Below are 72089 nucleotides of genomic sequence, written 5' to 3'. Positions count from 1 at the left end.
GTGCTGTGACATCTAGCCTAGACCATGCTTTTGCCGAGAAAGGTTGGACCAGGTGATCCTTGAGGTCCCTTCCAACCTGATGCTATATGATTTTATGGTATTTCAAAAGAGCTGTATCATAGTCTCTCTCCATATATGGTTTTTCAAAAGTTCTATACAACATCTCTTCCATTAAACATTAACACTTGCTCTAGTTTCTTCCTCTCCTTGAAGACAGGGAAGGGAAGAACCTTTAACTTCCAGAGCTAGCATAATCTCAGCAGTGCAATGTCTCAGTAGCCTCCGGATGTACAGCAATCAGATATTCAGCTGGATGAACTAGCTTTTCAAAGTATCTTGCATTATCTTTCATTCTGAGTTATATTATTTTCCTACATGCTCTTTCAACCAGAACATATTAAAAAAATAAAATAAAAGAGCAATAAGCTGTTTTCCATTCAGGTTCCAAGCACTTTGCACCTTAATTAAAAATAAAGCACAAATGTCTCTTGCACATTTTAAGGGCATCACCTATTGTTGAGTATCATAAAGAACACAGGTTTACTATTGCCCTCATTTCTGGGAGGAACTTGCTTGTCTGTGATCACTGGAGACAGCAGGGCCAGACGAAGGCAATGGCCACTGAAGATGGCCCAAAATGATGCTCCTGGAAATGGAGAGGCTGGACACAAGTTCTCTGGCATGGCCAGAGGGAGCTCAGACCCAGTTTATTCCACAGAGGTTTATCTCGGACACCCACAGAAAACAACAGAAAGTTTTGCTGCTTGCACCAGGAGCATTATGTTTTCACAAGTTATTCCCTCAGTTATTCTTAAGGTAGGTTCAACATCCATGGTGTTTCAAGCAAACCCAGAGAACACATCAAACAATCTGAGAAGGTCCACATTAAATGCTGAGATACTACGTGAGATCTCAAGAGAAATAAGCTCCAGAATTAATTTATAATGCTATTATGTTTTTCTGAATAATATGGCCTGGTTTATATAAAGGTACCTATAAAGTATTTTCCCTTCTATTCAACCTCCCAAAAATAAAGTTTGAAAAGCATTCTTCTCCTTAAAAGCTCTCTTTGGTGGTTTATAATACATGAAGCTGAATTTCTTCTACAATTATTCATATAATTTATCCACCAAAAGTATAAAATGGATAATTTCCCAGCTATGAAAATACCAGTATTCTGCTCCAATATGTGCTGTTATTTCCTTATCTATAAAAAAAGAAACTGAAATCATTATCTACCTGCTACAAAGATATTTCAACTTTCTAAAAAGCTGAGATAAGTAAAATTACTGATCTCAAAGGTCTACTTTAAAGCAAGTAAGGTACATTTTATATTTAAAGGTGAAGCTGCTTCTTTCACCCTAAGGGCTTTACATTCACATCTTGATGTATTAATTAAAGCACATTTATGGTGAATTTTTAATTATCTCCGTAATAAATGGCATCACAAGGAATAAAATGGTCTCTTCACAAGTCTATCTAGACTCCCCCATGTCTTGGAAACTCCACTAATTCCACAGCAAGAATGCAGATTGATGGGCAGACTGTGAATGCTGATGGGCAGGGACCAGTTGGCTGTCTTGCAGTACTTCTTGATCGGACCATGCTGCAAAACACTTCAGCCATAGCTGGCCACACAAAAAGATAAGAGTCTGCTATATTTCCCTCTGAAATACATAAATCTTTGCCCCTGGAGTGCCAGTCCTCTCGTGGCCAGTCCAGTACGTCCTGAGCTACACCGACTCCATGTCCCCAGCAATCACACAGGGGTTTTCATCTACTGAAATACCTGGCTAAGAGAGGAAGCATCACCACTGCTATAAAATACTTTCTAAGGTGACTCACTGTCAAAGAAAAGGAAGAATGACTATACAAAACCCACTGCTATTGTCAAATAAGAACCAGTACAAATCATCGTACGATCTAACCTAGGCATTCAGATGGTGAAGGTACATGACTCTACCTTTCAAATGCAAGCAATGACAGCACAAAGTGGGTGGGAAATGGGGCAGTTATTACCCAAATGGTATACAGTGTTGCCTTTGTACCCATATTTATGTAGACACATGCACAAAATAAATATTTTGGATGGCCTCTAATCTCATGGGAAGATTTAATACTTGGGTCAGTTGTTGAGAGCTACTTTACAGAAGACACTTCAGACCCTGTCAAACAAAGCTTACAGACCCATATTTATCCAAGAGTAACCCACAAGTATAGTAAGTCTCATCACAGTGAATTACGGTCTCCCACTTAAAGAAAGACCTAATAAAGACCTCTGAGGGAGGTGACCACTGACTGCTTCACTTTTTATCACCCACCTATCGCTCCTGAAGAATGCCAATGACCAAATCAAGCCATACCTTCTAAATAGCTTTTGGTGCATTAAATGAGCAGAAGTATTGCCAATTCACACATAGCTGGAGCTATGAATCTTTTTATTTTTTCAGTTGTAAAAGCTAGAAGCCAATTGATATCATGCAGCTAAAATCCTGTTTGTTGTTTTCATAACAGACTGCACCCCAGAGCCTCAGGACCTTTGGCCTGTGGCCAGTCACTTTAAATACAGAAAAAAATATTGGAATACTTTACTGCAATATGGAATACTTCACTGCTATATGGAATACTTAATTGATTAACAGGGAACTTACGACTATTTCTTAACCACAATCTAGCTGTTCAAGTTTTCTCCACCTTTAGTTAAGAAAGCTCTTCCACTATGCAGAACAGCAGTAAGTAGTGGCAATTTTTTAAACACACGTGCAAGAGAAGACCCTAAAGTATTGTGCCACAGCATTTACAGAAGGGTATCAATGGACTACAAGACCAGGACCACAGCATTAACTGTCAATTGCACATTTAATTATTTGTGAAATGAAGCTTCTTGTGTTTATTGTGAATGTTTGAGGGTCTAATAATCTGTGGATAATTAAGATCCAGTATCTCCTGTCTTGTACTGAAAGGTATATGTATACATGACTACCAACTCAATGAGTAGGTATGTAAATAACATTTGCAACATATTTAATGATTAGCATCCCTGTGGTATTTTCCTGTCCAGCTAAAATCTGAATAATGCTATAGGAACTACATGTTTTCCAAGCTGCCTCCACTTAGCTGCGAAGACTTCAGCAGTTTTGCAAGACTTCTCCACTTCTCCACTAACTCCACAGTTCAGAAGCTACAATTTGTTCAAGGTGCTGAACAGCAGAAAATCAATAGGAATTGTATACATTATGTGCTGTCATTGCATGCTGGCATGATTCCCCTTGCATAACAGATTAGACTACATCTTCAACATGTTGATTTACTAATAAAACATATTAATTTGTCTACGACAGTTATTGCCTTGAACCACCACAAATTAAGGATGAAGTATTTTATTTTTAACATTTTAATTTATATGCTCATCTGTTGAAGTACAGGCATTATTTTCATGCCAGTTATGATGTGCATGAATCAGATACAACTTGCTTGTAAACTCTTAGTCGCTTGTAATTAAATAGCTTACTTTATATGCAATTCAGGGCAGAGTTTAACCACATGTGCACTGTCCTGGCATATGCACAATTTCCCTTGCAGACCTGCACAATATGGGCACTACAAACCTCTATTTTTATACTTAATATTCAAAGTCATGACATTACTCAATAGAAGAACAGATGCAAAATCAGGGAATGACTGACAGAGGTCTGCTGAGGCCAACCAGTTCTGAGCACCCATACCTCACATACAAACACATTTGTAGGCAAACGTCCCCAGGTTTTTTTAGCCCTGGCTGGCCAGTTAACTCACAGCTGCTCACAGGTGCTGTGCCTGCCAAAGCACAAGTAACCAGCCCTGGTAACAGTGCAGGGCAGCCAGCCACTGGCTGAGGCAGCATCACCACGATAAAACATTCTGATCATATATCATAGCCCTAGATTGCAGAACTCTCCCAAGGCAGGAAAGGCAGAGCAGAGCCCTCCAGTTTGAGCACTCAGCAGTCAGAGTTTTCATCAGCTTTAATATGTGCTGTATTACCCCCCATAGAGCAGGCAGCGCGAGGCTGCCTCTGAGAGAAGGGGACAAATCCTCTTGGCTGTATTCTGGTCACAGCTCCTGCTTGCAGCTTCCACAATAATTCAGTGTCAGAACATGGTTCCTCATTTTCATATTCCTATCTCATTTGTGTCATGGGGCCAAACTGGAACAGGAGCATTATTATGCCAGATATTGAAGGGAGGTCACCGATGCATACAGCAAACTACAGTAATTACTGCCAATGGGAACCAGCAGTCACTGCACAACAACATGAGGCATTGCAGCTTACTTTTCAGCAGGGGTACCCTGAAGACTGCCTGCACAAAGTATGGGTAACTTCTAAAGATGACTGTGTTTCCATTTACAGAGTAGCATGTAGTAATCAGGATACAGTCAAAATTAAAATAAGAATAACCTATGGTACTTACAGTACCCCAGCACAGACTGCTGGAGCCAAAGTCATGGTGCACTATTCAGGAAGTTGCTCAAGTATTCTGTAGAAAGGTCATTGCTTTCTAAACTGTGCTACAAGCAGAACTGATTGTAGCTTTTGAAAGGCAGGGAAGCCACGAGATCACAGACCCCTTCCTTACAACTAAGACCAAGTCACAGCTATAAATCCCTGTGGGGCATCAGAGAAACCTCTGGCTTTCTCACAAACTGCCTTTTCTCCTCCAAAGAAATCCCACACCATGTGAGCCCTTCTCTCACTTGACAGTAAAGCAGGTATATTAGGCACCTATGGTCAACCTACGGTCTCCAATTTCCTCACAGAATCATAGGATGGTTTGGGTGGAAAGGATCTTAAAGATCACCTAGGTCCAACCCCTCTGCCATGGACAGGGACACCTTCCACTAGACCAGATTTCCTTCTGGTCCTTTCAGCTGATCTCAGAGCAGTCTAAATTCAGCTCTTGAACAATTAGTATTTTTACCCTGACATGAAACACATCAGAAATTACACTATTAATAATTTCTCGAACTTGTCACCCACTGAAGTGTCAACCTTTTGACAGCTGAATTGTTGAGGTTGTGCCAGTAAGACATGATATTAAGTTTTTCCATGATAGTTCAAGCATCCATTGGTTGCTAGGCAAACTTTTTATTATAGCATTGCATTAGATGAAGAGGCACAAAAGGATTCATGAAAAATGTCAAAGATCCCCTTCCCCAAAGCAGTTTCACAAAAAGCCATTTAGAAAATCAAGACAAAAAATTGTAGAAATTACTGAGAAATTTGAAGAGAGGGAATTGTACTGAATTATGCATCATTTGGTTGAGTTTTACATGGCAAAATATTTATCAGAAAATTCAAAACTGTTTTTTTTCTTGAAAATTCAACAAAGCAAAACACGAAAATCTGACAGTTTCCATCTAAATTCTTCCAAATCACTAAGCATCAGTGTAGCTGCATTAGCAAAAGGACCACTTGGGAATTAAGGCACTATTCACAAGAGTCTGTCACCTGGTTCTGACTAATATTTACTCTGTGATAAGCACTTAATTTCTAAATATTTTGTTTTCAGTTGTGTCTTTATTTTATTGGTAGACCTAAACTCACCCGAATAGCTGCACGGTATTGAAGATAACAAGGGAGCATTTGTCCCAGGATTCACATTTTTGTGTATATAGCTACATCTTTAGGCCTTTAATGGAGACTCTGTCAAGTGGCTGAGTAAAAAAGAAAGGCCTATCATTAAGCCTCATTCACCTCAGACACCCTTTATGCCCGCAGCCCCCCGGCCTTCTTTTGACTGGCTCTCAGTGAAACATGCAGTTTTCTCCAATCCCTTTCTTGTCCCTGCACCACCCCAGTGTCTGCTGATAACCCCTTCTAGACTTGGAGGAAGAAACATCTCTCCTTTTCTTCAGATAGGAGATTAAAGGATCAAAAATCTCCTACCACCTCTTACCAGCAGGTTTGGCTGTCATGCTGAAATATTCCCTTTCTTGCAAGTGTGTGAAGATTATTCATCCTTCCCCATCAAGTCTGTGCCACCCAGGAGCTTCCACTTCAGCTGCTGGTGGCAGCCAGGCCCCTGCAGCCCTATCACCACTGTGAAACCATCCCAGTGTATGTTGAAAGGATTTTGTGTCTGCTCTGTGCTGAGAGAAGCTCTTGCTCTCCAGTTCCAACCTACCTACTATACTTGATGAATATCTGAAATGGGCACCAACATTTAGTTTGCCTCCTGAAAAACAAGGGGGAAAACATATGGGTAATATGCAGCTTGGTTTGCAAAACAATAATGAAGCATCTGGTAACTTCTCCGGGAAAAGAAGTGAAAGCTGAGGGGATATTTTACAGAACTTGGAAGCATACATAGGATGGCGTACTGTTATCCAGCATGTGTCTAAACACACATGGTCTCCTAGCACAGCTTGAGGAAAGATATTTGGTACATTCATTGTAACTCTCTGGCAAACACAGCATACGGCTACTCTCTTCCTGCCAGCAGGCACAGGAGCCAGCCCTGCTCCCATGCAGCCAGCCCAGGCATACGATGTGCCTGAAAACAGAGACAGCCAGGCTCATGACAGAGTTGCAGGCAGAATCATACCTTCCTCATGGCATCAGCCAGCAGACCAAACCCCTCACATGCCAAGGGGCTATTTCCTGCTGGGGCAATACACCCATCCTAAAATTCAGGTTTTCCCTGTGTTTAAAATCCATCAAGTCTAATTCTATCTCCTGTTATGAGGAAGCAAATCCAGTTTGTACAACTGAAATCTGAGGCAACAGAAATATGCCTTCCAGACAGCCCTTTTATAGTATTACTATACTACCTATAACCATATATAAAATGCCCAATTTAACAAGCAGCATATATTATGCACTACACATAGCTCATGTACAAGTATTACGTAGTACAGGTTGAGCCACACTATCAGCTGGTACAAAAAACAGACCCAGAATTTGCCTTAGTAGTGCAAGAAAGGAATACTAATTAGAGAACTGTAAGACAATTTATACACAACTTGTTATAAAATACTATAAAAAGGATTGCTGCTGATAGAGGGAAGGGCATGCTGCTCGCATACAGTCAGCAAGATCATGATCAAAGCTAGGACAAATATACTGCAAATACCATATAATGTGCAAACACTTCTAAGGTACGCATCAGAATGTGAAGCATCCTCACAGCAGGAGGCTGGAAGCACATTTGGTGTAGCATCATTTGCCAACATATCACAGCCAACTAATAAATGCATTTCCCAAAGACAGGCAAGTTCTGCTGGGCTGGCCTAGAACCATTAAAAAGCTGTTCTGCATACAGCACACAGCAGCCATCCAAATCTGTGTTATGCTTTCAGCACTGCATGTAAAACATTGTTAGAGCATGGTGCTTTTTTGCAGAAATTAGCAGTGGGAGGGCACTTGTCAGCGGGCAGCCCTGCATTAGCAAGGAGGACGCTTCAGCAGCAGGCTGCACTTAGGGTCCTGCAGTTAGGGTCCCTGCTTGCACCTACTGCAGCAGCAGGGCTTAGCTGGTGCTCTTCACACCTCGGAAGGGGCAGTTCACACTCTGGGGCAGGCTGGGACACTGAGCCCCCAACATCCCACAGACACCAGAAAGCATTGCATCTCGCATGCCTCAAGTTAGCCTCCACCTGAGCTGAAGAGGTTTTTCTTTTAGCTGCTGCCTGTTTCCCTGAGCAGCAACAACTCTGCCTCGGTTTCCCTCTGTTGAGCAAATCCTACAGGGAATGGGACAAGGGAACAGCCATGCTATGGAGTGCCTGTGTCTGGGGGTTATGAGTAAGCTCCAGCCACTAAGCTCCAGCCACACACAATTGGCCTTAGCTGTCATGTCAGCTCACTCAGCTCATGAGCAAAATGCCCATGCTGGATAAGGACAATTTCGTACCTCTTCCCCAGCTGTAGATAAAGTTACACTCTATCTATCACTGAACTTGGTTTAGCTCTCTGCACCCACCATTGTAGACAGACCCTTGGACTCCTGAATACCCATGTACTTTGAAAATTAAAAGAAGGGAGAAGGTGGCAGTTTTGACAGTTGCAGCCTTAACCAAAGCAGACTTCTGTACCACTACATGCAGTGCCAAAGCTTGCACATTTCCAAGGAAGAATTAATTATTAATAACTTAATGCAATAAGACCTGCTGTTCTCATTCTCCTCACAGCTGTCAGGAGGGCACAGATGCAGCACCACCTTCTGTAATTGGAATCTTTATTTTACAAACGGTGCAATAGACTGTGTTTTATCTCCTTTGATCCCTGTATAATACAATCAAGGCTCACTAATCAAAGCTCCTTCCCCTTTGTTTGCCCTTCAAATGCTGCAGAGAGCCTCTTCCTGATGGATGTTGTTGCTGTGTACATTGCACAGTGAAAATGTGTGTGATACAGCAGGCATGAGAGAGGTTTTGTCCTAACTTTAAGATGTCTCCATACTGCCAACTGTCAGCACATACCAGCCTGGCCAGGTGTTGTTCTCCTAAAGATACAACTAGTAACAAATCTACAAACAGATTTCCTTTATGATTCGTGGTGCTACTGAATTAAAATACACTGAAGAAGAACAATAGTGCCTGGGTCTTATCTATCTGACAGACCTAAAGCATGAGCAGAGCGAAGCAGCTCCACTAAGCCACAGAAGGGAAGGAAGCACATGCAAATCATAACCCTGTGGTAAGCCCTTCAGGCACAGCTGGAGCAGAGGCTGTCACTGCGGTTTCAAACATTTGGGACTGCAGAACACCATCTCCAGTTGGAACTTTGTCCAGTCTTAACCACTTAGGGCGTTTCTAAGGGGAGACATTTTGTGTGAGCATTGCAATCACAGCACTTCTGCCATTTCTGAGAAGGACCCTGAAAGAAGAACAAGCCAATTGCGCCCAGGTTAACTGCAGATTTTTACAAGATTTTTTTTTTCTTTAAAAGCAGGAGTATGTGCAGCAAGGAGACAAAACATAAATAGCTTTAGTTTTCATTATAACCTGCCTGATTTTGAGATAACTTCGTAAGCAGAGTTCATGCCCATTGAATATGTTTCCCTAGAATATTCCAGAGCCAAGACATTTCAAGGATGTCTGTGCTTTTTTGCCTGCTTACTATAGCTGGTTCTAGGGGCCATAAAGGGGAACATTTTAAAATTAGCAAAAATCAGTGCCAGATAATGAGGGACAGCAGGATAGATAAAGAGCTGGAGATAGATGGCACTGGCTAGGGAAGAAAAGAAATCAATCAGAAAATGAATGTAAGACAAGAAGTTTGGCTACAAGCAGTACAAAACCAAACACAGATGAACTGATGAACGAGCCATACACCAAGGCAACAAGCATTCACTTAACAAAGAGCAGTGTCAGGGGAATATCAGAAAGCCAGTAAAGACAGATTGGTTGAAGAGCTGGGAAAGCAGGGTGGATGATGTGAGCAGTTGAAGGCTTAACAGAGTTGGAGACTGTATCAGGTTTTGCAGGTGAGCCAACTACCTGCAACAGGAAAGCAGGATTACCCAAGTAGTGATTTTAGTGTTAGGGAGGTGAGGAGCATAGACTATGTTTGCATACAAACAACAGAGACAGGGCTTGTTTGAAAAGGGAAGGAAAAGCAAATGAGCTTTGGGCAAGTGAGTAGTAGAAGGTGTCCAAAGAGCACATCTTCTCCCTAGCCTTAGCATCACATTGTGGGATAGTTATTACATATGCAGTTAATTCAGCTGTGAAACCCTCTGGTAACCCTGCCATCCAAGACTAGAGCAGATTTTGGTGGTCTCTTTCTCCTCAGGGTGTGAGCAGGATCTCAGCAGCTGAGGCTCAAACAGAGGTCACTGCTGCCATGAGATGTGGCTGCTCTTCAGCCAACAGTGGCAGGATAGGGAAGATTTTGGGGTCTTTCATACACAGAACCTGTAAATGTAGGTGAAGCTCACCAGCCGCCAGCCTTGCTGCACTAGCCCGACTGCTTTGCTCTTTGAGCACATGAGGAAGCACAAGCACCTTTCTTCAGTGAAACCAGGGTCAGGCCCACTCAGCTGTCTCTGCCCTGGTTCTGTGCCCTGGAATGCCTTCCCGCTTATCTTCCCTCTCTCAAAGAGGTGGAGAGAAATCCAGTAGTAAGGAGATCGGGGGCTTTGGATCAGTCTGCATTCGCTACCTAAATCCCAAGAGCTCAAAAGCTTTCAGCTGCATCATATTCACATCTTTTCCTTGTCAGATACCCCTTGATGAGAACAGAGCTTGACAGGAAGGGAGGAAGAAGGAAATTACATAAGCAAAACAAAAGTGTAATTAAATTCCCTCTGCAGATGAGCAGATCAGGTCTCGGCTGTTACTTTTCTTCATTCTGTCACATTCTGCACTGGAATTCTCTGTTAAATGAAACTAAGAGGGCAGCTTAAGGTTTGCTTTTTCTAAGTAGCGCTATATGTCTGGTCTGTCTTTTTCACTCCTGCTGTCTTATGCCATTCTTACTAATGTGAGCATTGACTGGGTGAAGGGCAAAGCACGTATTTTCAAGCTACTAAAATGAAACCACCAAACCCATGGTTGAATTATGGAGGAAGAAAGCATGCTTCCACCAGCAGCCAGCCTCCCTGGAGTATTGTTCTCAGCTGTCTTAGAAACTGCTTGCAGCAGTAGCAAAATGCCAGCTGACTGATACTGTTAGCATTTCTAAGGCATCTCATCAATCACAGCTTAAGTCTTTCCCAGTGAGTAACTTAGGAAAACAAGGCCATTCCTCCTGCTCTGATGATTTTCAGTGGCGCCATTATTCTGTGTTACTGACAGATGCTTAGTTTCTCCTGTTGCACATCTAGGTGCAAACTACTTTTGATTTAGCACACAGATTAAGTCCTTATCCCATCTCGCTTTTCTAATTGGAAAGAGGCCTGAGGCAAATTTGAGGAAAATTGTCAATGATTCTTTCTTTCAAAATGGAGATGTGAATATTTTTCAGAGGCACACAGAGGATGTTGGTGGTAAACTGCATTTTCAACACCACCTGGAGAAGAAAGACTATGAGGGTCTAATAAGAACACTAGGTAGTATTACATTAAACTGCTCTACTTTTGTTCAACATTATTAGGCAGTACAACCTGAAGATACTCCTTATAGGGGGAAAACTAGATCAATTCCAGATATATTATCTGCATGCAGAATATCATTCTGACATTCTTAGAGACCAAGACTAAATTCAGCTACCCCAGATTAAGATCTTTTAAGAAATTAAATGCAAACTGCTGAACTACAAGAGGCCTCCATGGCCCATGTCCAAAGAGAACAATATTTTTAATAACTTACTTGCAATACATGCACCCTGATACATTGTACGGCCACTACAAAAGGTGCTGAAACAGTAGCTTGAATTAGTAATCTAATCATGACTCAGAAATGCTACCTTCTTTCTCAGATCCTTTTAGCAGCTGGCTGTGAAATTCTAGACAATTTACCCAAAACCTCTTCAAGATTCATAAACATCATAAGTCCAATTGGTCATAAAATTACGTCTAATTTTCTCTAAGTATTCTGATCGGCTAAAAGCTATGCCCTATTTCTGGGGGACGCAAAAAAGGAAACAGCAAAGATTTAATGTTAGGAATAGAAATTATGAACTTTCTTGTAAGTTGTAGGGAAAAGGAAGTGAATCTTTAACTCAAAAATGCAAGGTAGACAAGAAGTCCTCGGCATTTGAATCAGCTGAGACCACATAATGGTGCAATCAAGCTTATTGCATTGACAGCTTTATTTCTCAACTTTTAACTTCATAGCATTTAGCACAGCTTTCAGAAATGATTTTATATGGGTGTTTAGTTTACTTTTAGGATACTTGATTATTTGGTGGGTAATTATTTGACAACGATTGTTAAAAAAAAAAAAAAAAAAGAGTTATAGCTACAGTAGAGGAAAGCTGTCTCTGAATACCATTTTATTTCCATGAGAGTTATTTCTCAGATTCAGACTCCAGAAACTATCAATTTAATGTATTAGAGGGATTTGCATGCATTTAAATTCATCATATAAAATACCAGCAACTGTGCTCGCATAAAATTAACATGCACATACACTTGCCTACATTCACTCATTACAGTTTAACTGACCCTTACTGAAAGTTACCAGTGTTTTCCCAGGCTGAGGAAGTGATTTACATAAAAGACTGCTAAGAGGGGGAACTTGAGCTCCAAGTTTTGCCTTCCTCAACCTACTTTAAAACCTCACCAGGACTTCTGGAGGAAGCAATCCTGCGTCTTTGAAGCAATGTTTCAGACCACAGGCAGCTACGCTGGAACACACTGACAGTGGCCTGTATGGGAACATGTTTCTGCTTAGTTCAAGAAACAGTAGGTTTGAATCAGTTTGACTATCACAGAATGATTTCTCATTGTATTAGCCACAGGGTTAATTAGTCTTATTTAGGAAGGCATCGAATATAAAATGAAATGGCTTTACAAATATTGCAGGATCCTTAATGACACAGATTTTGAGAGTATTTTATCATATACCTTGGGGAAGACTTTGCTCATGCAGTCAGGCAGATGGCTGGATGACTGCGTATCTATATAGTTTATTAACTGTATGAGTTACTAATGATCCTATTTCCAGTCACTTTGACCCACGGCTTCTAGCTTTTATGCTCAAAACTGCACATAGAATTGCTTAATCTCTGCACTCAACTGTTCACCCCTCAATCTTGCATGACCCAGATCCCTGCATGCAGTCAGCCTGTGCAGTTCCAGTAAATAGGGAGCAGACAAAGATGTCCCGCTGGTGAGCACTCAGCAGGTGCAGAACCTGGCTACGCACTCTGGCTTTTCTGCCTGCAAATCCTCAGTCACAGTGAACAGTTTTCCAAGCCCTGTCTTAGGTGCAATTTAAACAACAATCATTCCAGGTTAAAGAAGATGAACCATTAAAGCTTCTATGCTATTTAAGGCCTATGTAATGACATGAATTAAAATTGCTAAATGAGTTGAAGCTTATGATTGAACATGTCACTCTAAGGAACCACACTGCTCTATAGTCCCTGTATGTTTGGCCTTCAGGCTCACACTTCTGTGCTACATGACGAGCACATATTCGCCATCATAGAAAAACAAAAGGCTGATCTTGTTAGAATGTACTCAGACATCCCTCCCAACTGTAGTGAAGAAGAGAAATGTCATAGTCTGGGAAACAGCGGAATTTCTATCAGTTGAAAATTTGAATTGAGAAGTTGTTGGGATAGAGCTGGTTTTGAAGAAAGACTTCACAGAATCCCAGACTGGTTTGGGCTGGTAGAGACCTTGAAGCTCATCCAGTTCCAGCCCCATGCCACAGGCAGGCACACCTTCCACTAGAGCAGGTTGCTTCAAGCCCCATCCAACCCAGCCTTGAACACTGCCAGCAATAGGGCAGCCACAGCTTCTCCGGGCACCTTGTGCTAGTGCCTCAGCACCCCCACAGGGAAGAACTTCTAATATTTAATCTAAATCTATCCTTTGAGTTTAAGGCCATTCACCCTTCTCTTGTCACTACATGTCCTTGTAAAAAGTATCTCTCCAGACTTAGGGACCTATAGGCTCAAACACCCTTTATATATCTTTCTCTAAAACCAAGATTATACTTGATCTCTTATCTAAGAAAACATATTTCATCAAAGAATCAAACTAACAGCAGCATTTCTTTAAAAGGAAAAAAGAAAAAGAAAGAAATAAAATCAGACACAACCTAATTGTGGCAAAATATTATACCTCCTATCAAATCCTAATAACTTCATTGTGAATCACAGCGATAAATGTTTGCCTGTCTTAACTGCAAAGGACATACAGCTTATATGAGCCAAACAATTGCTGGGAATATACACAAGAGTAAGGAAATAAATTACCCAGATTACTAAAGTGGCAGCCTGCTGTAATATGTGTATACGGTATAACTTGTAGAAATATTCATTTACCTATTTGCTTAATGCAGTGTCCAGAACATGAAATTATACTTTGTACCTTCTTACTTACTACAGGTGTTGTGGTTCAACCCCAGCCAGTAACTCAGAACCATGCAGCCACCCATTCACTCCCCCCCACACACACCTTCCTCCTCCAGGAAGGATGGGGAGGAGAATCGAAGGAATGTAACTCCCACGGGTTGAGATAAGAACAGTCCAGTAACTAAGGTATAACACAAACCACTGCTGCTGCCACCGATAATATGAAAGTCAAGAGCCACAGCACTGCACCAGCTACTAAGAAGGAGAAAAAGAATTGCTACTGCTGAACCCAGGACAAGAGGGAAGAAGGTTAATGCAGGAGAACATATTAAATGTTATTTTCATTCTTTGAAATAATTGTGGCATTTGCAGAATCCTTCCAAGGAGATTTGCAGAAGAAAGTGCTTTTAAGTAACTCCACAGGCAGCTGCATTAAAATAAATTCTCAGACAGTGAAGAGTTATTTAACAAAGAACCTGGAACAAAACAGCAGCCCCCACTGGAGACCATGCTTTCTGGCCCAGGTTTTTTATGTTTTCAGAGCAGCAGCATCCACTGCACACCATTTTGTTCTATGTGAGCACAATAAGAAAATTTTCCTGTACTCACAACCAGATTAATTCAATATTTTTGTATTGTATGTAACCTTTAAATACAATACAGTCTGCGCGGTCATCTCACCCTGATGTCTCAATATTACCGAAAACTGAAGCCATCACAAAATTGCAAAGGGAAGGTCAGCAAACAAGAGCAGGAAATAAACTGAAAACACCATAATCCTGTGGAGAGCTCCGGGGCTGGATGCAGGAAATCATCCTGGCAGCACATGGAAAAGGTTTATTCATCTGGGGCAGAACAAACTGTCAGAACTCATAAGCCAGCATGGGGAAACCAGGTCTGAAAGCACAGCTAGGAAGACCCCAGGAAAGCCCATCACCACTAGCATAGATGGAAGAGCACCATCTCCTGCCTCCGTTGTTAGATGGGCACTTTTACAGATTTATTTTTAATAGCTATTGGTTCAGTGTTGTATCCTCTTGAGGTAAAATAGCTAAAATATACAGAGCTGATAATAATGACAGATATCCACACAAAAGAAGGGAAAAGGAAAGAGAAGTATCCTGTGTTTTAATCAGCAACTATAACATAGATGGCAGGAATGTCTGGTCATACCACCTGGAGGAAGCACAGGAGCAGAAAGCATATTTTCCCTAGATAAGGTTGTAAGAGAAGCGAGGGCTGTGTCAAAATTACTGGGTATAGAAACTCCAGCCTCGGAACATTCTGGTGGTCTTTGTTAGCTCCAGGGAGGCTGCCTTGTTTGAATTACACTGGATGGCATTATTCAAAACAGTGGCAAGTTTATAATCACCAAGTATCTGGTCTTCAGTTTCACTGAAACATTACATCAGTCTGGAGCTGACCACAAGGACAGGGTGACCCTAACAAACTCCTAGTTGCTCACTGGGCATCAGCATGCAGCCATCAGATGCACTAGAAACCAGGCTTCTAATAGCAGTTGTGGGCTTGGCTCTCAACTATGTAGATTTTTCCATTTTTATAATCTATCACTTTTCAGACTGAACAATAATGACTTGTTTCTACATAGGACTCATGAAAAGCTGAATGGAAAAGCCAAAGCGATGGGAGCTTTCAGTGTGCTCTTTAAACATCAGTAAGCCGAGAACTAAACTGGTAGGGCCAGTAAATCTGTGGCTGCTGCCTGCTCATTAATCTTTATACCTACATTTCTACCTGTGAGGAGCAAGGCAGCCTTTCCAACCATGCCCACAGTCCCTCTCCGGTAATGGTAACCCTCCAAGGAGGCCAGAAAGACGCTATTGAAAGGCTTCTCCTTCTGGCACAAATCACTGTGGCACAAACATTAGAACTATTTTTCGTCTGACTCTGCTGTCATCTACATGGCTGTATATTTTAGCTTTAGACACATTACATGCATAATGGAGAATACATAAATGAATGCACAATGATTAGAGATATTTATATGCATCCTGCCAGTGAGAGATCATGCCTATAATTCATATGTGGTAAAGCCACAAAATTATGACGGTTTTCCTACCACTGCCATTTATAATCCAATGGGAATCCATTACCATTTTATTTCTCATGTTGCAAGAGGCAATTTATGACCGTCTGTATATCACATAATGGTTTAGAGGTGATGATAATGTAAAGGCAGCCTCACTTCAAGATGGACTAACTGATTCAAGAAAAATGCCATTTCACAAGAAGTATACTTGGTTCCTTGGAGAAATGAGGAACTACAGGTAAAGCGTTTTTAAAATTTTAGTGATGGCATTCATTTTAGAAAATCCTTTTCATCAAAATAATCTCTTTCTGGGTCATTTCATTTGATTTTCCTTTTAGGAGCAGAGGTGTGGTTTTATTTTTTTAATCACAACAGAACATACAAATTCAGCCTGTTTCAGAAGCTTTGAATAACCCACTCTCTAACCTTTTAGTTTGGTCATTCCCAAGCCATTTTGTTACCAACACAGAGCTGTTCCCAGCCCAAATGGAGATTTCAAGACTGTTACTATTTATGTACTGTCTACTTCTGTTGTGAAGCATAAGCTCTTGGTGCACTTACACACAGTTAAGATTTACTGTGATGCCTCTTTAGGCAGAGTTAATGTCAGACAAGCTCTAATGTCTAACTACACAGGACTTGATGGGTTAGTCGTACCTGCTATCTTCTACTTAGAAGTCCTCCACAAAAGCTGCCTGCCACTCCTGAATGACAGACACTATATGAATGTTCCTTTATCACTGTTACTATTGTTGGTTTTGTTATTATTTCTAAGGAGAAGTGTTCTATTACATTCATTTAGTGCCTTAACAGCAACATAACTTTGTTCACACCTTTGCAAACCTACCACATGTGACTTTTCAGTTTCTTAAGTTTGCCATATTAAGGATAGTATTGCTATATTCTGGTTACAGTTTTTCAAAAGCTGTAAGTTCTGTTCTCTGTTGAAGGGAGAAACCTGCCTTTCCACAGACGTAGGTATTTCAGAACAGATTCATAAAAATTGACAGCTAGCTAAACTTTATACATCTTGACCTCACTAAAAGTTCAGTTTCACCTGAAGCAGAGCCATTTATACTGGTATAATAAGTATAGCTGAAGTCAAATTACACTTAATAAGCTAGACTGTATTCTAAAAAGATGAAATAATGGTTACAACATTTAATGTGCCACTTAATTGTCACATTAATAGTAAATCTATCAGCAAAGATGACAGAGATACAATGGCTTAGCAGTTGCCAAACCAGACCATTACTGCTTTATGAGTAACACCAGTGAACAGCATTATGTGAGCAATTCATATCTTTTCTTATATGGAAGATCAGCCTCTTGAAATTCCTGAACAGTCCCAAATAAGTGAGACTAGTCATGACTCTGCCCAAAGTCAGTTGAGATGCCAGAATGTGGCTCTAGGGAGTGCAGAACTGTATTCCATTGTCCAGGTTTAGTGGAATACCTTTTGCTGTGTCTTCTGTGCAATGTCTGAATGAACTCAGGGGTCTGTTACTCTTACAGCGCCTAAAGAAAGGCAACTCCTTTTCAGCATCAGACAGGAATTCCTTGTTACACTCACCTGCATCGGAAGAATGAACTGTTTTCAGATAGGCCACTTCCCTGAACCAACTCAGTGAGCATGGTGGAGGTGGCACAGATCTGAGGGGGCAGAACATGGGACAGGAGTAGCCCAGACTTTGGTCAGTTTAAGCTGCTTTGAAGCTGAATACCTGGAGAGGAAACAGCTGAGGGCTGATTCAGCTTCCATACAGCCCACAGCAGCTGCTGAGCACAAGTACAGATAACAACTTTCCCATGCTTTGCTTTCACACCACGCTGTTAAGGAATAAGCTACCTGAATCTTATTTTTCCTGTGTAACTTATTTTACTTTATATAGGTTATAGTCTAAGTTTAATGCAGTATTAAGTAATAAATACATGTGAATTATAAAATATGTAAAAAGTTAACATTTTAAATCAATCTATTAAAATTATTTTTAAAAAATTCTGTCATTGTTGGAAAACGAAAAACAAATTTTAAGTTTGCTTGCTGTATTCAGTGTCTGGTATACTTCATTTTTATGTCTTGTCATTTAGTACCTCTTAACTGAAGGTCTTAAACTGATCTGCACTGTATTTCATGCCAGTATCAGTCAGTATATCCTTCATTTAGCTCACTGAATGTAAAGAAAAAAAAGGACCAAGAACTGAAAATTAAAAAAAAAAAAAAAAAAGGGGCTAAAAATTCAGGAGAACAAAAGTCTTAAAATTCAGGTTAAAATAAAGCCTGGATTCATTTCTAATTTTTTCAGAAAGCCAGCATAACACTTAAGTTTACCTGTGCTGCATTTACCAAAAGACAAGTGTTTGTTGGCAGTATAACCAAGTATTTTCTCTAATTGTCAGCATTTTACACCAGGACTTGAACTATGCTTAGAGCTGTATGGCATTTGAAACAAAGAAATTATTATCTTGACTTTGACCTACCCTTTCAAAGGATTTGCAATGTAGCAGTTCAACAACAACAGGCCTATGGGAGGTGCATTCAATTTTTAAATCTCTTTTCTAATGAAGGATAATCTGCGAATCCCAAATTTTGCAATTCATCTTTTTTCTATGTGATTAAGGGAGAGGTCTCAGTACAAACCAGAGTAAATTACACAAGTGTCTCTCCCCAAAACTGATTTTTTCTCTGTTACAGCAGTGTGACACGACTTCCAAAAAGGAGCAAGCAAACATGATGAAGAAGAGATTCTTATCAAGGCTTTGAAAATGTCAGAAGAGGCAATAACAGGGTTTAACTAGTTTGGTTCTGTAAACATTTTGTCATTTCACAGAAACATCTCTGGTGGCAGAAGGGAGATAAAATTATGCTTTTGTTAGGTTTTCAGTGATGCATTTCAGGGCTTCTCCACCTATCAGGAGACTACTTAATTGTTTTAATTATCATCCTGATAATGCAACACTTCATACTGAAGGACTACTTTCTTCTTTTCATATTAAGCAAGCTTAATGTTGGACAGAGGTGAAGATTTATCTCCCACTATCTAACACTTGAACTTTGAGCTTCTGAACATTTCAGGAACGTCAACCTCAAGCTCTCTTCACCCACCAAGGAAAACTGCAATTGCCCAAATAGCCTTCTCTTTACGGCAAGACAACAGCTCAAGTTCCATCATGCCCTATTCCTCCCTTCATTCACTGAACAGGCTGCCAGTACAGGTTTAGCAGATGCTACGTGGCGCAGGTGCTTGAAACCATTTTTTACTTGGGCAATGAACATTGTTCTTCAGCCATGTGCTACAACAAGTGAAAAGCTCCACAGCCCGTTACAAACATGCTTAAATATTTGATGATTTAGATTAGAAAGCCTCTGAAGATTATACACAAAAATACGCTTGTTTACAGTTACCTGCTTTAGGCTGTATGCTGTACAAACCTGTGCTTGGTGCACCCTCTGGAAAGCTTTCTCAATGGAAGCTGAAGCCCTGAAGGTACTATCTTTAGTACCAGCCTCCCCCAACAGGAAGTTTCATGGGCACTGTGTTCTGCTCAGAAATTCAGTTGCCTCTGGCCACAGATAACCATCCATTAAGTAACCCTAAATGTTATTCTCTCAAGGTTAAAAAAGTGTGTTTAAGATTACTCTGGCTTTCAGGTCACATTCTTGCATCCTTCCTGAACTCGTGCTTCCCAGGAGATTCTGCCTGGTGATGGATACAATCTGTTTTTCCTCTTGTACTTAGAAGTTGATTCATTCATCACACTAGGTGGGGAACATTTTTTAAGCACTGGAATGAGAGCTGGTCAGCACAAAACAGCATGCATGAAAGGAAAACTGTGAGGAAAACAAACCTATGTTAGGATTGAGAAAAGTCAGAGAAGTGCACAAAAACGTCTCCTGCAATACACGACGCCTTGTATCAAGCAGATCACTGCATCTCCTTCCCAAAACTCTGTAAATCTCAACTGAAGTTCTCATTATTAGGATGCATTATGGTTTATTACCATTAACCTGGAGTATCACCTCAAAAAAAACCAACATTTTCTCTTATCTTTGAAGCCTGTTCAGGGAAGCCACTCAGGAAGAAAACTGCTCAATACATGGCCTGGATTAGTATTGTCTACATAATGAACCCATTACATCAACAGAAATTATTGCAAGTATTTTCCACATAAGTTTTTAATAGAGAGTGACTTTTCTCCATATATATTTTCTGCTTCATGGTATCTAGACTCGTCATCTTAACTCTCCCATATAACTGCTAAAGTTCTAGAAAACAGAAACCAGCTTTCACTACAGCTGAAGTCGTACATATCATTACATGTCTCACCATTCAGTTTTCACCTCACAAGCAAAAGGAACTAGGATGTAATCAACACACGTCAAATAACAAAACTACTCATAAGATTACTGAGAAAATTTCCTTTCAAAATCAGAGGGAATTAATACCAGGGTTTGCCTTTGCATGGTATAGATATTCATACTTACCAAAAACTCTTCAGTCACAGAATATTTGACTTGAAGGAACATCTAGGACTTTGGGACAGGTCACAAAGCTCAAAGAATGTAGTTTTAATCTACGGGGTAATTACTGTTGTGCTGTACATACAGAAGCAAACCAACTATTTTAAAGCTCAGGTTGCTTAATGCAACAAAATGCATTCAGAACTAAAAGCACCATTGGTACAGAAAATCAATTAAACTCTAAAGATGAAATCTTTCTGCTGCTGTTGATTTTCAAGTATTGCTAATCTAACTGATCTGTTACTTAACCTGCCCATGCTACCATTGATTTCAACAGACCAGTGCTAATGATTTTTTTCTAAAGCAGTCCTTCAATACAGAAAAAAGACAGACAGATGTCATAGCCACAGAAGAGACACTAATAGGGCAGAGACACCTCCCTGCTGAAGTCCTATCAGTATGTAAGGTGATTACCATATCTGGGGTCACCACAGCTCTTCAGGAGGAGATATCAGACACAGGCAAGGCAAGACACAACCCTTATCTATTGTTGAAAGCTGATACATACAGCAAAAGGAGTATGTTTTATTTTTTAAATATGGGTCTTCTATTTCCCTCCTCCAAGATCTCATATTTCTAAAACTTATTAGCACTAAAACACTAACAGAAAAAAAAACAATCTTTTTCCTTAAATTTTGCCCTTTTTTTCCCCAACAGCCAGTTTCTAAAGAGTGAAAACAATTCCAATAGAGAAAAGCACACTTTAAAGGTACATGTCTAAAATGTTACAACAGTCTATACCTTATTTCAGTAGAAGTCATGACATAATGTGCTTCCTGTCCAAGGCTTTGTTATGCAACGGAAATCCTTTCAATAGAAGCATAGATGGGTCAAAACAAGCTACAGCTACTGTATCTGGAGAGGAAAAAAGCTTCCATTCCCACATATAATTCTATTCAAAGTGTATCTGATAGCATTTAATGGCATCCCCATTGCATCTTCCCCTTGCACCACAGTATATGGCTTTAACTGAATGCCTTAAAAAATCTAAGAAATTAGTTAGCTTATTTTCTTTTCAATAAAAGTCTTGACCAAGGAAGGGGGCACTTCAGAAGTCATCCAGTAAGTAAGCACATGCAACAAATGACATGGGAAACACTACTCTGGGGTTCTTGAACATCAGAGCACTGCCTAGCAATTCTAACTCAATTCCACTCTGTAACTGGTGGACTGAGATAGGGACAGAGACATCAACAAGGAGAATAATATCTCACACCTGACTGCATCTGCTATATTCTACATTCTGCTTTCATAAGTTTCAGAGACCCTTTGGCCCTACACATCCCTACAATGATTCTTAAACCAGAGAATTAAGAGACCCTAGATGGCAAGCAGGCCTCCCCTGAAGTGACGGTAATAGCCCAAGACGTGTATAGCATACAGCTTTGTAGCATCTTCAGCTCAGGCTTTTATTGCTGATGAGTACTTTGTGAGATTTGCATCATTTATATAACTGAAAGTAGCTACCACTACAGAGTTATAGGATGGCTACAACAAAATGTTACCAATCCAATTAAAACCAGAAGTCAGTCTCTGCTTTCCGGAAGATGAAGGCAGCATTTGACTTTAACTGGCAATAAAAGCCTTTAAAATCATCATTGTACTTCTTACTACGTTAGAAAGACTCACTTCCAAGTTGTGTCAAACTCAAGCAGTCCTGAAAGGACTGCTCCCTTCTTGTATTTGGAGGTTTGAGGGGCACGGTTTCATTTGCAGTACAAAACAATCTGAAGGTGCTGCAGAGAAAGCAGGGCAAGAAAAAAACTAGAGGAGATGCATGAGGAAGCAGGAGAAGGATGTTGAGTGCATGTGGACTGGCAGGGAAAAAGGAGGAGGAAATGAAAAGTGCTGGCTGGAAAAGGAGGGGTGGGAAGGGAACCCTTAAACAGCAAAACAAAAAACAAATCCTCAGCTTTATGACAGGAATATCTGCAATGCCCCAACCATCTCCACCTGTTTAGCCACAGCAATTCCACTGCACGACTACAAGCCAAGGAATCTCTCCATCACCCCAGGCTCCTGGCTATACTTCATCAATAGGATGCATGCAAACACGCTGCTCTGCCTAATAGGCACAACTTCTACAGAAGCAGGTTTCTGACCTTCCAGCAATAAGCAGAAGGAAGGAAAGATTGTTCCATAACTAAATACCAAACGATGAATTCCTGCTGTAAACTACATTTTTTCATATTTATTAACAAGGGCATGTAGTACAGCACTCTCATTTCTCATATGCCACTTGGTCTCTTGCTCTGTAAAGTCAAATCAAAATCCAGAATTTCTCATTTTCCTGATGTGTGATGCATTAAGCTCTTACTGGGTAATGCAACTCTGGGACTACAATTGCTCTTTATTTCCCTTTCCCCCTTCAGACTGTCAAGGCAAAATAAAGCACAGCATTTTTTCAAATATAACCTGTGACAGCTGAACTGGTCAATCACTGCTAGAAAAGAAAATCATAGAATCATAGAATAGTTAGGGTTGGAAAGGACCTTAAGATCACCTAGTTCCAATCCCCCTGCCATGGTCAGGGACACCTCACACTAAACAATCCACATTTTCAACTATTATTCAAGTTATTGCAAAAAGTGTTTAAAAACTGTAGTTTACAGCCTCAGTAGAAGCTCTTTATATTTACATTTGTACAATTGTCAAATACCAAGTCTGCTCCAATAAGTGTAAACTGACTCATTATAAAATAATCTTTACTTTGTTTCAGGCTTTCGTGTAGCTCATTAAATATCTCAGCCTGCCAATAGATGCAGCACCACTGTCAAATCGTGCTCAGGTACCCATTGTTTTCAGTGTTAATTTGACCTCCCTTAAAACAAACCTACTGTTTGTAATGATAGCAGTAACATCTTTATTTTTTTTTTCCCCTCTGGATAAGACAGGACAGAAAATCTTTGCAGTGACAGTCAAAGAGTGCCGATGTGAAACAAAGCCCCTGTAACACACACATGTACTTCTCTATTTTAGTGCTAGACAAGCTGTCCTGTGTAGCACTGGAGAAGGCATCCTTTCCCACAGTGAAATCCCACAGAGTCAGGACTCATCCCAGTTGGACTGAAACTCTCTCTCCAGAGCCACAGAACACACATTTTCTTCACCATCCAGATGAAAGCCACCGAAGAGCATCACCCCCAGCCAACAGCACATTCCAGCTTGCTGACTCACTGCATGTCACTGCCATTGGGTTAGGTGACTTCTTGTTTCCAGCACACCAGATTTTTTAAATCTGCTCAGATTTACTGCTTCCATTTCACAACACTTTTGCACTCAGTTCCTACGTGCAGCCAAAGGGTAATGCCCCACATTACAAAGATAGAAAAGATAATGCTCCACAGGAATGATTAGAAAGGGCTCACATTTCATCCCAGCCTTCCCAAAACGAACCTTTCTGAAGATGTAAAGGAAACACGTTGAAGGCATTTCTCATTGTGCTGCTGTACACCTGCAGAGACCGACCAAGGTCAGGAAAGGAAACAACAAAATTCTTCAAGAAAGCCAGTTCCTTTGTCATCTGAACACATGCAGGAAACACTGGAAGTGTCATAGGAAAGTTTTCCTAATGAGTTCCTAGCCCAGTCTTGCAGAAGCCAAATACTGATAATTGTTGTTAGTCCCTTCCAACTGTCTGCTCTATTCTATACTGCTCTGAGGAATAAGTGCAATAACATCTGGCCATTTCAGTTCAATAGTCAACCAGGCCAGGTCCCCACATTTGCAGAGGTTTCTGTGCTGCTAAGCACAGCAACAGGCACAGAGCTCCGGTTTGAGGGGAGAGCAGGATCAAGGTCTGGGTCTGGGTCAGAGCTCCTCTGGTTTCACTGCCCTATTTGCCAAAGAAGGGCCTGGGCTGGGGATCTATTGCTCTGAGTTAACCTCGGCACCCTTCAGAGAAAGCTATGAATTATTCTGTAACACAAATAATATTAATTACCAGCCACTTTTTTACAGATACTTGAAGCACATTTAAAAATATTCCGTCATTGTGCAAATAATACATAAAAGGTAGGGGTTTTTGAAAATAAAGTGTTTTCAAAATATGCTTTCTCTTCGAAACAATTTTTAAAGTTAAATCAGCAAAATTTTCTGCTGCATTAAACTGGTGACAAAACAAAACAGCTGTAAATCTACTTGCAGTAATTCATGAACATTTATCTTTCCTCCTGTTTAATATAAATATGTCTTTACACAACAACTTAATTTAGCAGCATTCCTTTCCAGGAGCATGCTCAGGAAGTTAATTCCTAATAGAAGTGTTCATGCACAACCTTTGCAAAACAGCAAGATCATCTTTATATTTCTCTGAATTTCCAATATTAATGTAAATCCTGAAAAGTCAAAGCAGGGATTTAACTGTCTTAAATTTTCCATTGTGCTTTTAAATATACATTTTCTCTCATTTGAGATTCTATTTGGATGTTAGCAACTAACTCTTATTCTTTTTAATCTCTGTTAAAGTGCACAGGGATGGGCACAGCATAACCATTTGTAGGTTCAAGATGAAATATCAGCAAAAGAAAATTGTCAAAGGCAGATATATTTCAGCATGAATCATTAATTCCTAAAGCTTGAGTCTCTTCATTATTCATTACACATTTTTCATCCTGCATTATTCCCTCAGTTAGCAGATTTGCAATGAGATACTTAAAGCTCAAAAGCGTTAACATGTACCTGAGGAGACGAGGCTCATGCCTCAGCACTATCAAACTGAGCAATTCACAGGTAACCACAAGATTAAAAACGTTTTTTTCCACTGTATTGCAAAAATCACAGCCACTGAAATCTGGCATTTGACAGACCAAGCCCTTCAGCCTCTATGACTAGTTTCCCTGACTATTTGCAGGGTGCTTCGTTTTGCCAAAATAGCAAACAAGAAAACCCAATCACAAATATTTGTATTTCTACCAGATTTGTGCTGTCTCTATGATGTTAGAAGTTAGGAAGCTATTTGTGCAATTATTCCAGTAAGAATTACATGCTATTTTATCAGTTCTAAGGAAAGACTGTTACTTTATATTCCACATTCCACTGCAGTGCCTAAATTCAAACTGGGGTAAACCAGAGCTGCTTCATTGCAGAGAAGGAGACAACATCACAGCTGAGAATGGCCTCCAGTGTTTAAATAAGGGAAAATACTAGCTGCTGCTGCCTCCACACATATGGCTCCATTTCAACAGTCTGAAGAAAAAAATCCATACTGACTGATTTCCAAGCCATTAGGAGTTCTTACACATATTCTCACTGGCTAGAAGAGGCACAGTGCAGACTGCAGAACAGGAATAATACATGGGGGACTGTCAGTGAAACACTTAAACCATCTGCATTTTCACAGTGTTTGGCAGCCTAGGTCGGGGGGTATAATAAAGGGAGTGGATATAAATGCGTAAAAGTCACTGAACCAATTTACAAGGCATTAGTGCACTGGCTCCCAGACTTCAACCCCTCAGCAAGAATTCTTTCAGAGCAGCTCTCTCCACCCTCCTTTTGGCAAACGCTCAGACATGCTCAGCCCAGCGGACAGATCCACAAACAGCTTTTACAGAAAGCACATGTAACTCCTTCCCTTCTCTCTTGCACTACTTTAACAAAACAAAGCCCCAGTGTGAAAACCCATGCCCTTGGGAAAAGGGTGGCAGCAGTCTGAGACTCGGGTCCATCTGATCCCTATCACAGAAGCCTGTGGCATCTCACATGCAGTCTGTGTGGTGCAGCAGAGCCTGGACCCCACACCTCGCATATCTCCATCCTGGCACTGGCACCTCAAGCATCAACAGCAGGGTGTCACAGCCTCTCTCCCACTCCATGAAACCATATGCCAGAGAGATCTGCCCACCAGCTGGGGCTGGCACACCATGGCCAAGTGGAGCCATGGCTGTGCAGCAGCGAGACAGCATGTGCATGTGCGTGTGTATGTGTCTGCCTTAGTGGAGCCCAGCAGAGCATTGCTGGAAGATGCTCCACGCACAGCAGCAGAGAGCTTCTGCCCACCCCTGTGAGATGGATCTTAGCAGGGAGGCAGGGAAGATCCGTGACCTGGCGCAGGAGACACTAACGTCAATGGCATGACTTCACTGGAGTGCCAGCAGTTTAATTTCACAAGATAAAAGGAAAATCAAGGAGCATCAAGGAAAGCATTTATGATATGGGACATCTCATGTCCTGTAAACACCCAGTGTAGCTTCCCTTCCAGGAACTTGTTTATTTTCAGACTCATCTGGCACAGAACAAAGCACTGGTCAGACACGTCCCTTCTCCAGCAAGTTTACAAGTGGATGAAGTGCATCAGCATCAGGAAAGACACTGAGGTGCATGGGAGCCCAACATCACCCTGAAAGAAACACCAAGTCTGTGACCCACTCTTTGTTGCACTCCTCTCCTTTCACCCCAATATTGTAAAATCTGACTCTTAAGATAAAACTTTTTCTGCACTTGATTAGTCACACAAATCCTATCATTACAGAGCTATTTGTGTGCTGCAGCTTTTGGGATGACATCTCTTCAATGCCTGCAATGGTTATTTGGTGTATAGCTTGCAGTTCAAGCAACAATCTCGCTTTTTATCTCCCCTGAGGCACTCGCAGAACAATAAGAGGTGGAAAAAAATAGGTTTCAGTCTTGTTTGACAGAAAAATCAACATTATTTCAACCCTTTTTAAAGTTTATCTATAATCATCTTCTGATTTAAAATTTACTAGCAGACATTCAACTTCAGAACAAGTCAAACAGTTGCAGAGTGCAGGGACACAGATACACTACCCTTGGTCACCACAGCACTGAAGTCAGGAGCTTGCAGCCAAGTGTTTCAGCTGGCAACATCTGAACCATTAATGGGGAGAATGCCCAGGAAAGGCATTATCAGGATAGGCATCATGTCACATACACAGATATTGTAGGAAGGAAAGAGAGGGGTCAATAACCCTGCTTCTCTCTAGCTCCCTACCTCTGATGCACTGCATCCCTCTACAGAGTGAGGAATCACAGCACACAGTCAGGGCAGAGTGTAAGACAGGGCTCAAAGAGGGAAACTTCTCCATCCTTCCTGCCCCAGCAACCCCACAACACTACCTGTGCATCACCTGCTGCAGAATCTGGTTCTGTCTATTCATTAAATTAATGCACATGCAAGAGAGTGTTTTCACTGCCAACTTTACCAAAAATGATGATGGGTTCTATCACTCTCATTTCAAACCTGGCATAACAGAGAAACTCTTTTACGCCAAAACAGGAGCTTCCCATTTACACGACCAGTTAGACGTGAAAGCTAAGCTGCTTTTACAAACAATTAGCAGTATTAATGAATGAAAGGTGATGATTTTCATAATAATTTTTAATAGGAGAATAAGAGATCATATTGTTCAGGGCTTCTATTTCAAGGTCATTTCAGTTAAAGGAGATATTCGTTGGGTGAACAAGTTTCATTGAAATCAAGATGGTTTATCAAAAACCTTTCTGGAAAAAAAAATACCACCTTCATACCATTGCATTAGACTTGCCCTTCAAACTCAAATCCCATATCAAGGTTCCTGTGCCTGAGCCTGCCTGCAGACTTGCTCATTACAGTCCCTGTGGATTGTGTTTTCAAAAGGGTTCATGATTCCTTTCTTTCAGTCCAATGATGAGGCAGTTTCCTTTTACAGCTCCTGCCCAGAGTGCTACTAAGAGCTCAGCACAACATGGGTGCATTTTCCACTGTCTATTTTTTCCTGTCATTTCCAAACGAGATCATTTGGGATCATTCCCTGAGGAGCATTATAGATAAAAATCCTGCATCTAAGCTTATTTAGCAGACATCAAAACAGACCTTGGTAATCTAGACCTGTTGTGTCAAGGCACATATAGAGAACACAGGGGTTTTCTCTTTTCCTTTTCTGAGCAGTGGATATGAAGGGCTCCCTTAACCTTATCCTTTGTTTAGGATAGCTAAATAGCATGCCTCCTCCCAAGTCCACAGATCTGAACATCAAAGGCTCTGCAACAGTTGTAAATACAGTTGAAGTCATTTGCAAAAGTAAATCATATCTGGGACCGTTGTCTGCTGTGGGTACCAGATTATCTCTGAGCTGCATCCTGACCAGATTAGCTACACTTCCCTGGAAAACTTCTATCAACATCCTCCCTGCTGTCCTCTCAGCAATGACACAGGAACAGCTAATTTTCTTGTAAGAAAACTTAACTCTGGTTGTTCTCCTCACATAAGACTTGGAACTTCTCCTTGTTGGCTCCTTAACTTTTCTGAATAATTAATGTAGCAGTTTTTTAAAAAGCCACTCATCTGTGCTGCTATACATCATAAAAATGTGAAACAATCCAACCAACCTCATCCTTCTAGCAAGCCAGGACATTAATACCCTCACCTGTGCTGAACTGTGATGACAAATATGTGCAAGAGAGTATTTAACTGTGGAACATTATTATTTAAAGTCCAGAGTAAGATACATTGAACATTTGCCTGCACTTATTATAACAGGCTATAACTGAGGTTTAAGTTAGATCAGACACTTCTTAGATTTTCTTCTGCATTATTTAGCTAAAAAATAAAAGATCCACTTTCATTTGTACTGTCCAATGCCAGGGAAAGACCTTTGTGTTCAGCTTTAGATAGGGGTCAGAAAATGGGAGGTAGCACTGAGGAATGCATCACAGTCCCACAAAAGAGTTTGGGTACTCTAAGGTCATCATTTCACTTGTGAGAAATACTGTTAAACTTCATTTTCACACCCAGCACTGACAGTGCTTTAAAGAAACACAGTCTCATTCACATGAGGGCTCTAGCTTTTTGCTTTCAGGTATAAAAATCTTTACAGACAGGACATCTCCAAACTGCTTTGGAAATCCCATTTGTGCAAAACAGGCATAGTCTGCTGATCAAGTCTCAGATGCTATTCAAAGTACCAGCTAACTCCTAAAACTTGTTACAAAACAATACTAAATAACATACCAACTTTTGTGTTACATTCAGAGCCTATTTCCTTTTATTCAGCTCCCTCATTAGAGTCAGCAACAAATCAGTAGGTATAGCAATAATAAGGCTGAGTTTATCTATTTCCTCCACTCCCTCTTCTCACTGTATTACTTGGAACAATAACAGGATGCCGGGATGCAGGACGGGAAAAGGCTGACTCCCAGCTGGAAAACCTTAGAGACTGGAGAGCTGAACACTCCCAGTATTGCTTAACAAAAAGAGAAGTGTATTTTTCTGTTTGATCTTCATTTTCTGTACACTGCTTAACGTTTTGGGATACGGCTGATTTTAGTTTGCCTGATTTAGGAACAAACCGAAGCTCCACCAACTCTGACTCAGGTAAGGGACAAATGGTATTTGCTGTTCTTTGGCTATGAAGTTCATTTCAAAGGTTTTTAACTCCAAAAATCTCTTCCAATGTCTTAAATAACTTAAGAAATATTACCAGACAGGCTATGAAGTTTATATATACATCCACAGAACACTCTGGGCCTAACAAAGATGGCACTTGAACCAAATTAAAGTGCGGATAACAGCAGATCTGTTTACAAATGACACTGGAGGAGGAAAATCTCTGTCTTTCTTGGGCTATATCACAATATTCCTAGATTCTTTAAAATATGAGACATTTTATGTGCCTTCTTTTTTTTCTTTTTTATTATGATTTGTAATATTTAGATCATATTGCTGATGCTTATTCATAAGGGAAAATGGACAGAAATGATACTGCAAATTGCACCTGTAACCCTTAAGGAGAGGATTTCACTTGCAGTGTGAACAGTTACAGGCTTAGTACTGCTTTGGGTGAGAACGTGTATGCTGTGCTATGATCCAGTGCAGAATGCTTTATCAAAGTGGGGGCTGACTTGCTATCTGTGTTTAAGGTGCTATGGCTTTACCATGACCAATATCCAGAGGAGGTAAAGGCCATGTACCCTAGCCAACTTGGGCATATTTCCCAAGCTAATAGATTTGTTAAAGGCTTAGAGAAAAGGTTACATAAACACATCAGTGACTTGGTCTCCTAAATTTCAAGTTTAAGTGCCCCAGGTACTTTAGTACCATAACTCCGGGCTACCAGGTTTCATAGCCCCTGTTCTAAAGGACCAGAAATTCTTATTTTAGAAGTTTCTTGACTTCAGTGGTCCAAAAAGAATAATTTTTTCTGACAATATTTTATGAGCAGGGACTTGCTACAAAAAGGTTGGTGTATAAAGATAGTGTAAAGATACTACTAAAGATAGTGTAGCAAGACCCTGAGCTAATAAGTTTGCTGTACAGCTTGCAGAGACAAGGCATTTATGCATAAGAGATGAACTGATACTGCTTTTCCTGTAAGAACTCTGTTCTGTAATACTGGGACTGTCAGTGTGCACAGCACCTTACTGTGCTCTTGTCAGACTGTAATAAAGATAAAGGAAGGAAAGAAATGCAAGGAAAAAAGATACAGAAGAAGATGAATTTCTGTGAGAAAATCTGTTCCATTCTTAGCTATCGAAAATATTAGAAGTTGGTGATACTGCAGTTAACAAAGGCATCGTTGTTCAATATGTCCCTGCCTCCACTGACTATAAATCATTATATCAGCATTTGTAAAAGCATACAGTATTATAGATGTTCATGTAAGAAAAAAATATTAGACAAAAGCAAGGATACTCCAATGGTTTACATGATTTACTAAAGTTTCTCATCTTAGGCTAATTTGTGCCTTGTAACAACAACCAATACACCAGAAACAAATCACAGAAATGCTGACTTGCAATTTATCTGCAGTTGTCTCCAGGAGTTATTTTTTATCCTAAATAAAGGGTGGCCAACAGGAGAAAAGGACAAGGAATTGATTTAGCATATGAAAACACTGGAATAGTGTAGTATACTGGGGAGAAGAATGTGAAGTTACAAACACTAAAATTCATTTGAAAGCAAAAGATAAACTCAATTAACAAATCATCCCTGCTTTGCCCACAAACCTGGGCTTTGTTTTTCCAAGTGCTATGGTTGTATTGCAACAGGAATTTGCCAAAGCTTTGCTCTTTAACATAAGATCATAAAATTGTTACTTAAACATTTTAAAACACATGCTGACACTGAAATTATGACATGACATAGCTACACTTCCATCAGCAACCCGCAGCTTAAAGAGCACTAGGTGCAGGGCTGAGTGCTGAAGAGGCAGCTGAGGCAGAGAAAGTTCCACCCAAACAGTGGCCAGCAGGTTTGTTGCCAGGTTTGTTTCACATCCTGCCTCTCTGTTGGAGGAAGCAGAACTGAAAACAGGATATAGGTAAAAATCACTGGGCAAGGTTTAGAAGCTCCTCTGATTTACAGCATTTATGGAACAAAGGACTTCACTGTGCACCCATAAATCAATTAATTCCATTAATATTACAAATGGAAAATAGAAAAGCGTTTTGAAAAACTCTTTTTTCTTGTTAGGGTACATGTCTACAGAACTACAGGCTTCTATCAGGCCAGCTAATGCTTTCTATTTTCTAAAAAAAAAGAAGTTACATCACAGAATAAACGTAACTGATTATTTCAAGCAGCTGAGCTTTCTGTGAGGAATCTTCACCATTATTTTTGCAATGTATTTGTAATTCCAGGTTTTGCTCAAGTTCTAGATGTTTAATTCAGAGGTCCAGATATTAGTGCTAAGAAGAAAACATGAGGTGCTCTGTCTTTGGGAGAAATTTGTTGGCCATGAAAATATTCTGGTGTAATTTTATAAAAAAACAAATGTCTTCCCCTTTGTTATCCTTGTGGGTTTACAAACCAAAAATCCCTCAAAGTTTAGCCCTCACAGGACTGGTTTCCTTCTAACCTAGAACAAAGCAGACAGTGATTTTTCTGTGTAAACTGGAGACTTGCTAAGACAGAGAGATGCCCAGCTCACAATCACTAAGGTAAAATAATTCCCCACACATGGAGAAAAGCGGATGAGAACAGACCTTAGGACATCCATAGCTTGACACTAGTTTGATCCATAATGAATTTTCTTGATCCATGTGGGGAATTCAGTTCAGCATCCTGCTCCATTTGAAGGGCTTATGCAGGTGTATGTCCACTGCAAACACAGAAAGAAGACAACACTCTGGTGCCATGATCAGGAGACACCATGTCTGGTGCCAAGGAACTTCCCATCACCCTGCTCTAGTCCCCAGGTACAGAGCCCACTGCAAACCCAGGAATCCCACCAACAGAATTTACCAATGCATGTACCACTTAATTACTCAACTCTGCAATCAGTTTGGTCTTGAAACAGAAAAAAGAAAAAAAAAAAAAAAGAAAAATTGTAAAGGGTTTACAAATCAAAAATCCCTCAAAGTTTAGCCTGTTTAACCTGTTTGTAGTTTCACCTGTTTATAGTTCTTCAGTGGAACAATACAAACTAGCCCTTTCATTCAATGATAACCTGATCTTCACTCATCTTGATATATTTCAAATTTGTCAATAAGCATGAAATTAATCACACTGTGAATCTAAGATCTTGCTGAATATTTTAAGTAAGTTGTCTCTGTAATATTCTGAGACGTTATCTGTGCCGTGAGTCTCTTTTGTACATATGCTGCTATACACATCTGTCTGGCAGGCAGAAGATTTAGGGCCCAGCCCTCCTAGGTGCTTGTTAAAGCCCACAGACGTTCACAGAAGTGGAACAGTTCAAGGGATGTGTCTTCCAAGCTGGGCAAAGAGAGGGGAAGCGCAGAGGAGAAACTTACCTGTCCATTGCAGGTGTTCACACTGCCTACACTTCAGTTATGGTACTCTGAGTATATTCAAGTAAAGATTTACAATCAATAAAAGAGAGACACAAAGGTGGATGGGGCCTTTCCAAAAGACCAGTGGAAGGGAAGGAGTACTTTTGTGCTATCTGAAATATAAGGAGTTACAGAGCACCACCATAGACAGAGGTAGACCAAAAGCAGAAATGTTTTAAATTGTTCATTTTTCAGTATCAAAAGAGGTCAGTTCTCTTGTCCTACCCTAGGCATCACCAGAACCTTCATGTTCATGTAGGATCTCACACTGTCCTCTCCCAAAACTTTAGGAGAAAGAGCCTCCTGTTTGTGTAACACATTCTTTCAAAAAGTCTACTGTCAGTCTCCACAAATTAGCGGTAGCCTACCTGGCTTTGCCCCCACTGAAGTCACACATTTCCCTGAAACCTCCTCTCTCCCCAAGCCCACCAGCAACATCTGGAATGGTGCTTCTGACACCTGGCAAAGTTCACAGCACACAAGGTGGGTTATCTGCAGCACACACGGGACCTTGTTCTTATTGTGTATGACAATATAAAGGGAAATTCAACTTCCACAGTATGCCTGAAGGATACACTTGAATTCCTTCTCCTGCCTTTGTCCACATTTCTAAGCGATGCATTGGTAGGATTAGTCTTCCTTTTCCCCTTCCTTTTATGATGCTATCTGCTATGAATTTGTGTCCTGGAAATCCTCTAGGAGTGCAAATTCTACCTTACAACATACTGCTTGAGAAGACTAAGGGCCTAATGCTGCTCTCCTGCAAATGATAGGAAATCCTGCCATTGATGGGAACTGTTCCTGTCACAGGTTCAGCTTCACTGGCAGAATCTCCAATGGCACATAGCTTTAGATTAGCTTCTCCATTCTTTTTGTGGGATACTCCCCCACTACCTCCAGTCCTAGACCTGAATTCAGAGATTTACGTTACGTTACTGGAATTTATTGCCATTATCTTTCAGATATATATATATGGTCTGTTCACAAGAGAGCTGGTTTACTCATGTTATGGTTAGGCCAACCAATTAATATTACTAACAAAACATCAGACTTTTCACCATCTAATCTATGAGTCCAGAGCTACAATGAAGTAGTATATATTATCTATTTGCTGTTGATTTAGGATTTTAGGCTGCTATTACATAAAAAAAAATAAATATTGTCACACTATGGACATTTTAGTATCATCTACATTATCAATGCACTCCACCTAAAACATATATCCAGCACTGAAATTAAAAAGTGAGAGCAGGAAGCAGAGCACAAAAAGCAGGAATGCTTTTTGTAATGGGTTCATCTTACAAAGACAATAGTGTGAGTTTGACAGTGACAAAGCTACTGCAGAGCTCTATCATTTGTAGCACCATTTAATGGATATATTTGCTTTGTACACTAGATTTGTCAACAGCAGCCCTAGTAAGAGTTTAGGATTAGAACAGATACTGAATTCTCCAGTAACTGCACTTGGAGATGACTTAAGTTTCAAACAGGAAGAAAGCTGCATATTTCTCTCTGGAATATGTAGCGTCATTTTCCTGCTGTGAAATGGTGAGCTGGATTACCTGCCTTATATGGCTTGATTTTTAGCTTCTTTAAATGAAGAGAAAGGGTTCATTCACACAAGAAAAGTGTTTTCAGTGGCCATGAATACGAGTTGGTGAGGAATAAACGTTCTGTTTATGTAGCCACTAAGGAGAGATACAACCTCAGATTAAGAAATACCTCCAGCTGTGCTATGGATTCAGGCAGCAAACCGTCAAGTGCATCACTGCTGTGAACAAGAACTCCCCAGACAGCCAGGTTACTTTAAAGCCACCAGCTCCCAGGGTGGCGCAGGCTGCTCCCCATGCTCACCGCACTGTACCCCAGCAGGGTGGCAGCAGCAGCCACCAGCCCAGATCCTGAGACTGGCTTGAGAATACCTGTGAGCAGAAATGTCCCCGGGACATCCAGCTGGAATGTGCCCAGCTCTCCCATCACTTTCACAAGGGCTTCTTACCACACATAAAGAGACACATGGCATGCCTTGAAACAGGGTCAGTTCTGCAGTCATGACTTAAATGAACTATCACACACCATGCCACCAATCTGTTTTATGAAGCAAGCTCTCCTTGCATGCAGGTTCCCTAGTTGCCTCACGACTGGGGTAGCAAAATGCATCAGACTAATGTCTTACTTAAGTCAGTACATAGATGAGGGAAGAAAAAGTTAAATCACAATAGCTCCAACATGGAAACAAATCCATAAGGAAAAAAGCCTAGCTCTAAAAAAAACCCCACAAAACTTACAATAGATTTCCTCATCTTTTTAAGCTTTCCTGTGTCTGAGGCCCAAATTTTCAGGCCCTCCATGTTCCCTTTCTGAGCACTGTAAGCTTGAAATTTGCTTCTCTAGTTTTATTTTGATTTGAAGATGAGATTTTCCAGACAGGAGCTAAGCTGTAAATAAAAATATCGAAAGGCTCATTGTAAATTCATAAGAGCAGTAATAATATCATTTGTATCATCTCACAACACATAGTTATTATAACAATGGAAATGTTCCAGGAAAAGACTGAACTATAGAGGTAAGCAGAAAAGGTCTTAAAGTTAATTAAGCCTGGTGTGGAAGTCTAGTTGAATAGGGGCAGGAAATATCTGATAAGAATGAACTGACATTTGAATTAGACATTTTTAAAAGGGAGAAAAATACTGAATGCTAATTACCAAAGAAAACATACACAGACACACCCAGGGTTTTTAGCCTCCTGCCCAGCCAGAAAACAAGAGATTTATATTTCTGTACATGCTTTCTTTATCTGCCACAAAATTAATTTTTAGAGGAAATACTAATGGATTCAGTTACCCGGTAGAACAACCTGGACAAAGGGATCAAAACACATAGCCAGCTAAACAGGGCTTCTCTGCTTCAGATTACTGTTAGCACATAAACACCAATTACTGTGACCTGTGCATGATGCTTGTGTTCGAGACAGATACTATTGCTCTTGAGCTTTGGCTGAAGAAAAATGTCAAGAAAATCTTATCTGCTGTAAACACAGCTACAATGTACTTTAAAAAAATAATTTGTATTTATTGCACAGTTTCTCAAAGGATGGGGACTTTTCCTTAATCAAAGCCTCTCAGTTGGAGCTCTGTGCTAGGAAGCCTCACTGATCCTAAGGCTTTATCTGGAAACAAAGGGAAAGTGCAAAAAGCTCTATAATATGTTATTTTCATAGTGTACCTTATTTTGGTTCAGCTTGGCCAAACTCTTAAACATTCAGTGGCAGATTTGGCAGAACCAACCAGGGGGCCTTATGAAAACAGCTCAGTTCTGAAATGGGCACACTGTTTACTGTAGGAAACAAAGCTTATGGTTAGAGATGCTAGAGAAATCTTTTTAGTGATCACTGACACCTTCAATATAACCAAACTGTTCCAATTCTGCACTGGGATGAGCCAAATAATTTTTGGAGGATTCCCTTGTCCCCTTCTTACCCAAACTTCCATTGCTTCCAAAAACTTAAACGTCATCATCTAGGTGTGAAAAGTGCTGGGGATGATGCAGGCTCAGTGCTGAGACACCTGAACCTCTGTCTCTCCTACCAGAGCCACTTTAGTCTGAGCTAAGCAAGAGGAAACTGGCTCAAAGCAAGCAAAAAAGAAGCTGGATCTACAGTCCTGTAAATGTATCACTGAGATCAGCAGAGCGTCAGTCATTCGCAGGAACAGTACACCTGACTGCAAGATCATCCCTGAAACTACTTTTTGCATACAAGGAAGAAAACACATTCTTTGCCTGTCTGTAACCCTGGCACTTCATCACTATTTTCAGCATCTGTCTTTATCAATAATTAATCTGGATGGGAGATATTTTCCTCTTAGTTTTTATATTTTGGACAAAGAATTCACAGGGGAATGTTTTGCAGTTCCAAAGTATGCATATGCAGGGTTAATCTCCCCCCACCTTATTAACTCATTTCAGAACAGAAGGGCAGTACTTAATGCAAAGTTAATCCCCCAAAATAGCTCAGATTTCAACAGCATTTGGCAACTGTCATCAAAAGACGTGTGGCTAAGAACAAATTTTCTGTAATTTCATTGTTAGTTTCACTCCTGCAACATCTGCAAAGCAAATGAATCACAGTAGACATAGGTACTATGAGCTTCCTGATTTTAAAAAATGATCACTCTAAATCAACAGAACACAGAATCTGTATGACACGAAGATCATAAGGTGCAATATTCTCTGTACCAGCTCCCAAACTCTGCTTGTGGGTTTGAGCATTCTCACTGAACACCAGAATAATCCTGCTCCTCAGGAGTCATTCAGCCCTCATACACGCGCTCCCAAAGCTCAGAAGCTGTGAAGAACTGTAAGAAAGTAGCTCATGACCTTAAACTCAGTGCTCTGCATGCTGTCAACAATTTAGAGTAAGGAAAATCTTCTGTTTATGTTAATATATTTATTTGTTATGAAAAAGTGTCATAAAGTTGATTAATAATTTAATCACAAATGAGCTTCAAAATATTTTAATGCCTAGGTTTATATTGGACACTGCGCTTAAGCACATTTTATCCCTTGTTATATTTTATACTAACATATTTGTATGTGAAGTAAAACGCTTTATGCAAGAAAAGATTGGACAATACCACTTGCTTCTTGAAATCACTCTAACCAATTTTGGGGTCACTTCAGGAAAAGGTTCTGTAGTAAAGCATTATATGACCATAGTAGCAAGGCCCAAGTAAGAACTCTTAAGCAGCACCAGAACATACATATTTCAGTGCTTCACCTACTGCATCTGTTCATTTTCAAATTGGTTATCATCAGCTCTCAAGTATCTCTACAGTCTCTGTGATGACAAATACCATTATCATGAAAAACAAGTAAAGATATTGATTCTGCACCTGGCACGATACATGATCTGCATGCTGAAAGTGTGAAATGAGGAAGATTCTTAAAACTCACCTAGTGATTTGGTGTGGGTCTCATAAACCTTCACATGTATTTCCCTCCTGGGTGGGGTAGAAGACCAGCAGTATTACTAAAACTGGTAGATTATGTGGTAGACATACCAGGATGCTCATATGGAAGGAAAACAGTCATCCACAAGAAAAAACAATTTGATTGTGTAACTGATATGATAAAAAGAGAAGGCCAGTGCTCTCATCACCCATTTTTTATGATTTGAAAGTATTTTTTTTACCTTTGCCATGTGACTCATCCTCACCACAGCAAACAACCCTCACTTAAACAGTGCACTGTCATTTCAACAGAAGGGATTCAAGAATTATTAATCTAGTCCAACAGTAGTGCTTCCTTAAGAAGCCCAGTAACTAAACCACATATTTAATTTGCTTCTCAGTTATCAGATTGGTAAGTAAGAAACTCAGATAAAACACCACTTCAACAGAAAAATTATTTAACTAAAAATTGGAATAGGGATCATAGCTTGTGTACATGAAACACAGAAGCAGTCCCTCTTGGTTGGATAACTTCACTCTGTGAGATTTTTGACATACCACATAAAAAACCACCCCTATCTTCTCTCCGACCTATGTGCAAGTTACTCACTGTTGTACATGCTATACGGGTACACAGAAATAGTCATGTTTTATTAGATCTCGTATGGGATTCAGTTCCACAAACGGAAATGTTTCAGATCACCAGATGCAGTTAAACTGTCATCACCCACAAAAGGCTTCCAGTTCTGGCCCACTATGATAGCTGAGTGCACCTGTAGCACTGCAGTGGTCATAGGTTGAAATTAGCAGGCCAGTCTTTCCCCACCCACACCAATATGTTTATTTTCATTTGTCTACCAACCTAAAATACTACCAGGCACATCACTGATGTAAAAAAAAAAAACAGCAAGTCAGAAGAATTTACTGATGCAAGCTCAGATCCTGCACCGGCCTCATCCTGCTGCTCTTTCATATCTGTGATGTGAATCAAACTGCAAACCTATAAATCCCTTTGCTATAAAAGCTACTTGGCAAGGAACAAAGGAGATCTTTGTGACCTTTTACAACTTTCTTCCTCGCCCATTTGTCAAAAATCATTCTGCTTACAGCAGATGTCTGCTTAGACACATTTCTTATTTTCAGTTCACACTCAGCCTTTTCATATGCCCTTCTCTCAGTATTTACTGCAGGACTTTAATGCTGGCGTCAGCAAATCACTTGCTAAATGCAAGCAGGGGTGTCAGGAAGCTCTGGGAGGACATTCAGATAGATTTCATTATCGCTGCCCACCTGCCTTCAGAGCACAAGCTGTCACACATTAGCTTGGAGAGGGCTTTCTTTCCTTAAAAAAGAGAAAAAAAAATAAAGACAAAAAAAAAAAAAAAAAAAGCCAAACCAGTGCTTGCCTCCCCCATTTTTAGCCAGTTCTGTATGTGAGATAACAGAAAGACTAGGAGACCAATCTGGCTGCTTACTGTCCACCAGACAATGAATCTTTAGCATATACATAGTGAGCATTTATACACCTTTTTTAACCAAATTTCTTCATTTCTGGAAGAGGCATGTCATACCTTATTTCTCCATCTACTCATGAGTCAAAGATGTGTTTTGTATCATGCAGTAGAGAATTTTCTGGTGAGCTGGACAGAGGAAAAAAAATCATTAATCTGAGGGCTGCAGCACCTCTCCAATGAAGACAGGCTGAGAGAGTTGGGAGACCTTGTCACAGTCTTTCAATGCTTAAAGGGTCCTGTAAGAAATTAGGAAGGGGGATTTTTACAAAGGCATAGCAACAAGAACAGGGAGAATGGCTTTAAACAGACAGAGATTATATTAGATCCGAGGTACATGTTCTTCCCTGTGAGGGTGCTGAGGCGCTGGCACCGGTTGCCCAGAGAAGCTGTGGCTGCCCCATCCCTGGCAGTGTTCAAGGCCAGGTTGGATGGGCTTGGAGCAGCTAGTCTAGTGGAAGGTGTGCCTGCCTGTGGCAGGGGGCTGGAACTTTAAGGTCCTTCCAGCCCAAACCATTCAATAATACATTTTCCCCAGAACTACCAGAAACCTGGAGCTGAAACCCCAAAGAACTTTCAGAATAGAACTATTTTTTTTTCCCTGCAAAAAAATATGAAGCGCTAAAAATTCAAGTGCTGATTAATCTCCTCAACTATATTGATATATGGTGCTGCATTATCAACACCAAAAACTGAACAGCACCAAATGCATCCAAGAGTACTCTCACAACAGTGAGTGACAGGTGGGTTTCTTTTCAAAGTAGGAGGTTCAGTTAAGATCCTGCTGAAGTGCCTATTCACTCAAAGGTACTATGACAAGTGTAAAATGTCATTTCATAATCAGTTTTCAGATAGGCATTTGCTCTCAAGATTGTTTAGTCATCAAAGTGGCTATTTACTCAAAGGTACTATCATGCATATAAAAAGTCGTTTTATAATCAGTTTTCAGGTAGGCATTTGCACTCCAGACTCCAGTCATCAGTGAAAACCACTTTGCAGATGCATAAAATCGACATAAGGACAATCAGAAATGTAATACCAGGTAGTCAGGCACTTGGCACATTTAAATCAGCTCAATAATCTGGAAAAGAAAAAGCGTCACAGTGTTCTGAGGAAAGGCCTATTTTAAAATGACTCATTAGACATTGTTGAGGACGTGTTACAAGTCAGCTTTACTAAGAACTAAGATAAACACTAAGAAACCACAAGAAAAAATCACATCTGAAAATGCAAGAAAAACAATTGCTCCAGGTCAAATGTTGCACAATTTGCTTAGTTTTTTAAGTAATGTTACTAAAGTTTGAAGACCTAGCCGAGTTCCTTTTCTCACTGCACTCACTTGTGCCCTCAACTCTTCTCACACTGCAAGCTCAAGGGAGTGAAGGAGGATCACAGGTTTGCAGCTTAGACGCCAAGCAGAAACTGGAGTGAAGGTAACAATTATACAGACATGATTACTTGGCTGGTGTGGCTCTCTGGGTTTTTAGAAGCTGGTTAGAGCAACGTTGTCTAATTATGAGATAAGGAAACTGGGAGAACAAAACCTGTGACTGTTCTTACTCCTGACCTCGGTCCACTGTCAGGAGATGGGAAAACACGTTTATGTCCTCTGCACTTCAAATGTAGCTTCTGAAGTGTATATTTCTTTTTATGTAGCTGCAGCACTTCTCACAGAGAAATCAGAAAGCTTTATCAGTTGATGTTTGCACAGCCTGCTACAGTCCCTGAATGGAAGTCTTAAGTATTGCTACGACTGTTTTCTTTTAATAATGTTTTGCCTGCTTACTACAGGCATTGCAAGGAAAAAGGTACTTTACCTCCCTCCACTGTATGGTATGTTATCTTTCTTAATTCTCGCTGCATTCACACATTTACCTTTGGTCTTAAACATAATATAGATCAGAAACTAATGTTAACATGGATTCTGTTTAGCATGGCTCTTCAGGGTTGTTTTGTTAGCTGACACTGGGTCAGATACTCTCTTTATATCTAGCATGGCTTAACTGAGCATAGTAATTCTGGAGATGTTTAGATGGTACATCAAAGAAAATGTTTTCCATCTGAAAAAAATACACTAAGTGTTGTCTACTCTGTGTTGTAGGGTTTTATCCACTGTAAATGCAACAGGAATGTTTGCACAAAGCTATGCAGGAATACTGGGGACTATGCAGCAGACAGGAGAGGAGAAAGTCATAAAACACTAATTAGACTCAACTAAAGCTATCCACGGCTAACTTTTCTGCAAAGCCTTTTGTGAAGAATGCATCTTAGTTTTCTTTTTGTCTTAGCCCAGCTACTGCATCCCCATGGGCAATACACCCACCCAAGCACCCTGCAGGGTCAGGGCCCACATGCACACCAAAAGCACGTTAAGCTGAGAAGAAACCTCCCTTGCAGCTCCATACTTCTTCCACTTGATTGAATACAGTATTTCAGATATTTAGTACCCCTTACATTTACATGGCTGCAGGCATGGCAGCTGAGGTTTCATTAAAAAGCAGAAACACCACAATTTCCAGTTCTGTGGAATAGATTATGCCCTATAGTATTGATTTATTAGTAATTTTGTTAGTATTTTCTGCTTTGATGGAACTTTTGGTTTTGCAAGGGATTTTTCATTTTCATTTACTTTGCTCAGATTCCAACCAGGATACTGTAAGCAAAACTAATCATTAAGTTCCCAGCTCAATCATCAATAATAATTTCATTTCCAACTTCTCTAACAATGAGGTTGCAAATTATTTAACAATATGGACACAAACCTTTTAGAATTTATTTCTGTTCTGGTACAATAGCCACTTTAAGCCAATTTCTCTCTTAGGATGTTCCTTTTCACCATTTCTAGCACTATTTTTGTTTTTTAGGTGCTGAAAAATATTGAAATATTAGCATAATATTTTAGTCCCACCAACCAGAAAAGAAAGCATAATTTCAGCTACAACTGTTTCCTCCTTCACCAAAATCTCCATACAGAAGCCTGGTTTCATTACTATTTAACAAGCAAGCATAGAACAAATTTATTTGCCGACTAAACTAACCTCACCTAAGCATTAAGATAAATTTTAGAGCAACTCAGGTGAGGCAAAAAAACAGGAGAAAAAAAAAAAAAAGAAAACCTGCAAATGTTCATGTGAATATTTCATTTTAAGTGTTTTCATTATATTATTAGCTGCTCATCAGCCTTACAGTTGATTACTTAACAAAACCACTTGTAAAATGCAAACCTCTAATTAGTACAGCATTGTCTGTACCTCCACCTGACATTTTTTTAATAATTACTTCCAATCTGAAAGAATAAACTACACCGAATGAGTCATGTGTCCCCATAAATCAGTTTGAATATCAGAATTTCTCAATTAACAGTCTGTAGTACCCTCCAAACCAAGAGTTATTTGCTAAAATAATTGAATGCATTAAATGAATAATGTTGGTGGAAAAACCCATTGTTAGCTAGAAGAAAATCTAAGAGGAAGGACAGAAGCTTCGCTACCAAAATAAACCATTCCCTGCTCAGACTGAAAGAAGCTTGAAGGATTGGTCTAATCAGAGAGGTAACTGGAGGTTGGCCAAGGTAGACCAGGATGGGGCCTCATGGCAGCATGCCATGGATAGCCACGCGTGGGACACATGGGTCACAGCACATGCTGTGCTGTCCCCTTCTCCGGAAGGGTGGCCGGGGGGGGGGTTGGGGTCACTGCTTGAAAGGGTGTTTCTTATGTCCCTTTCTCAGTCCTAGCTGACACAGCAAACACAAGAAGAAACAAAAAGCCAAACCCTGCATGTCAGCTACCTGTCCTGCCTCAGAAACTCTTTTGCTTCTGACTCCATGGAAATGCACCTGCTCAGGCTTAGGAATATCATCTCTTCTGCTGCTACCTCTGGCATTTCAATGGGATCTCCTGGAAATAAAAACTATTGCAGAGAAAAAATTAGAGAGTGTTTAGTACAGCTTGTCAAGAGCTAACACCCGTGGAATGTGGCCTTCACAACAGGACAGTGCTCTTACCCAGTTAACTGCTCAGCAGGGTCCTGCTTCTGAAGTGCTAGTATGTGCTCCCAGAGAAGGGTATTCCTAAACATTGTGATGAATTCAGCTACAGATTCAACTTGGACTTCCAGCTGCCAATTGGAAAACTTGCACAGCATCATAGAGAAACTCTTCTCAGAGTCAGACTGTTCTATGGAGCAACACGTACCATGTGTCCCTAGAAAAGACAGCACGCAAAGTGCTCCAGGGTGCAGTGTTACTTGTACCAAAATGAGAAATTTTGAAAGATGTCAAAGAGAACCAGAAGTCATTTTTTTGCACGAGGCTCTTCTATCTCAGTCTGTGTTTGACCTACACTGCATACAAGAAGGCAGACCAAACTGCACCAAATTGGTCACAGAGGAACCACTGGAGGTTAGAAAAGCTTTACCAAGGAATCCATCAATGAGGAGTTAATGGAAGTCAAGCCACCTTAAAAATCTAAGAACACAAAGATGGAACTGCTGAGTGGGCCGGGCAGCTTAAGCGTCAAATGAAATGTGCACAGGCTGAGATGAGCTCTTAGCAGAAGTTCTTCCCCATGAGGGTGCCCAGAGAAGCTGTGGCTGCCCCATCCCTGGCAGTGTTCAAGGCCAGGTTGGACGGGGCTTGGAGCAACCTGCTGTAATGGAAGGTGTCCCTGCCCATGACAGGGGTTCGAACTGGATGAGCTTTAGGGTCCTTTCCAACCCAAACCAGTCTGGGAATCTATATATTTAGGAAGACTTTCTGCGTTAGTGGCCAGGCTTTCAAACAAGGCCTGAACTGTGAAACATGTACAGACCACCTACTTACAAGGGAGAGTTTGCACTTGCTGCATGAATCCTCAGGAATAATCAAGATACTACCACAGTCCCAGAGGTTCTATGCAGATAATTGTATACTTGCTATGAATTTGAGACTTCCATTTCCTATAAGCAATGTTCTGTGTTCCTATAAGCAATGCATGAGGACACTGAAGGTCACAGAGTTGTACTTACTAGTAATCACTCTCAGCAACAGGGAGAGAAGTACCCTAAGGCATTTGACAGGCAGGGCATGTCAGGCTCTGAATAGAGCATTAGTCAATGGAGAGGCAAATACCAGGAAAATATTACTAGGAAGACAAAAATTTCTCTTTCTAAAGCAGATTTCTACTGAGACCACTATGCTTTAAAGAAGACTTGACTACTGAAGTTAAAAATGCTTTCTGTGAGGATGTTTGTAAACGTGAAATGAAACTGAAGTGGGCAGTCTTGTTCTCAAGTTTTCCGAATTAATCTCTTCAGTATAGCAGTACAGGACATCTCCACGGTATCAGAGCAACTAGAGAAAATTACTTTGTAAACACTACAGTCTGTTTTATTCCAAAACCACAGCCTGCACTAGTTGTCATCAACCAGCTGGTTTCCTTTGGTTATCATGTTTTGTAATTTAAGACTAAAAGACAGACTCATGCCTTCACAGCAGAATCATATCAATAACTTCCAGTGTCCAGGTGTGAAGTGTTCATGTATGCAAATAAAACATAGCAAAACAATTAAATTTTACTCATTTTTCTAAAAATATTCAGAGCCAAAGTAAGTGCATAGAACACGAAAAGCTAGCTAAATCCAAAACGTTTCATATGAATCCATAACACTGGATTAAACACAGCTCAGCTATTAAAAAGCAACTTCAAAGCCACCTCATTTGGTCACTTCCTACACAAAGAACAAGGAATGTTCCTCAGTTTACGTACAACAATGTAGAAGAGAAACAAAAACAGGAAAGCATAATTTCATAGTGGATAAGATCATTTTACTGACAATGAAGCTGCACTACAAGATAAAGTTGATTGCCTGGTTACCAAAGAGTAATTTTGGAAATCTCAGCACCTTCCTGATGAAAATATTAATTTAATCTTGCATCTAGCAACCTGTGTGATGTCAACATCCCCACCAAAATAACAGTTTTATTTTTGATGTGCATGCTGACAGCTCCTAAAAGCTAACAGAAAATCATTTCTGTGTAATTTAAAGTCTGATTGAGTGTTGAAGTTCCCTTACAGTCTTTTATATTGGGAGGGGGGAATTTAGTAAAAAAATGAACCAGCTTTGCTATGTTAAAATAACTTCTCAATCTGATAGGAAAGTCAGGCCTCAAGTTTGCTAATATTAGCAGATGATGCAAAAATATGGTTTCACCTTAGAATAATTTCATAAATTATCATTTTGTAGATGGTAAAACCTGAGAACAGGGTATAAAGGGACTTCATATGTGTCTTCAAATGTTTCAAACTGAATCAATACATGAACTCCTTGAGAAAGATAATTTCCTACATCTCATTTGGAATTGATTGAAAATTTCACATGAATCATTTTTTCCACCTAAAAAAACCCCAGATTTTATGCTAAATCAATATTTTCCATATGAAGATATTTACTATAGCATGTACTATATTCTATATATGCTCTATAGAACATATAGCTTATATATAGATATCTTATAGAACATGACTGTAGCATGTACATAGTACATGACTGTAGCATGTTCTATAAGATATTGACTATAGCATGTTGATTATAGCATTTTATATCAGGGAAAGTCGAAACATTGTATTTGGGTTTGTCAAGCTGGAACATTAAATTTCGAGTTAGGTTAACAAAAATTTGACCTGGGTCAACTTCCCTCAGTGTTGCTTCCCATGCCTGCTCTTCCCCTGAGCTGTGCTCTGCAGCCAGGTTCTTCTTTCTGCAATACAACAGCTGATTTTCGCTTCTGAATCTCCTTTTCAGATGAACAATGGTAGCTCAGGTGGATGCTGGCTTTCAAAACTGGCACATTTTTTATTTCACTAAAATATCTTTGTTGGGTTTTACAGCTGATGTCTAATTAAAACGGAAGTAAGAAGCCTGATATTTCAAATTTTAATGTTAAAGCAGATGAAAATTAATACAGAAAGTGATCAAACATTTCTATAGAAGAAAATTCCATTTGAACTTATACATGTGCTCTAATTGATCTAATTCTCTTGTTACTTATATAGTTTTTGTATTTTATATATCTTTCTAGGCTACAAAAGAAGATGAACCACATTATTCTACTTTTCTCATTGCTCATGGTTCCAGCATTTGCTGATGAAGAAAGTCAGAAAACAACCCAAAATTTTTCTTCAAACAGCGCCAGTCATAAACGACTGAAGAGAGACTGGATATGGAACCAAATGCATATCAAAGAAGAGATTGATACACCACTACCACACCATGTTGGCAAGGTAAACAGCAGTCTGCTAGTAATGAAGAATTAGAAATGCAGACAGCAAATTAATATCCAGAAAAGTATTACCTGTTTGCAGTCTAGGCAGAATAGAAGAGGGAAAAAACACAAAACGGAAATAAAAATGGGACTTAATAGCAACATACTCACGTGTTAAGAATGTGGATACAGAGTAAATCAAGAATAATGGCAAAGGCAATAGAATTCTTTTGAAGAACACAAATTTTGGAGAGTGGGAAGTATGGAGCATCCACAGTGCAGGAACAACTGCACTGCATGCAGGTGCACCCTTAGGAAGGAAGTCTGGCAGCTGATGTATGTCAATATTTTTCTGGCAGCTCAAGATTCTTTCAAAAACCCAGGAGATCAGCTAATAAAAACATACATATTGAAATCCATACAGTTTATGTCTCCCGGTTTAGACACAAAACAGTAGTGCCATGTTTGAGATTGCTGCTGCACAATCAAAAACTTTGCTGCACAAAGTGAAATAAAATAATTTTTAAGAATAATAAGAAGCACTGACCTGCCTGAAAATACATTTCCTTCAGGGAAGCACTCATAAAATCCTATGATTAACAAGTTCTTCAAATTTACTCTTTCAAACTGGCAACTACTTTGACACTTTTCAGATAAATGCAGTTGTAGGTTTTCCTCCCATGTACAACAATCAGCATCTGTCAAAGCTGTCTTGGCAAAATGAAACAGACCTTTCTGGATCAGCACTGCTCACTGGCAGACAGTACGACAGAGAGGAGAGAGGCCATAGGGTACTCTGAGCTAATACAGGGTATCTCTGTTTCATTTCAGACCAATTCAGTAGCAGATTGAGAACACTTCTATTCCTGGAGCTGTCCTAAATAAGAGTAATTCATTTTGTACTGTGCTGTGTGGTCTTTCAACAGTGAAATGCTTCTGATTACTTCTGCAGTGGCTGTGTTAAGAGCATTGCATTTGCAGGATTGAACGCTTGATAAATCCTTTAAAAAAGTCCACAGCAGCAGCATGGCAGAACTGAGTGACAGCAGCAGAAATATGCTAATAAGTTTTTATTCTGTCTTTTATGACATTAGATGCTTTCCTTTGTATTTTCATCCTTAGCTTTAGAAAAGGCACTCTTGGAAGTCTATACCTGTTACACTGAATAAATAAATAAAAGTTGACAAAGCCGGCAGTGTGTGCTCGCAGCCCAGAAAGCCAACTGTATCCTGGGCTGCATCAAAAGGAGAGTGACCAGCAGGTTGAAGCAGGTGATCCTGCCCCTTTATTCTGCTCTCGTGAGACCTCACTTGGAGTATTGTGTGCAGTTCTGGTGTCCTCAACATAAAAAGGACATGGAACTGTTGGAACAAGGTCATAAGAGGCCATGAGGATGATCAGGGGACTTGAGCACCTCCTGTATGAAGACAGGCTGAGAAAGTTGGGGCTGTTCAGCCTGGAGAAGAGAAGGCTGCGTGGAGACCTCATAGCAGCCTTCCAGTACCTGAAGGGGGCCTATAGGGATGCCAGAGAGAGACTCTTCATCAGGGCCTGCAGCGACAGGACAAGGGGTGATGGGTTAAAACTTAAACAGGGGAAGTTTAGATTGGATCTAAGGAGAAAGTTCTTTACTGTAAGGGTGGTGAGGCACTGGAATGGGTTGCCCAGGGAAGTTGTGAATGCGCCATCCCTGGCAGAGTTCAAGGCCAGGCTGGACAGAGCCTTGAGTGACATGGTTTAGTGTGAGGTGTCCCTGCTCATGGCAAGGGGGTTGGAACTTGATGATTTTAAGGTCCTTTCTAACCCTAAATATTCTATGATTCTACACCATCTTTGAGACAAGGGTGAGGTTTTATTATGTTACATCTCCAGAGCTTAAATTGTTCTTCAGCAGCCCTAGCAGCCACAAACATGAGTAAGTATGTGAAACAAGGGAAGAAAATTTTAATGACGCACTTCAAAATAGAAAACAGAAATGAAAGAATGTTCAACAGTAAATGACAACTGGAGGATAAATGAAATCCTGAATACGAAGCAGCTGCAAATGATGAGAACATCAGTAACAAAAGACTAGAAATTCTTGGTCAAACCCAGCAATTACTGATGAATAGCTTGCTAAAATAAGAATGTTAATGTACTGCATAGAAAATTGTGGTTTAAACCTTCCATCAGTGTCCTTAGCTGGGTGAAAGTACATAGGAAAGCAAGAATCATCAGATAACCTGTAGATTAAAAAATATGCAAAACCATTGGATTAAATTACATTTTTTAACTAATTAATGTTTGCTCTTCTACCCCATCCCTTTCCCATTACATATAATCTTAAATTTTAAAATCCTTTAGGTGGAAATTTAATCTTACTGCCACAGCATGAGCCTAAAAGACTGACTAGAAAAAAATTGCATGTGACTAAACACAAGAAAGCTGTCAGCTATGGCAGGAGTTCAGCTAAATTCTAAGCGACAGAGATAATGCTGAATAATATCAATACCTCTGAATATAGATTAGATTCTGTAATTCTGCGAAATCTAAGAAAAAACTCTTCTAAATTCGGAAGGTTACTTGCAAAAAAGAGTAGCTCAAGCTGAACATGGTGGCACACATTATTTCAGACACAATGAGATTAATGACTTGTATGTGTTAACTGCATGAACAATTTGTATCTTTAGGAAATATGAAATATGATCTGAAAAAATAAATGCTTCCTGATATATAAGCAAGAAAGTTTCACTCTGGCTGCAAGCTTCATCTTACAATCCTACAGTCTGCCAAAGGAAGTTGTGGCTGCCCCATCCCTGGCAGTGTTCAAAGCCAGGTTGGACAGGCCCTTGAGCAACCTGGTCTAGAGGGAGGTGTCCCTGCTAGTGGCAGGGGCTGGAACTAAATGATCTTAAGGTCCTTTCCAACCTAAACCATTCTATGACTGTATGGCTATAGCTGATGTGCTATTTGTTTAGTAATACTCCAGCTGACATCAGCCTCAATGGCTATTCTATTTTCAAACTGAGTTTGAAGAAGTCCTGATCACGTGTATCTTCTGGTAGAAACTGCATTGCATCTGGATAACAAAGCCCACTTCTACCTCTTTGAATTATACTTTCCTTCTAGATCACATCAAGTGTAAGGCACAACAACGCTAAGTATATTATTGAAGGTGAATATGCCAACACCATTTTTAAAGTGGAAGAAACCAGTGGTGATGTGTATGCATTTGAGAGGCTAGACAGAGAAAAGAAAGCAGAGTATGAGCTGACAGCTCTCATTATTGACAGAAGAACCAACCAATCGCTGGAAACTCCATCCAAATTCATCATCAAGGTTTATGACATTAATGACAATGTCCCTGTGTTTGTACAAAAAGTATTCAATGGATCCGTCCCAGAAATGTCACCAGTAGGTATGTTCTCCCATCACTCATTTCCATTCATGTTGCTGGTTAAAAAGCAGAATTTATACTAAATATGTTCTTTGAAAACCCTTTTCTAGGAACCTCGGTCACTAAAGTGACAGCTGTAGATGCTGATGACCCAACAGTTACAGGTCATGCCACAGTTACCTACCAAGTCATTAAAGGAGACGAGTACTTCACAGTTGATGACTCTGGTAGGTCAGATATGAAAATGTCCTCACATTTTCTTTACCTTACACTTAGAATAAAATGTAGCTTTAAGCCTTTTTCATTCTGGACAACAGGGATAATAACTCAAAAATATAATTTTAACCATAATTTAGAAAAAATTTTCATTCACACTCCTGCAATACCACTGCCTGCCTCTGGAAATGAACTAATAAAGTCAGGATTTCAGGTGCTCATTTCAGCCTAAAGGAGAAGATAAAATGTCGTGTTTTTCTAACTGATGAAGAGACTGACTAGGAGCTAATTGAAGTTCCTGTTTTCACAGTTTAGCATAGATACCATTTTTTTGACCAAACAGTAAAAAAGTATGCACAAATTCTGAGGCAGAATTCAGTGATCAGTGACTCAATCCTTTGCCTTCTTCAACTTTCTTGTGAATTTCATCCAGTTTTTAAAAGTTGCTATTATCACTTGTAACCATACTAGTCCTGTGAAGCAAGTAACTTGGACAAAGTGCTTCTCAGATGATCTCTCTAAATGCTGTAGTGACCAAGTTTAGACATCGTTAGGCTGTTTCTAAGCAGCAAAGATCAGTTTAAAGGAAGGTATTGTACAAAATTCCCCAAATATTCCATCGTGTGGGAAGACTTTTAACATTTCTAGCCTTGGAAAATTGCTACTGTAAAAATGCTACTTAGAGCTGAACACGTGGCGTAAGGCAAAAATTTGCTGTCAGTATTAAGACGTTGGACATGCTGCAAAATCTAACCATATTCAATGTTATTTTTTCAAAGGTGTTATTTCTACAACAAGGGCTGACTTAGACAGAGAGAATCAATCAACATACGAAATTATTGTTAAAGCAAAAGATGGTCCAGGATCTTCTGGGGATTCCAGCACAGCCACAGTCATTATCACTTTAACTGACATTAATGACAACTTCCCCGTATTCAAACACCGTAAGTATAACCCAAGTGCAGCATCATCTGGAAACTAAGGGTTGACACAACTATAATAAATTTATGTTTAATTCATCAAAATTCCACTTTTCTTAAGAGTGGACAAAAGAATCTTACATGTTCAGAAGGTCTGTATTTCAGCCCTACCTATACATTTCCTGGGTGACGCACACCTAGAGGGGGAAATAAAAATTAGTATTAACTTTATCACCATGCACAAGGTGACAGTTTTGACAACTTTGAGAATTAATTATACTTTCTTAAAAAAAATATATCAGTGCTGTCTCCAGAGATGCACAAAGCTGATTCCCCAAGGAAACATTTCTATGTACATTTATAAACTAAGAACTATTTTTAACTAAGTTCTAACTTCTATGTACACACTTTATGTCTTTTTTGTTGTGCTCTTTTAACAGCATCATTTCACTTCAAAGCTCCTGAGAACATTTCAATAGGAGGAGAAGTTGGCAGAGTCAAAGTAGAAGATATCGATGAACCGCAACACAGAAATACAAAATACAGTTTTGTCAGAGGAGACTACAGGGACACCTTTGAAATTGTAGCAAATCCATTCACAAACGAAGGAATCATTAGGCCAAAGAAGGTACTTCTCCTATAACAAGGATTATTATTTTGGTTTTCCATGTAACAAGAATTTGATTCGGTTTGGGACTATTAGGAGGAAAAAATGGAAATGTGTGGAAGTCAGCATGAAATTTATTTATTCTGTGGAGAAGGAGACCTGGTGGTGGTTTCCTCTGCCAGTCACTGGTAAAACTAGATTTACTGCAGAGTGCAATGGGGACTATGTCAGAAAATCAGCTTATGCACTTCGGGCTCCTCCCAGACTTCAGATATTCTGATCTATCTAACTGACTCTTCATGTCCAAGTCAGTGACTTTAAGAGTTGAACCAACTGACCAAGTCAAAGAATCTTTCACTTCTGCAGCCCAAGTGAAGCCAAAGTAGAAAATGTGAACAAGTCAACCTGACCACTTCTAAATGCATTTAGCACTTGCTAAATGCGCAAGTTTGGCACTTGCTCCAGCCTAAGCCACAGGTCCCTTACTTTCCTCATGGTGTTTTCAGAGATTCCCCACTAATTCCTTATAACTTTTTAAGAGGGCCCAGCCTTTACTATGGTTTTTTCCTTGTTTTGTAGTTCTCAGACCTGCTTGATTTGTACCAAGGGATGGACATTCCTGCATTATGCAGAGCATTGCCAAGCAACAGTTCATTGATTTCAGTGACTTAGAGTAAAAAAAAAAAAAAAAAAAAAAAAACGGAAAAAAAGGGAGAGGAGGGTGTAATCCTCAGATGTGGTTTTCACTTCCAAATGTCCCTGACTGTTAAGACTAGAAATGTAGAAATGTCATTAAGAGGAGATAACTTTAAGCAGAAAAGTACCAAGTATTCCAAGACTAGCAGTGAAATTTCTTCAGCTATGGTCACACTGGCTGTAAACAGCTCTCCTTCCCCAGATGCAGCCCTTTTCCTGGTCTGCTCAAGGCCTGAGGAATGCATTGCTGGGAACATCTGCCCAAAAAAGGAGGGATAGGAGACCCCACACATAGACACACTGGGTTGGTTGGAATTGGCTCACCTTTCAACATGCAGTGGGCAAAGTTGACCCCACTGTTTTGTAACATGCACATTTTAAATATACAGCCATGTGAGATAAGATTTCAACTGTTTAAATAGTTGGAGCAGACTTCCATTGGCAGTGTCTACTTGAACAGAAAAACAAGTCACCACAATTAATTCCTGTGCATTTCATTATGCTTTTGTAATCTCAGGCAATAGTGCAAGGGACCCAAACTTCGAAATCAGTGATGGCTTGGGCATTTCTCACTGCCCTAGCTCCTGGCCTTCCTTCCATTGTGCGATCCCCTTCCTAATCTCAGTCAACGGGAAAACCAGGGAAGCGGATGTCATTTATCTTTAAATGTCCCAGCTATCAGTCACAGCAACTATGAAGTCTGCATTGAATGGCAGCCAAGAAGAGAAGTGTGGTCCCCAGTCTTTGAGAAGAAAAAGCTAAAGTTTTGTTAGCTATAGAATTATAAAAAGAAAATTATTTAAACCATTAAATCCTTGTTGAACTTAGAATACTGGATGAATCTCTTCAAAATGAGAAGCTGCTCAAACTGCTCTAAAAAAAAGAAGTTCAATCTGGGAACGCTTCAGCATTCCCAAGAGACTAGCTAAGATGCAACTTGGTAATATTTCTAAACATGAATCAGGACACACAGCTTGAACTTGCTAATGCAAAGTTTATTTTGACATTTCCAAAGGCAAAATATCTGTGTTGGTCTTTTTTCTAGCCCCTGGACTTTGAAAAAGTAGCAGAATACAGGTTTGACATTGAAGCAACTGATCCCACAGTTGATCTTCGCTATTTTAAAGCTGGTGGCTCTAGGAGCATTTCAACAGTCACTATTGAAGTCACTGACGTTGATGAACCTCCTGTCTTCACTAAACTACCATATGAATTTAAAGTGAGGGAAAACGATGCAGAAGTAAGAACACTTGGTTCAGTGTGGGCACACGACCCTGACGCAGCTAAACGGAAAATCAGGTAACATGGCTTTACCAATTCTATTTTAAAGTGGAGAATTAATTCATGATTAATTAATGATTCTAAGAATTTGACACAGGACTGAGATTTTGGCCGTATTTTTCATAACCTGCGTGCCAATTTGATTTTTCCAGCACTGCACCCATGGATATACATGGTAACCAATAAATACAAACATAAACTATATTCGCCTATGTAATTACCACACAAGCCTACTGACAAAACATCTACACCAAAAAAAAAAAAAAAAAAAAAAAAAAAGGTAAAATGCATAGTCATGGATATCTTTACATGGTTATAGTTTATTGTTGCATTTTGTCTTGTAACTCTCCCAAGCACGTGCTTCGAAAAGAAAATAGACTTCTGAAACAGCAAAAGACAATAATCAGGAAACTTTTCAACAGATGTTTCACTCTCACAGCTTGTGTAATTCTAGGGAAGTATTCTCAGACCACCTGGTCAAAATATTAACATAATTTGTCACACATGAACTCTCTGACCTTTCATGATGAAGAACTTGGGAGAAACACAGTATTATCACACTATCTCATTATCTCTTTATCTCTATCACATTATCTCTTTTTACACAAAAACCAGATTTATCCGACGAAGAGCTAGTCCTAATGGAGACTATATTAGGGTATCTGATACTGGAATTATTCAACTTCCCAAGCCCCTGGACAGAGAATTCAGTTCCTCATACAACATCACTGTTGCAGCTCAAGAAATCCTTGAAGATGGTAGGTGGTATTCGCTTCCCTGTTGGACAGAAATCAGTGTACAGCTTTACCGCAGGACTGCGTCTTATCAAAAAAGTATAGCTACAACCTGACAGCCTGTTTCCACTAACATACAAACGAAAGGGATACTTTCAGGGTTCGTAAAATAATCTGCCAAATCAGATGAGTACCTACAAATGCCCAGCAGCATCTCTGCACAGGCATCCCTGTATTCCTCAGGTTCAGGAAGAAGGGCAGGCCTGGGCCAGGATTGCATTGCATTTAGGGAAGGCCAGCCTTTCCTGTAGGGTGAAAGGTATTTAATAATGTAGACACAGCCTGCTCTGTGCCTGTTGCCTTAGTGTCAGAGAACAATGCTAGATCTCATAGCCACACAGTGTGAAGAAACAGGAAGTCATAAGAAATTGTCATTTTCTTCCTCACACATGTTTGATGACTTAGTCTAACAGGAGATTTTTTAGGAAAACATCTTAAACTGTCAAACAAAAAGTGTAAGTGAATGACGGAGCTAGAAACAATCCGTATTTGTCATGCATGAGGCATAGAGGTGGACACAGTGGAAAGGAGGAGGGAGACCTAGACAGCACTGAGATTCCAGACATCTCAGAGACCTGTACTACTGTTGTTGTCATTTCAGGCCGTCTTTCTGACAGAGAGTCACATGCCCAAGTTCATGTGATAGTTACTGATGAAAATGATAATGCTCCAGAACTTGTTTCTCCTGAGGAACCCAGAGTGTGTGAAAATGCTGCACCAGGAAAGGTGAGAGAGGACAGAGAGTTTTTCCCTTAAACCTCAATTAGCTATTTGCAAGCTCAAGTAAAATATGTCTTTTATGAATAAAAGTCTCAGTTTTCATACCCAAGCAGTTGATCATTTCACTGATTTCCAAAATCAGTGGTCAGAAATCTCTCTTCAGGGTTTTACACTGTTGGAATATTGACTTTTATCTGCTTATACACACGGGCTGCACAATTCCACTCCATCCAGGCACTTAAGTATGTATGTGCATCAGCAACTGAACCATGAAGCACAGGCAAGCCTTGCAAAGCAAAAATTAGCAATTCGGTTTTATCATACAAACGCTCATACATGAGTCAGAGAATGAAACCATTTCAAAATACAAAAAGGAATATAGCTGAATAGATTGTATTTGTAGTATTCATCAAAGTGCTAGTACATGCAGGAACAAACATTAGTATTTGTGGGTTCAGATGTTTGGCCTCAGACACAAATATTTAGCTCATACATTTTGTGTTCAAACTTACACAGGGGAAGTTTAGGATAGATATAAGGAGGAAGTTCTTTACTGTAAGGGTGGTGAGGCACTGGAATGGGTTGCCCAAAGAAGTTGTGAATGCTCCATCCCTGGCAGCGTTCAAGGCCAGGCTGGACAGAGCCTTGGGTGACATGGTTTAGTGTGAGGTGTCCCTGCCCATGGTGGGGGTTTAGAACTGGATGATCTTAGGGTCCTTTCCAATCCTAACTACAATTCTATTCTATGTGAGGTTTGTTTAATTAACAGACTCTGTCACAGGCTGGACTTTCTGATGGAGTCTGTTAGAACACATGAGGTATTATTTCGCCTTTAATTTCTCTTTTTTAAAATCACTTTGGAACATAATCATACGCTTTATATTTTATACAACTAATCTACCCCAGAGTTTTTAAAAAACAAATGACACTGAGGAGTGACATTCTGTGAAGGAGTCATACCTTAACACTAGAAGACAGCCATGTTGGGTTCCTCCAACACACCGTATGTCTTAGAGCATAAGACTTTTTTACGCTTTGTTTCCCACCTGTGAAAGAAGGGGTGAGACTGCTCTTTTTGAAGACCTACAAGGAAATTACTTGCTTTGAAAAGATCTGAAGGGAAGCATCACAAGATACCTTTGTCCCACCTTTTACTAAAGGTTATACAGGATACACAGCCCAGCCCTAACTTAAATCACTGGAGGCAATGTATACTGAAAATTATTACCTCTTCCATCTTCGTAGGTAGTCATCAGGATTTCAGCTACTGACAAGGATGAAATACCACCTAGAGGGTTCTTCAAATACTCCCTGGCCACAGAAGATAGCAACTTCTCCTTGGTTGAGAACTACGGTAGTGTATCCCTGCAAAGTTTTTTCTCAGCTAGTCAAAGTGAGACACTAGGACACAGGCAGAAAAGCTCTAGCAATGACCTATGACTGGTCTAGCTGAGCTAAATTTAAAGACTATTTACTGGAAAAAAAATCCTGTTGCTTGTTGTCACCCAGGTTTTAATGGGTTCCCTAAAGGCTGTCTCTGTCTAAGGGGAAGATATACCAACTGACTTATAATCTATAAGGAAAATCTGGTGGAGTTTATCACTTAATTAAATGTCCTTACTTCTTCCAGATAACACAGCTAATATCACTGTCAAATACGGACAGTTCAATCGTGAGCTTGCCAAAATCCACTACCTGCCTATCATCATCTCAGACAACGGTGATCCTGAGATGAGCAGCACAAATACACTCATCATCAGTGTCTGCAAGTGTAATGAAAAAGGGAACTTCACGTTTTGTGAGGAAAGAGCTAAACAAGTTGGAGTTAGTATACAAGCACTGGTGGCAATTTTTATCTGTATCTTCACAATCATTGGTAAGTATCTGGCTTTTGTAGTTTTCTCTGACTCTAAGTGGGGATTGTTTTGTTCTTTCTTAACTGAGACCTACAAAACCTTCCTGGCTATAAAATGGTCATGAAGGTGGAAATACTGTAATTATTTGATTCATCCCACTTGCTTTTGCTATTTGGACTGTTAGCATAGTTTCAGTTTCAAAGCTGCTCATTCTATTGGAAAGGCTGAGTCACTGTAAAGGTTATTGCACATATGCATAGTATGCTTGGCTTACTGTCACCAGGCTCAAATGCAGCTATAAAACAGGAAATTTGTGCTGGGGCAATAACAGAATTCCTGTTTCCAAAGGCTAAGCTAGTGTGGAAACCCTTTAAACAGTACAGTGAGCACAGATATATATATACATACATTAATCTGTAATAAAACAGCTGACCAGTACCTATTTGGAACCTGTCAGAGAAGGAGCAACATTCTTACCTGAGAAGAGGCCTCCTCTGCAATTACCACATAAGTAGCATTTGACACCTGGCACTGAAAGATTACCAGTTCGAGGCAGTAGCAGATTGAATGAACTCGTGACGCTATGCAACTGTACTTGTGATTGCAGCTCAAGTGTCACTTGTACAATTCCTGTACAGACTGAATTGCTTTGACATGATAGAAGGCCTACAAATAAATAGTATTTTAAGCTATTTTTTTTAATAATTATATGTTAAAAAATATCACACTGGAAAAAAAAAACAACACTTCAGACTTTATTACATATCTTAAATGCAATTTGGTTTACTTCCTTACTTCTCTATTTACACGTGCTCATCTAAGTTTTCTTTGCAGTAATCACATTGCTAATTCTTCTGAGAAAGAGACACAAGAAGGATTTGAGTGGTCTTGGGAGGAATGTGGCAGAGATTCATGAGCAGCTCGTCACTTATGATGAAGAAGGCGGTGGTGAAATGGATACCACCAGCTATGATGTGTCTGTACTTAACTCTGTCCGTAAGAATGGTGTAAAGCCAGAAGCAGTTCCCTCTCCATACGCACAAGTCCAAAAGCCTCCTGGAAATGTAACTTCTGGTGCTGGAGAAATGGAAATGATGATTGAGGTTAAGAAGGATGAAGCCGACAATGACAGGGATTTGCTGCCATACGACACACTCCACATTTATGGCTACGAAGGTGCTGAGTCCATTGCAGAATCTCTCAGTTCTTTGCAATCCAGCTCCTCAGACTCAGATATTGATTACGACTTTCTAAATGACTGGGGACCCAGGTTTAAAATGTTAGCTGAGCTCTATGGATCAGAACCAAATGAAGATTTTGTGTATTAAGCTCAAATTAGCCATGAATTTTCTCCCTCCCACTACACACAGATATCAAGAGACTGCCAATGGCCAAAGAACTCACAGCTGTTCATCCAAGCTGTACTAGAATTTCAAAAGACATGAAAAAATGAAAACTGACAGCTGTAGGGTTAAAAAGAAACATGCAGATCATGTATATTAACTTCCCCCAGCACTGCCATCCTTGCTAACATGTAGTTCTTTCCCAAAAAATTGCTGCTTGAGGATCTGCTCGAGTCTTCTAGGAAACAGCTTCTCTCCTTATCCAGATAGACCACCCCTTAAAAAGTGGTTTTATCCCCAGTTTCTCCTTCATTCCTCTCCTCCTGTACTGTTTTCATCAACAAGCATTCAAGGTTACCATGCATTGTGACAGAGAGGTCCATTTGCATTGGGAAGGAATGTTTTGAATACCCTCCTACACCTCCAGTCAGCTGGTTTGCCTGGCCCTCATGTAACATCTTTCTTGATGTTCCATGCTTATGCTTACCCAGCAGAGGAGAGGAGGAACATATGACCCATCACTTAATATTAGAAATTATTCCATCACTTTCAAAAAGAGGCATGATTTTCCTTCTTTTCAATATTTTAATTATTCTTGTTTTTACAGTCTTCTACTATATACGAGTTACTAAATTAGACAGGGTTTTTAGATGCACAATCTGGTTTCATCTGGTTTCATTTTTAAACAGCCTGATGATGATTTCAGGAACCTTTCTGGCATGCTACAATTTGCTTTAGCTAGCAGCAAAATTGTTTTTTTCTTTCTGTAAATAGGATCTCAGTGTTACTCAATGAAACATATCCTGCAGGGCAGGAAATGTGGAGATCAGGGGAATGTTCAGAATCCAATACTGTAAATCTCTCTAGATGAAAACATAGGTCTCTCTAGATCTCTGAACAGGTTGAATAGGCCTTTATTCAACATTATTAAAGCAATTGTATTTTTTCAGGGACAAACAAATGAAGGGCCTCATTACTGTGAAACTGTTTGGGGTTTTTTCTAAGCAGGTACTGTAAAATGGGGATTTTCCACCTAGGAATATATTGTAGACTTCCAAATCAGAATGCTAAACACACACACACATTTGTCTGCATGAAAGAACCGCAACCACATGTAAGGTTTTGGAGGTGCAGCTACTATGTCCCTGGTAAGTGTGTGTTTAGCTTCTCGCCTGATGAAGAGCCACAAACGAACAGAGTGAAACTTCCCATGCAGGAAGTTACCCAGCCAAACACAGTTTGTACAAAGCGGGTCTCTTAGGACAATGGCCTGCATCTAGGGCTTCCAGCAATGCAGATTCCTGTTGCCTTCAACAACAGCAGAGCCCTACCACACAGACTCTCAATTTTGAAGAATGTGTGCTGGAGCTACATGTATTAGTTTAGTTGGTTTGATTATTTAAATTTGGTAGCTAACCAAATAACACTAATATTTTATTATTTTTTTTTCCCTAAACCAGTATAGTGGAACCTCATGATTTTGCTTTTCACTTATATTTGTCATCTTTAATTTCCACTCCCTTTCCCCAAGATGCTTTTTTGGCAGGAAATCACAGAGCATGATAATATGGCTCCACATCAGTCCTCACTACTCTAAAAAGCTGTCCAATACAGTACTCAACTGGACACTAATGCCTACTATCATCAATAATGCAATTACTCATATTTCCAAATATGAATTAAAGGAAAACTAACTAAAATTCTGTCCATCAGTCGTATCAGCTTCGGATCACATCCTTTATAAAATAAGTATATTTGGGGGTTGCAGCCTTGGTTTTATTTTTAATGTGCTCATTCTCTTCTGTTTTGCTTAATTCAGCCAATAGTGTATGCTACTGAGGTTCCACATGGTAGTTTATTATAAAGAATGCTAACTAATAATACTTACACAGATTAAGGTTTTCATCAGTAACTAAGGTATTGGCTATCAACAGATAAAGTTAGTTATGAAATTATTTACTGCATTAAGTACTTTCGCATGCATCATCCAGATAGTATTACCTGTAATTGCTATTTTTAAGCCTGTTTTATAAAGCTTATTTTAAAACAACGTACCGATTTCCTTTGTATAAAGATGTTTGCACTGGATAGTTTCTTTTTATACGCCTGTACTGTATTTTTTTTATTTTTTTTTTACTATATAAAGTCAGTCTCAAGTTTGAATTTTGTCTCCATTAATGAGTTTCAAACCAAATATTATACCAGGCTTTGTACTACAGTGAACTCACTGGTATCTACACTCTAAGTGAATTCAGACTAGACACAGAGTCGGCAAAGGACTTGTTGTAGAAGTAGTTTTCTCCACTCTTTGGAAAGCTGTCAATAAAGCTCCCAAGGTGAGGAAGAGAACAGCTCAACAGTGCAGCTGGTGAGGTTCAACCCTCTGACTTTGGAGGACTTGTATCTGCCACTGCTGAACAATGCATTCAGTTTCTAAGCAGATGTTTGGCATGCCAGGCATCAGGCTGATTTAGAACCACCGTGTTTAGTGAGATCCCATCCTTTTTTCTGACTGGAAAAGTACTCCTCAAATGGTAAAGAACATGCTGCAGAACAGATGTACTAACACCTTGGGTCAGTACATGCACTCACCTGCAGGGAAACTACACTTATGCCCACCGCCTGAGTGGTGCATCTACTTCAATGGGGAAAAAAGGGCACTGCAGCCCCTGGCCTGCTATAATCTTCTCTCTTCTGCTCCTACAGACATACACAAGCAGGATTACTCTGTAGTACACAAAAAGCTCCAGCTTTCTCACAGTCCAGGATTTACACAGGACATGAAACAACAGTACATACCTGTGGCAGGAAAAAATGACCCTTAAATTTGCAGCTTTAGCTAGCACAGTTTCTTACTATTTCTTTCTGCCGCCAATAATCATTATGCCAGTATATTCCCAAGACTACTCTAGCACTTTGAAAAAATCACATCCATTTGCCCCAGATATGGCCTGTATAATTTACAAAGCCTGGAATAAAGAAAAAAGTTCAATACCTTCACTGCTAATTGCCATAAGCAAACTCCAGATCAAACACACTTTGGCACAAGTTGTATTAAAAACACAATAGATGTGCTAATTATGCTATAATGAAATGCATTTTTCCATAGAAAGAATTTGATTAAACAGCTCCTCAAAACTTGTAGCAGAGAGTCTCATAAAGGTTTTCATTATTCATTTAATTAATACGCATTTTAATCTCTTATCCCTAAAAACATATAAATTATTATTTTATTACATTCAGAGGCAGAAGTTCACATCATTTAATAAAGGTTTTTTCCTCCCACCCTGTTAGAAATGTTTATGAAATAATGACTGTGAGCAGAATGCTTTATACGTATGAAAGCAGCAATGAAAAGCTGTTTGAATATTACTGCCAGGCCCACTGCTGTATGCCCCAGACAGGTCAGGTGAGCAAAGGTCCCATCATCAGAACCAGTTTCCACTGTTCAGAGAAAGAAAGAATTATCTGACTGCAGTCCAGTAGTACTGATACACTATCTGAAGAACATAACAGCAAATCCAGTGAAAACAGAAGGACTAGATACAAAAGGAAAAAAATATAACCTGTTCTGAGTTCTTGTTCTTCAGTTACTGGGTCCTTCCCTTTTCTCCTTTCAGCTACAAGGGCTTTGAATAGCACCAGAAGGGACCAGCCAGCCCAGCCACTAGACCTGCTCAAGCACAGCCAGGGTTAACAGAAGGGAGCACGTAATGTAAAGCCACACTGGTTTTTAGAGTTCAGAGCATGTAGTTCAGAATATGCATCTACCTATACATTTATTTTACATGTTTTCACTCCCATGTGTATGTCACAAGCAGGGAAAATGCTCATGGTGGTAGTAAATTAGTTTAAAATAGTTTAAATTGCTTAAAGTAGTTGGCAGATACACTATCCTATTTGTCTATAATAGTGATACTTATTTCCATTATATTTCAGGTGGAACTAGGACAGAAAAAAAAGAATAATCACCATCTTTTCTGACTTATTTTCCTATCTTTTTAATAAATGTTTCAAGTTTGAGGGAGAAGAAATAAAACTCTTGTGGTTTTACATTCACATGCTTCCTGGAATGAAAGAAATCACCAAGGTTATATCTCCTTCATTTAAGAAGCTATCACATTTTTACTGTAACACAAGTCATCAAGTCTCACCAAGGAACTGAGTAAGGGACTGATCAGATCAAAGTGGATGATTTAGCCTAGGAAAAGCATGACAGAAAACAAAACAGCAAAGATACCCTTTTAGTCTGCATCAGAAAAAGGAAAACAACACCAGCAAAACTCTTTTATGAGCAATAAAACTCCACAGATCTTGCTGACCTCTCAGCTTCCTGACTTTGTTCCTGCCTGACCTGAAAGCAAAGGGGAAACCAGCATTTCCTTCCACTTACCCCCAGTGCAGGGCTGTCCCACCTGCTTTCCCACAAGACTCTCTTAAATTCATTCTAGTTAACCCCTTCATCAGTGCTACAATAACCATAAATCTCTGAAGTTCTTTCATTCCTCATTAAAAAGGGACCTGTAGTTGAAAACCGGTACTCTGAATGAAGTTAACCAAAACAAGCAGAACAAAGCACTACGGAGTTCACCAGACAAACGCATCTCAAAAATAAGCCAAAATAAGGTTTTTCAGAGGGTAAATAATAGCTGGACTGCAAATGGTCCAAGGAGCTCTTCTGGCAGCCTCACTGGAGCACAAGGCCTGACCTGCAGTGCCCTTTACAATCCAGCACATTCTCAACTGGAAAGGTTCAGAAAGAGGCATTTTGTAGCTGCCTGTTGCTCTGACCTGCAGAAAACCTCCTACACCGCTGATATTTCTTGGGAAAACGTCTGGCTGCTATAAACGACTTTTACACAACTGGGGCAGTACAGAGAAAACATACTAAAATATGAAGTCCAAATTCCATCATTTTAAAATGTCTTTTCTGAGCAAATGTCTGTGCTTCCCTCTCCCCATTTAGAAAATTAAACCTGAAGAGCTTAAAAAAATGACAAAAAGCTGAAGCTCCAGATTTTATTGCAATGCAATAGCATGTCACGCGCTAGTACAACAGCGGGAATCACAAGTGAATTTATCGTGGGTTCCTGCTGTCGGCAGGGTGTCATCTCATACACTCCGCTGAGGCAGAGGCGCTGCGGTAGTAGCGGCCGCCGGGGGGCACCCGAGCCCAGCGCTCCCGCTTCCCCTGGCTGTTGTGTCAGCTCCCACGAGCACGTTATTCGTGTCCGGTGAAAGCAGCACCTCCAGAAAGCAAACTCAAGCGGTTGCGTGTTTTAGGGACAACTTCACGAAATTTCCATAAGCCAGGAAGGCTACAAAGCGTCAATTTATACAGGAAAAAGTAATGATGCTGTTCAGGCGGGAGTTTTGAAGGGCGTGAAGGGCATGGAAATTGCTGTGGGGGAAGCTCCACATGTCTCCTTCGCTCAAACGTCAGTCCAGATCGTGCTAGCTGGGGCATGTTTCTCTGTTTGCTAGAAGTCAAATGCTAAGTTTCTCAGAAGACACTTTTAGGAGAGGGCTCATTTTACTGATTGTTAGCTAAAGCAAACCACCAAGTTGAACTTTAACTAAACAAAACCATACATATGTCAAGAAGGAACAAGACAAAAGGTAAAGAACATTCTTTGCCTACCCAGGCCACTGAACTAGGAACCATTGTTCACAGGGTGCCTCTCCAGCTCACTGAACTGGGAACCATTTCTCACAAAGGCAGAAGAAAAGCCAACCTAAGACCGTAAAAGGAAGACAACAACAGAAGTTCAGCTGAAAGCCAACAAAGATACAACCACCAGGTACCCGGCCACCATGCATACTCTGGAGGGTGGTGGGAAGAAATTACAACATCTATAAGATTTCTGGGAATTGCAATGTACACATAAGAGATAAATGCTTATAGGCAAGAAACCTGTAAGAATCAGCATGCAAGTTAGGCAGAGCTATCCCCTGTGCACCTGGTGCCATAATAAATAATGCCTGCTTCTTAATGCTACATTGGAATTAAGGAATTTAATTACCCTGACTTTTGGTGGCAACACCGAAATCTGTTTTTTATGGAAACGGTGTCGTCCAACCCTACTTCTTTTGAATATTTTTCCTGCCAAACAAACTTTGAACTACAAATCAGGATTTTCCCAAGCAATACCAAATAATTTTCATTTTTAGTGACTCTTGTAAAACTGTTGGGGTTTGTCTTCAATGAGTGTGTATGAAGGCATGCATTATACAGTACTCATTATTATCGTTATTTTCATGTTATAACCATGCAGCAAAACTTTCCCAAGTAGCCACACAAACAAACCAGTGAAAAAAGGAGTACAAGGAACTTCACAGTGACCATCTCAAAGTTGAGAATATTCACAGAAATCACCTGTCACACAATTACAGATTAATCACAGAATCACAGAATCGTTTGGGTCAGAAGGGACCTTCAAAATTCATCCAGTTCCAACCCCCTTGTATGAGCAGGGACTTCTTCAACTGGCTCAGGTTGTCCAGAACCACATCCACCCTGGCCTTGAATGTCGCCAGGGATGGTTCATCCACCACCTCTCTGGGCAACTGTGCCAGGATCATTGTAAAGAATTCTTTCCTCATGTCCAGCCTGAGCCTCCCCTCTTTTAGCTTAAAACCATCACCCCTCGTCCTATTGCTACAGGCCCTGCTAAAGAATCTCTCCTTATCTTTCCTGTAAGCTTATTTTAAGAACTGAAAGGCTGCTGTAAGGTCTCTCAGAGCCTTCTTTTCTCCAGGCTGAACAACCCCAACTCCCTGACTTTTTTCTCTCAGGGGAAAAAAAAAAAAAAAAAAAAAAAAGAAGTTATTTCTCCCTCTGATCCACAAAGTTACATTATACACAAGTGCCAGATTGCAGCAGAGTCTCTCTAAGCTGAGACTAGCCTGAGGGACTTGGGTTCCTCATTCCCGATTTGCAGCTGAGCCACCTTGGCCTGCTCAGCTCCCACATCTGCTGCCCTGACACACGTGGGTCCCATCCTGCTGCCATCCACTCCTCTTCACTCCCACAGACACACAGTATGACACAGCCAGCAACTGGGGCACTACAAGCAAGTCCCACACTGACCACAGGTTCCCCCTTGACAGGCCTGCTCCTTCAGAGAACCAGGCCCATTTCACCAACATGTGCAGCTGACAACAGCCAAGGTTTCTTCCTGAAGCTGCAGTCCTGGCAGACGGGCAAGCGGAAGTGGCAACCAGGAGCCCCAGCCCAGGTCAGAGGGTCCTGCAGCATCCACAGGCACCCTCGGCCTCCACAGAGGGCAGCAAGGGGAATTCTGTGCCCTTCCCAGACCACCAGCAGGAATGGCTGTGAAGTTGTACAGTGCCTGGGAGTACAGTAGAGTAGGTGGCTTCCTGCTTGAGGAATTACTGTTTGAACAGTATTGCAACATTAGTTTGGATAGAGGTTATATGAGTATGCAGCATAGCTGGGGAGAGTACAAAGCTCTCCTCTGTATCACTCACTTGGGTAAGAGCCATGGATATTGAAACTTGCAAATGTCATTGCTAATTACTCTGTCTTTGGGTATATGACCATTTGCCAAACCTGGGGTATTTTTGCCATTGCACAAATGGGTGGCAAGCAGACACAAGCAGTGCACTGCCCTCCTAACAGTTTGAGAATGATGTGAGCTCTGCAATTGCAGCCAGGTAAGGATCCAGAGCGACAAAACTACAACTGTGGGACCCGTGTAGACTGCACAAGGGTCAGAAACACACGATGGCCATGCCCCGTTATACTTCCTTCTAGTACTCAGCAGCAACCAACAGCAGAAGCAGAAGGTAAGACTAGCAGGGATTCACCAATGAAGTCAACTGCGCAAAAGAACTGGCGTCAAGGAATACACCTAGAAAGCTAGCAGAGGGCTAGACACAGGGCAGTCAGAAGTACCAGGCAGCAGAGCTATGTCTCATGCTGACAAAAAAAATCATTATCTCATTCTGTTTATTTGGCAGTGACCACTTGTCACCTGACTGAGCAATCACATCTTGAACAGACTCAGATCTGCCTCTCAGTACCTGCATGGATCTGACAAAACTTCTCATCAAGCCAGGCAGGCTAATAGCTTTGAGTAAGTGAAAAGCATTATACCCTTACTGAAGAGCCATTTAAAACTGTTAGAATACAACCATCCTTCTTGTCCTCCTTTACCAAAAGAGCTCTGGTTTACCTAGAAAAAATAAGTGACTCTCTTCAGTTCTAGGAAAAAAATCCCCGCAATTAATTCCTTCTATAAGGGGATGCTGAAGCATCAGCCCTAATCAGAACTGGGTTTCCTGGATTTTGTCACAACATCTGGATTGTTCTAGATGTTGGTCCAAGTGCTCGGCAAGCAGACGAGGCGTTCTGTGGTCATAGCTGTGTATAATTAATCTGTTGTCAAATACGTCACTTCTGAGTGAACAGGAAGCACCATTCGGCCCTCCAAGAGAGGGTTAGCTGGCAGAACATCAAATGGTCACCAGACCCATGCAAAGTTGCCTGCGTTCTATGGAGACATATTTCAGGAGGGAATCTGAGACTTACAAACAATATGCATTAAAAAAAGCCTGTTTGCAAGAGCAGAACTCTGGGCTTGTATCCTAGCTGTGACACAGAGCTCTCTTTTCATCTGAGGTACACCATGTACACCCAGATATTTGCTTTTACACACTGTGTTCAAAATGGGACTCCCTTCTGAAAGGTTATCTGGCCACTGTCTCCCCCTTCATGCACCACAGCAACCATATACACACACTTCCCCACATCATTGCAAGGGTTAGTCAATATGCATAAAGGCATCTGAATAAGTAACATTCTCTAATGCTTACTTATTTCAAGGATGAAAGCTTTAGTACTTTTCATTATTTTACGCACACTTCATGGCACAAGAGATTTTTGCAAAAAATCTACAGAGACTTCTAATTAAAACACACTCCTCTGCATATATTTGCAGCTCTGCATGATGTACATAGTATTATTACCACTGCTATTAACAGAGAACCTGTAGCATTGCAAGAGCAGAACCTGCATTTCATAAGTCACCGTGAGCAAAAGCAATGGGTAGCTCAGTTAATCAGGGAGAGTTAGAGCAAGGTACTCATGTACATATCTGCAAGTTAAAATCACTTGTGCTAGGCATTTAAATTCCATAGCATAGCCACAAAGAGTATTTCCTGCATGCAGAAAACACTGGTGAGAAATAAAGCACACATTTTATTTTTAAGAGATGCTAAATGTATGACCAACATACCTCCTGTGGCTCCACACGGGATGGAAAAAGACTCACAGTTAGTCAAGGGACTCAAGTTTCAGTACCTTTTCATGACTTCAGTTCAGCCTCTAAAACATGTTTATTTTATCAATTTATACTACTTACATCAGACTTTTATTGCAGCTGCCCAAATTATCCTGGTTTAGACCACCAGAAATAATCAACACTCAGTTGTTTCTCAGGCATAGCTCTAAAATTAACTTTTTTAATTTCTACCCACCTGTAGCAATTTTAGTCATCGGGTTCAGAAGCCATCTGGATCAAATCCTTTACAGCACAGGAAAAGACTCATGAAATACACTCACCTCTAGTTAACAGTTAATATTTCCTTTGATCATGGAAAGCTTACCCCAGGACAGTTCTGAAGACCTCAAAGAGCAGCCGAACAGTTGGACAAGCCTTCTTTTCCCTGAGAGCAGCTGTTTGGGCTAATGTTCAAGAGGTCAGTCTTGGAAACATTCTCATGTTCTTTATGATTCTGTGAAATGGGATTAAACTGAACTTAAGTAGGGAACGAAGAGTAACATGCACAATCAAAGTGCTACACTGCATAAGTTTATGCAGCGCATTTTATTTTGATGCTTGTCAAAGGTGCCTAGAATGGCATCACTACAAACAGGACTTCCTTCTAGTCATCACTAAAGCAGCAGGAGCTGTGGCTGCATAAGCTACAACACAGCATCACTTCAACATGCCCTTAATGCACAGTAACACAACACTGTTCCAGGGTAGTTGTCTCAGAGACTGGCGTACAGCAGGCAGTATTGAAAGTTCGATGTCTCAAAACTTTTCCTTTCTGCTAGGAAAGGGGAGAACTTCATTTTTATGAAGCTGAATGATGAGTAAATTTTAGTCCAGAACCACTACAGACTTCAAATAAAGTCTCTGGATTTATGACTAGCAAAAACCCTGAATGAACATTATACTTTTTTGTTTATTGTTAGGACTCTGAAATGCTTATACTAATCCCAAAGGAGATGGGAGAGACTGAAGTGGGTAACTGAGATATTAGCACCGAGTTCCTAAAGGAAAACTGAAGTGCATATCTGCTGATTCTCAGAAACAGCACAAAATGTTAAGAACCTTCAATGGCCCAGGGAAACATCCTTGCATTCACACACTGGATAGAAAAGTATTGTTAAGTGCTGCCTTTAGAAGCTGAACTCTTCCTGAGGCTTCCTTACTTTCAGAAAAAAAAAAGAGGACATTCATAAAGACGATGCCTGCCTGAGTCATTGTTAAGCACCTAAAGTGTGCAGAAATTGAAGTTTACTGAGGCTCTTTCTTGTCCTCTCTGCAGTGAACTAGCAATCTTCCCTAGCTCCGTTATCAGATAAGGCGTTTTCAATGCAGATCCAAACGTCTGCCCAGCCACATGTGCTAACACATGTGCAGTGGCTGTTAGAGATTCTTAATCCTGAGAGACTTTCCAAGACTGCACAAGGAGAGGAAGGGACTGGCACTGGTTACATTCCTCCCCAAGCAGAGGAGATGAAACAGGAATCAAGCTGTGACTTTAGCTGTGATTTTCCTGTCCTCTTCTAAGCACTGCACAACTACTGAAGCACAAAGGAATAAGGCTCTTGCTGAACACAAAAGCTATGATTTCACATGTTCAGCTATGCATTTCCCTGTAGGCAGGACAGTCTGCAAAAAGTCAACACTGTCCATAGGACCCTGGAACATATGCATTTCTCTAAGCACCTCTGATCTGAACAAGGTTCCACCACTATGAGAGCACAATCTCGCATTATAATCTTTGGACAAATGTTAAATCACAGTATGGAATATTGCAAGCACCAAACAAAGATTTGAAAGCTGGATTATAGGACCCTTAAGATACATTTATCATGGAAATGCTGTTGGAAGTTTAATTACAGTGATACTACTATATGCCGCTCTGCTAGGCAAGCTATTTAGGTCCATTCAATAATGTTTTGCTGTAATGGGAATGGTTCAAGCTGCAATATCAGATCTGCAACACAGAACACATTATAGCAGTTGATCTTATACTTTCCAATGTACTCATTTTAATAGCATTTTTTCTACTGCTCCACCTATCAGTTGCCCTTATCTCTAGAGACCACAATTGCCTTTTTTCTGCCATTTCCAATTAGTTATGGTTTTCAGATTCAGCTTAGAGGACCTTCACTCAACCTAAAATATGCACATCTTTTTCATATATCTTATTCATTTGAGGATACCAAAGTTTTGAGTATTTGCATGCTGAGCATGTGATTCCACTGCACCCAACTAACTTCTCACTGCTAGGTAATGAAGCGCTGCAGCACTTACCCACCTGGGAAGCCTGAGAAATTCAATGCCCACTAGATAGTTCTACAAAAATAGCCAGACAATGGAATAAGACACTAAGAATGGGGGTCATGTAGAGAAGCAGTTTTCCAAGCCCTGACATCAGATGGTGGGATGCCGAAAAAAAGAACAAGAGGTAGCTCCTCTTAGAACACACTTTGGATTTCTTCAGCTTCAAGTTTGTTTTCCCTTCATCCTACTTTCCCAGACTCGGAACTGTTCCCTTCATCCATGCTCCCACACATATCTCTTCTCCCTTACAACCCCACATTTTCCAAAAAGGATCCCAAATCCACCTTCTTGTCACACCTTTACCCACCCAAACTATTTTCTCACTCACACCTCTCCACATCTTTAAAAATAACACCATGAGGTCCCTATCTAAATTCATAAACTCCTATCTGCCTTGCAGCTGAAGATCATAGAATCATGGAACAGTTTTGTGTTGGAAAGGACCTTAAGATCATCAAGTTCCAACCCTCCTGCCATGTGCAGGGACATCTCACACTAAGACCATGTCACCCAAGGCTCTGTCCAACCTGGCCTTTAACACTGCCAGAGATGAAGCATTTACCACTTCTTTGGGCAACCCATTCCAGTGCCTCACCAGTCCCACAGCAAAGAACTTATTCCTTTTATCTAACCTGAACTTCCCCTGTTTAAGTTTAAAACCATCACCCCTTCTCCTGTCGTTACAGTCCCTGATGAAGAGCTCCTTTCTGGCGTCCTTGTAGGCCCCCTTCAGATACTGGAAGGCTGCTATGCGTCTCCACGCAGCCTTCTCTTCCCCAGGCTGAACAGCCCCAACTTTCTCAGCCTGTCTTCATACAGGAGGTGCTCCAGTCCCCTGATCATCCTCGTGGCCTCCTCTGGACTTGTTCCGACAGTTCCTTGTCCTTTTTATGCTGAGGACACCAGAATTGCACACAACGCTTCAGGTGAGGTCTCACAGGAGCAGAGTGGAGGGGCAGGATCACCTCCTTTGACCTGCTGGTCATGGTCCTTTCAATGCAGCCTAAGCCCACTTTGTCTACATTGAATTCATAAATGCCAGTGACTAACTTGAATCTACTTCTACTTACCTGCTGTAAAAGACAAGAACATCATAGCACATATTGGATCTGAAAAGAGCAGATCTACTCAGTGTTGATCAGCTTTGAGTTTCAGATTGACTCATCTTCAGTGGCAAGACATGATCTAAGCCAGTTGCTGTACAAAAGTTATTAACAATTGTCTGCCATTTATTCTCAGCCTCTAAAACCACGTTTAAATATTAAGACATTTTGTTTAATCCCATCTCTAGCTTTCCGAGGATTCTGATTTTTATTATGACTCATCATGTTTTTTCTGTAACAGCCTAATGATCCGTCAAAAAGTGGTAGATTATTTGCTCAAATAATTGTGTGGTTTTGAATAAAGCATTCTAAAACATACGTAATGATTGTAGGCTTAGATTTCTCTAAGGAATAGATAAGGTCAGATCACTTTAATTTTTCTTAACTTAGTAAAAATACATTATTCATATGATAATTTTATATTTTTTTTGTCTTGTTCCTAGAATCATAGAATCATAGAATGGTTAGGGTTGGAAAGGACCTTAAGATTATCCAGTTCCAACCCCCCTGCCATGGGCAGGGACATCTTGCACTAAACCATGTCACCCAGGACTCCATCCAACCTGGTCTTGTTATATCCTTTGTGTGTGTGTGTGTGAATTAACTGGTTTTCCAT

The 72089-nt window shown here is 40.3% G+C and overlaps 1 protein-coding gene across 3 annotated transcripts; it reads left to right on the top strand.

Moving 5' to 3' along the window:
- Positions 1 to 29612: 29612 nt before the first annotated feature.
- CDH5 (cadherin 5) lies at positions 29613 to 60865 on the top strand. 3 transcript variants are annotated; one of them, XM_061348926.1, is made up of 13 exons: positions 29613 to 29833; positions 33677 to 33735; positions 46773 to 46974; positions 50064 to 50352; positions 50442 to 50558; positions 51327 to 51491; positions 51908 to 52095; positions 53816 to 54069; positions 54667 to 54809; positions 55447 to 55571; positions 56811 to 56919; positions 57196 to 57441; positions 58256 to 60865. In XM_061348926.1, exons 3-13 carry the CDS (start codon positions 46786 to 46788, stop codon positions 58747 to 58749), a joined length of 2319 nt encoding a protein of 772 aa, XP_061204910.1. In that variant the 5' UTR covers positions 29613 to 29833; positions 33677 to 33735; positions 46773 to 46785; the 3' UTR covers positions 58750 to 60865. The 3 variants fall into 3 exon arrangements, with proteins under 3 accessions (XP_061204910.1, XP_061204908.1, XP_061204909.1); XM_061348924.1 differs by lacking the exon at positions 33677 to 33735 and having other exon boundaries at positions 29614 to 29833; XM_061348925.1 differs by lacking the exons at positions 29613 to 29833; positions 33677 to 33735 and adding an exon at positions 41020 to 41145.
- Positions 60866 to 72089: the final 11224 nt, after the last annotated feature.

The sequence above is a fragment of the Neopsephotus bourkii genome, unplaced genomic scaffold, assembly GCF_033783945.1.
Source record: "Neopsephotus bourkii isolate Nb327-2 ecotype Australia unplaced genomic scaffold, CSIRO-AGI_Nbou_v1 NB_374, whole genome shotgun sequence".
In the NCBI taxonomy this organism is placed as follows: Eukaryota; Metazoa; Chordata; class Aves; order Psittaciformes; family Psittacidae; genus Neopsephotus; species Neopsephotus bourkii.
Note: the sequence above shows the minus strand (reverse complement) of the source record. Positions and strands in the feature narration are given on the sequence as shown.

Excerpts from the sequence above, each read along its gene's own strand:
- CDH5 (XM_061348926.1), top strand. The coding sequence starts at position 46,786 with ATGAACCACATTATTCTACTTTTCTCATTGCTCATGGTTCCAGCATTT. Across the intron at positions 50,353-50,441 it reads CCCAGAAATGTCACCAGTAG|GAACCTCGGTCACTAAAGTG; the intron begins GTATGTTCTCCC and ends ACCCTTTTCTAG. Across the intron at positions 52,096-53,815 it reads GAATCATTAGGCCAAAGAAG|CCCCTGGACTTTGAAAAAGT; the intron begins GTACTTCTCCTA and ends TCTTTTTTCTAG.